The sequence below is a fragment of the Lotus japonicus genome, chromosome 5 (genome assembly GCF_012489685.1).
Source record: "Lotus japonicus ecotype B-129 chromosome 5, LjGifu_v1.2".
Classification (NCBI taxonomy): Eukaryota; Viridiplantae; Streptophyta; class Magnoliopsida; order Fabales; family Fabaceae; genus Lotus; species Lotus japonicus.
In genome coordinates, this window is record NC_080045.1 from 41,780,284 (window position 1) to 41,852,372 (window position 72,089).

Genomic DNA, 72,089 nt, shown 5'->3' on the forward strand with positions numbered 1-72,089 from the left:
ATTAAGAGTGAACTTGTGTCCCTCTTTATATTCAGCTTAGCACATTAGAACATGATGTACGAAAAGTTGCATTTCATGTGACCCCATTCAGAGTCGTTATTTAAAGATTTTCCCCCATCAGACCTTCTACAATTTTCACTGATTTTGTGATTGAAAAGTTACGCTGGGATGCAAGTTTAGGCTCAAGTTGTTTATAGTCTACAACTCACCTGATGAGAGCTTTCAATAGCAATTTTTTTTTTCGTATCCAGTAGCAAGTATTTAACCGAGTAAACTTGCGGTGTTGTCTAAAGTGCAATATCAATTAAGTCATGCACATGAGCATGATGTCTTTACAACCAAAAAACAAAATATTCGGTAAAGATGTTGTACCTATAACCCTGATACACTTGAAATTTTATATTTATAATTTATTGTAATTTTAATTTGTCTTTTACAATAAAGTCCCTTTATTGTCTTTCTCTCTAAACCTTGTCAGACCACCTTTTCAGTCAGCAATTCCCACCTCCGGCCAACACCTCACGCGACCACCAGCACCGCCTCCGGCCATCAGATCTTGTTCTTTTTTACTCCAACCCACACCTCCGAATGATATTGTAAGGAAAACAACCAAAACCATAGCCCATACCCAAAACCACAACCCAGACCCAGATTTAGAGACGCACCAACCTTGGGTCGCGTGGGAAGAGCTGCGACCGCCGTCAAGCGCTATGGCATCAGGACTGGGATTCCATCGCCATGGAGGTCCAGTCGCGCACCAACTAGGAATCTTGTTTTCTTATTTTTTTAATCAACATGTCATCTTACCTATTATTGTGGGTGATTTTTTTGTGTTCTATGGTGCAAGACTTTGGCTGCACTGACACCCTATAAGCCACCTAAACTTGCACATATTTTGGTCCAAAAGTTGCACACTATCTCAAATTATAGTTGTCAAAATGTGAGCTCGATGGCACAGTCCAAATGATTAAGTGAAATTGAGTTGAGACAGCAAAAGATAATTTCCCATCCCACTCAAACTTTCTAAACCCCAAAATACACCCTTCTTTAAAAATTAGATTTCCCCACTTCTTTTACCTTTCCCACTATCCATTTCCCACCCCACCCACACACGATCTCCCACTCTCTTAAACTACTTCTGATTCTTCTTTTCATTACCCTCATCACTTCATCATTTACTTTTCACCTTCTTATTTTCATCTTCTTCTGGCTTATCACTTCATCATCTTCTTTTCATTTTCTCTTGGCTCATCACTTTTGTAAGACCAGTGACAAGTAAGAGAAATAAACTCAGTTAATTTCTTCGTTTAAGGGCTTTAATGCTTGTTTTGATGTGATCTTTAAATTTAAACTTGTTTGATTGATTTGATCCAATGGTAATGATATTATGATTAATGATATCAAAGTTATTTTCCCAAGTGTTTCATTCTTTGTTCATTGGAGAATTTGACAACACTTCGAACAACGGTCGAACCGAGGTGTTTTCACCTAGAGCGTCTTTTGTCATTGAATTATTATTCGAGTGTAAAATAAATATTTACCTTGTCATTATGATGATCTACGCGTAATTTCAAGAATTTTGATTGTGAGATCGACATAGGGTCGAGAATCTCACCTGGTAGTGTTTTCGACTCGAAAACGAGTCGAGTTCGACTCGCAAACGAACCATTTTTGAAGCTGACCCTTTTCCCTCCAATACTTGAGGAGAAAGTACCATTAGCACATGTATTCAGCTTGTTAGCACAAGTTTTAAGGGGAGTTAGTGTTAAGCATGCACATTTGGCACAAGAAGACAAAGCTTTGAGTTACTGTGAGAGTGACCCATGCATGCAAAGGTGATGTAAGCTTATGAAATCTGCTCTCTCTCTCTCCCTATAGATGGCCGACCCGCACCCCTCACAAACACCAGACTTTAGTGTATTGTTTTCTCTATCAACTAGCGGAATCACATGTGCAATGCACGGGTTACTTTACTATATAATATTTACAATTTGTGTAATATTATATTTATGAAATTTTGTTTAATTTTTAATTGCATAGATATATAAATTTTTGGTGTATATATATAATAGAGATTATTTAATGAATTTTATATATTGATTTAAAAAAAAGAAAAGTTAATGTGAAATGAGAAAAATCTTTTGGATAGCAGTTTTACAAATGATTTTTTATTTTAAAACCATAATAAAAAAAAATGTGACACCAAGCCAACATGAGTCGACACAATTGACTTTAGGTTTCGGGTTTAACTCACACCTCCTCACAGGTCGAGGATTCGAATCACGTACTCAGTTGGCGGGCATCCCTCTTAGGGAGACCCCTCGACGCTCCTTTTAGGAGAGGGCCTCTACTGGCCTCCTCAGCATGTCATTGGCGCCCTACCCGATAGTCTAATTTTCTCTTCATTCTACCATTTTTATAACAAAAAAATGTGACATCAATGGTTTAGAATGATAAATTTGTGGGTATTGTTTTCATAATTATCAATTTATAAAATATTTAACATGGATTTAATGAGGCAAACAAATTATATATGAGGCAAACAAATTATATAAAATGATTGTAACAAAAAAAAAATATAAAATGCATTTAATATTTATATTAAGATCATTAAATGTTTAAAATACAATTTTCTTATTAGGAAAAAAGGTATTCATTAATTTTTAAAAATATATATACCCAGCCCATAAAATTATTGAAATGGTGATCTAAAACTTATATAAAAAATATTTGTTTTGTTTAATTGCAATGGTCACTGCATATTTTACTTTTATTAAGTTATTCTCTCACGCATTCCACATACAAAAGAGAAGAGTCAAACTGTGCATCAAAGCATATTACTTAGAAAACATTTGTAAATCTAGCTTGGTTAATTCTTTGAGCAAACAAAGAAGATGATCGTCTGACTTACTGCATCTTCTTTCTTGTAGAAAGCAAAATTATTAAAATTACAAAATGAAGTATCTTTAACCGTGTAAAAGTATGGATCAAAATCAAACCTTTATGTGAAAATTATAAAATATAAAACGAAAATTTATTTTAATTCACACAAATTTGGATCACATTTCATATTCATTTTGTGTATGTCTTTCTACCTTGGAGCTCTCGGACATTACCCCTTGATATGTTTGTCATTGGTCTAACTCATCACTCATTTGTTGAAATAAAACATCCTCATGTCTTCCTTTGAACTTGTCTCACTACATCCTCATCCTTAATAATGAGTACTTTCTCCGGAGAAGTAGAAGACCTAGAGGAAAAAAAAATCTGAACAGGGGAAGATCATATGAAATCATGGAGAAAATATAGCACAATTAATTATATTAGGGAAAAGAGAAGAGAAGAAGAACACAAATGCACTTGCACAAAATTTTGCTTTCTCTAGAGAAGTAGCGCGGACCTGGGAAAAAATAACTTTAGAACATAAAACACATTATCTCATGGGTAAGAGAACGAAGTGTACAATGCAAATTGAAAAAAAAAAACAATAAGGACCGAGTGTACAAAAAACAATAGTATATTTTTTGAAAAATAATTATTACAAAAATATATATTTTCGTAATTTTGTTCAATTATTATTTAAAAAAAAACACATATGTATTTCAATATTTTAAAAAACATTCTCTGTATTTTATTATTTCTTAAGTTCTGTATATAAAATATGAATTTATAATTTTTTATTATTTATGATATATTTTCATTTTTTTTATAATAATTGAAATATTTTCAAATAGAATTCCAATTTAAGGTACATAAAAAAATTGAAATTTAAAATTTTAATTACATAGATGGTATTAATTAACCACAAAGGGTGACACAAATGGTGAATGTGCATTTCCTTCTGGGATTTCACCTAGGCTTTTGACCCGGGTTCGATCCCCCCTGGGGTAAAAATAATACCGTTGTGGTCAGGGACATCACTACTGTATCCCGACCCAGATTAGTCATGTGAGGCCTCTTTCCCCGTGGAGACAGGTGTCCAAAGGACAAAAAGAAGTAGATGGTATTAATTAGAGCGAGCATGCAGTTTGGAGTTTGTGTATATTCCCTTCTTACCTACACGTTTCAAACGACCAAGAATATTATTCGGCACAATTTAATTTTTGGTAACATAATAAATTTCAGCAAGATTTGTAATGTATCTATCTATCTATCTATCTACATATATATGTAAAGCACACTTGAACTTTTGCACTGATTAGTTTACCTTTGCATTAAATAAATTAAATAATTAAATACAAAACTTAAAAAAACAACATCTACTTTATTATTTATTATATTAATAAATAATTTTTAAACTTTTCAATTTCCTATATTTTAAAATAATTTTTAATATTGATTAAATTTTAATTATTAATTATAACTTGATGAAATTTTTTTAATAATAATAATTTAAATTGACTACCTTTACATTAATAAAAATATAGAGTAAAAATAACTTTTATATTTATAACTAATTGAAAAAAAATCAAATTCTTATATGTTAAAATTAAAATAATAATTTTAATTTTAATTACTAATTATAAGTTGATGAATTTTAAAAATTAACCAATAAAACTTATTACTACATTTTACGTATAAATAACAAATTAAATACTAAAGTTAGATATCATGTTAATAAGCTATATATATATATATATATATATATATAACATAATATTTGACTTGAGTTCTACATTACTGACAAGATAAATTAATTTTTATTTCCATTTTTATTTTAATTAATTATCAACCTAAGGTTGAAAAAGAAGAAGATAAAATAGCACAAAGTAATATCTTATAAATAAAATAAACATGTTAGATATTGAAATTAGTTAATGGTTGAATGCTTTTTGTAAATATATATTTCAAAATTTACATTTAAATATGAAATGATTTTGTATGTTGTTTAAATTAACTATAATGTAGTTGCGTGTTATTTTAAAAATAATTTTAAATTTATTTGTGATTTGTCTTAATAATGATAATAATAAATTATTGATGAATATTTTATGTTATTAACTTTATTAACTATTAATTGTCAACTTTTCAGTTTCTTATAAAAAAAGTAATTTATTAAGTAGTTTTAACAATAGTTAGAATATTAACTATCAATCATAAATTGAGGGAAAATTAATAAATATATTTATATGCAGAAAATATTAATAATTTAAATTAAATAATAGTCTAGATCAAAATTTATTAATAAACACTCAAAAAAAATATTTTAAAAATTAAATAGATGTCTCTATTAAATATTTACTATTAAATGTATCGCATGCGTGTATTATTTGAAGAAAATACTTTCAAATGCGTTTTTTTGACCTATTATATAGTAGTAAAAATATTTTCTCAAGTTTTCTTATGTTATTAATAATGTTTTCCTTTTCAAATTTTTTTAGGGTTAATGGTCAAATTAATCCTTGAGTTTGTAAGCGAGTTTGATTTTAGTTACTATGAGGATAAATGAAGTTTAGTGACAGTCAAAAACTGTTAGTGATTGTAAAAATGATTGCCACTAAACGTAATTTTTTTCAGATGACTAAAATTAAACTCGCTTACAAACTCAAGGACTAATTTGATCATTAACCAAAAAATTTATTAAATTACAGTAATATCATTTATTTACATAAAGAGAACTCTAATACAAGCAATTTAATGCATAGAAAAACTCTAATACTCTCTATTTAGATGTCTAAACATAATAATTTTTTCTATTATATTTATATTGAAGAAATATTTTAATATTTATTTTTAGATAATTACTCTATTGTAAATTTCATATAATATTAAAAAAATATTATAAATAAACCCGTGCATTCACGGGTATAATATCTAGTAACTACGTATTTCAACCTCATCAAATTGAATCGATTTAATAGATTAATAGTTATTAATATAATCATAATCAATTAATTTTTTTAGTAATGATCTTTATATTTATTTAAAAAAAAATATAAATACGTTTGAAACATACCGATGAATTTATCATCCTTTTTAGGATTTTCAAATATAGAAGGATATTGTGTGAAGTTAAACCCGCAAAAGGATTTTTTTTACCTTGATTGATTGCTAAAGATGGTCTTATTTTTCTATAAATTAAGAAACGAAAATCACCATTTAAGATACTTGACTCAGTTTGAAAGTCTGACTCATTTTAATTTGAAAAACGGAGAAGTATATTCATGAGTATGCAATCAATTTTAGCATTAATTTCGCATCAATTTTAGAATCTACAAAATAGGTAATTTGTTCTGCAATTTGCATTGATTAAAATTTGAAAATTTAATTATGAGTTTTAAATACTGTCTTGACTTTAGGTAGTGAAAAGAGAAATGTAATAGAGTGGCTAATTTAAAGGAGATTCAAAATTTAAATGTAGTACTAATAGTATTAATTTTTTTTTTAAATCGGAAAAATAAATTGCATCCGCCAGGAATCAATTCCTGGACCACCCATACCCAACCCCTATGTCCCCCAACTTCTACCACTTATGAAAACAAAATTATTTTAAAATACGTATTACAATAAAAAAAAGTATTTTATTGTTAATGACCATTGTTTCATAATTACGTATTTCAATTTTTTTTTAAATCAACATATAAATTTCAATATGGTGATTTCAAAATACGTATTATTTATAATTTTTTTTAAATCAACATATAAACAAAAATCACCATTTAACATATAAATTCATCCATCTTATCTTATTGATTTCAAAATACGTATTATTTATAATTTTTAACTGCATCAAAATACATATTTCATTCTACCTTTTTCTTTAACTATTTTGGCAATATTTTCAATTTCCAAATATGATTCATAGTAATGGTTTCATAAAAAACTGTAAATTAAGTTTTAAATTAAATAAAACCATCATAAATAGGGTGAGTTATGATAGTATGCTGTGACAAAAAAAGTAGAATAACCTTTTTATTGTTGGAGGGAAAATTGATGAATTTTGGGGTGTCAAATGTCATAAACCTTCTAGAATAAAACCTTATTTTCATATATATATATATATATATTGTAAGAAAAATTCTTGTGCAACTTGTGCACCCCACAGGTAAAATATAACATAAATATGACACAAGAGTTAAGGCATTTTTATTATAATAGTGAATTTCGTCGTGTAACGTACGGGCAAAAAACACGAGTTTAGACCAATTTATTTATGCACCATTTGACAAAAAACATTATTTATGCATCAAATTTTAACATTCATGATCATATTTTTAATTTCCCTTATTAATGTTTATGATTAGAACATTTTTAAAATTAAACATTAATAACCTTTAATTTCAATCAAATTATTGCATATCAATCAAATTGACTTGTTTTTGGTACCAAATTTGTTAAATATCATAATTTGATTTTCACGTTATAAAATGAGGGGAGATTGATTTACCCCTTTATTATGGTTTTTTCATATGAGAATGTACCATTCTTTCACATTTGGTATTATTTTCCAACCCTTGACAGAGACAAGAAGTTGTATTTCATTGAGAGAGACATGAAATACAAGAGTTCTAATGAGGAAGAAGCTTCAGGTGTTCCAGATCGTGAAGAGAATTCGGCAAGCATCAAATGGTTTCAAAATGCGATGCTCTGGTTGGTTTCAACGGCTTGGATGCACGGGTCAAGAACCAGAGTGCCACTATCAACTCTGCAAGTCGAATTGCAGAGTCGATCACCAACTGTAACCGTACTCTGGTTCTTGAACCACTGCATCAAAGCCTTCGAAATTAGAGCTCGCATTTCGAAATCATTCGTTGCTTGCAGGATGTGGAAGCATCGCAATGTGTATTACAGGAGATTCCTCGGAAACTCTGTGCCCTCACCGTGAAGAGTCCAGAACTGAAACAGAGGCTGCTTCAGGGGATACCATGGTGCGACTTGGTGGGTGTTCTTGATCGGATTGCTGAATCTGCGACACGAACCTGATAGAGCAACGTGCTTCATTGAAAGGTGAGAGCTTGTAGATGAACATGATGTTGCGTCCGTCGATGAAGGAGAAATCAGCGTTTTCTATTTGTCAGAGTCCTGTAAATGTCTTGTTTGGTGTTACTCCTGCTTGTATCCAACTCTGAATCCTCATACTGTTATATTTAAAGTTAAATATATCATTTAATTTTAGGTTATTATTCTGTCCTTTGACAGTCTTGAGTGAGCATGGTTATTAAAATCAGATTAGACCGACCATTCAACCATTTTTACAGGGAACGAATCAGTCGCCGCCTCACGAGTTTATAATAACCCTAAAATTGAACTGCAAAAAATAGTCTAATATTGGTGAAAATCGGTAGTTTAGTTCACAAAATTATATTTAAAAAAAGAAATATTTTCATCTTTATGTTTACAGAGCCTGGCTGCCTCTTTTCCAAAATTGATCAATTATTATATATGCATGTCATGTTAAGGATAAGAATATTCCTAAATTAAGGTATACAATCAAGCAAAATTAGTCAAACCCTTGGAAGCAAATCTCAATAATTGCATAGCATTGACATGGAATCAAATAATAATAACCACCCTGAAATCTCTTAATATCATTTCCATATATGTAATTATTACCGTTATCATGTAATCATATTTATGTACATTATTTTCTTATTTAATGAATAAGATACACAGCCAAAATTTCTTTGCACAACATGTATTGTTCTTTTTTCTCTTACGGTTCTTTTTTTTTCATTATGGTATTAGAGGTTGACTCCTAAAAAACCATGTCTGTTGAAGAATCTGTCATTGATTCGAAGCCTCAGACTAGTTCTGTTTTGACCTGCTCTTTCTTTCTGTTAGTAGGGAATGTGTGATTGTGCAGTGCAATTTATTGTAGTGGGGGTAGTTTTTGGAACTTATTTTGGCTCTTGTATTTGCCACTGCGCAATGGCCTTCTGGACTGGGCGAGCCCCTAGAGGGGCGACGCCCAGGGTTCGGCCCACCCGAGGGCGAGAGCCTGGCCTTAAGTTGGGCCTCAACTTAAGAGGCCCAATTGGCCCAATAGGTAGTGCCCAAGCTCTATAAATAGGAGGTAGATACCAATTGTAAAGGACTTTTGCCTCATTTTATAAAATAGCACATGAAATTCAGCACTCTCTCTCTCATTCTCTTTCTCTCTCTAGCACATTATTCCACTCTCTAGGTACTATCCCTTCCTTCAATGTTCATTCCCAGAACATTTGAGGCCGTCTGTGGGGATCGATAAACTTTCTATTCCCATTCACGTGGACTGATTGTGCAAGAGACGATCTCTAGTTACGATTCGGCGATTCTAAAGTTTTTCTTGGTTTGATTCTGTGATCGGTGCTTGTTTTCCGATCGAGTTTGTGTCATTCCTGGTTTAGATGGAGACTCGACGCAGGAAGCAGCATCATTCGCCGGTGCGACGGCGAACCTCGCCGCCTCGGCGGCCTCAGCGAGTTGTCTTGGATTCTCCGATGCGAACAGCGGGAGTACAGGCTACACGCACTTCTTTGCCGCCTTCTCCTCCTCCATCACCACCACCTCCTCCATCGCCTTCGCAGATCGGATCTCCGGAGCGCTCACCGGAGAATTCACCTACTCCGGAGCGACAACCGGCAGTGACGCAGGAGGAATGGCGCCATATGATGCGCAGCATTGGCGACATCCAGCAGCGGAATGAGCATTTACAAGCTCAGTTGGATTTCTACCACCGCGAGCAACAAGATGATGGAGGCAGAGAAGCGGATTCCGTAGCTGAGTTCCGTCCGTTCTCGGAGGACGTTGAGAATGTGGCGATTCCAGATAATATGAAAATGTTGGTTCTGGATTCTTACAGCGGGGATTCTGATCCGAAGGATCATCTTCTGTATTTCAACACGAAGATGGTGATAATCGCGGCATCAGATGCGGTGAAATGCAGTATGTTTCCATCGACTTTCAAATCGACGGCGATGGCATGGTTCACAACTTTGCCGCGCGGATCGATTTCGAATTTCAGAGACTTCTCATCCAAGTTTCTAGTGCAATTCTCGGCGAATAAGAATCAGTCGGTGACGATCAATGATCTATACAACATTCGCCAACAAGAAGGAGAGTCACTGAAGGAGTACATGGCAAGGTACAGCGCTGCATCGGTCAAGGTAGAGGATGAGGAGCCTCGAGCCTGTGCTCTAGCATTCAAGAATGGTTTGTTACTGGGAAGGTTGAACAGCAAGTTGACACGCAAGCCTGCACGTTCGATGGAAGAGATGCGTGCTCGCGCTAGCACTTATATTCTTGACGAGGAGGACGATGCTTTCAAAAGAAAGCGCGCGAAACTGGAAAAAGGCGACACGTCACCCAAGCGTGCGAAAAAAGATAAGTATGGCGAAGATAAGGGGGATGGCAAGCGGCAAAGAGAAGATAAAGGAAAGGCGGTATTGAAACCGACCAAGGAACAGTTGTATCCACGACGCGATGATTATGAACAACGCCGGCCTTGGCAATCTAAGTCTCATCGCCAGCGGGAGGAGGCTGACATGGTGATGAACACAAATTTAACGGATATGCTCCGCGAGGCGAGGGACGCACATCTAGTGGATGAGCCAGAGGCCCCAAAGTATCAACCACGGGACGCCAATCCCAAGAAGTGGTGTGAATACCATCGGTCCATCGGGCATGACACGGACGACTGCTGGACTTTGCAGCGGGAGATTGATAAGTTGATTCGGACGGGACACTTCAGGCGCGATGGGCGAGGAGACGAGAGTCAAGGCGATGGACGTCAGGACAATCGTTCCGGTGCTGGACAATATCGAGGAAATCGCCAAAAGGAGTGGCGCTACAATGGCGATCGCAACAAAACGGATAAGCGAGAGGAGGAGCGAACAGACAATAAGGACGAGAAAAAGCAAGAATCAGCGGCTATCGCCACATAAGGGGCTGATGACACGTTCGCCCAACACTCAGGACCGCCCGTAGGGACCATAAACACCATCGCCGGAGGATTTGGCGGTGGAGGCGACACCCACGCGGCGCGGAAACGTCATATTCGTGCAGTTAATTCAGTTCATGAAGTTGCTTTCGGATTCGTGCACCCTGACATAACAATCTCGATGGCAGACTTTGAGGGGATAAAACCTCACTAGGATGACCCAATAGTAGTGCAATTAAGGTTGAATAGTTTCAACGTTAGAAGGGTACTCCTGGATCAGGGAAGTTCAGCTGATATTATCTATGGCGACGCATTTGACAAGTTGGGACTGACTGACAATGATCTGACTCCATATGCGGGAACCTTGGTGGGTTTTGCAGGAGAGCAAGTAATGGTGCGAGGATTCATTGATCTGGACACAATATTTGGGGAAGATGAGTGTGCAAGGGTGTTGAAGGTAAGGTATCTGGTCCTCCAGGTGGTGGCGTCTTATAATGTCATCATTGGGCGAAATACATTGAATCGCCTCTGTGCTGCAATTTCAACAGCCCACTTGGCGGTCAAGTATCACTAAGCAATGACAAGGTTGGTAAGCTGAAGGTTGACCAGAAGATGGCGAGGGAATGTTATAATAATTGCCTCAACCTGTATGGCAAGAAGAGTGCGTTGGTTGGACACAGATGTTATGAAATTGAAACTTCGGATGAAAATCTTGACCCACGTGGCGAGGGGCGAGTGAACAGGTCCACGCCAATTGAGGAAACAAAGGTGCTAAAGTTTGGCGATCGCACTTTGAAGATTGGGACCAGGTTGACGGACGAGCAGGAGACGCGCGTGACAAAGTTGCTAGGCGAGAACTTAGATTTGTTTGCTTGGAGCTGCAAGGATATGCCCGGAATTGATCCAAACTTCATCTGCCATCGATTAGCATTGAATCCAAGTGTCAAGCCAGTTTCACAACTCAGGCGGCGCTTGGGCGGAGACAAGGGAAAAGCGGTTCAACAGGAAGTAGACAAGTTGCTGGCGGCAGAATTCATCAGGGAGGTGAAATATCCGACGTGGTTGGCGAACGTCGTGATGGTCTCGTTGATGGTCTCGTTGATGGTGCCTCGGGCAACGAACTGCTTAGCTTGATGGATGCTTACTCTGGTTATCATCAAATCCGCATGCACCCGGCAGACGAGGACAAAACGACTTTCATGACCGCCAGAGTCAACTATTGCTATCGCACCATGCCGTTTGGATTAAAGAATGCTGGGGCGACCTACCAAAGATTGATGGATAGGGTTTTTGCTGGGCAGGTTGGGAGAAACATGGAAGTTTATGTTGATGATATGATCGTTAAATCAGCGCGTGGCTTGGACCATCATCAAGATCTGGAAGAAGCATTTGGCGAGATAAGGAAGCACAATATGCGCCTCAACCCGGAGAAATGCTCTTTTGGTGTTCAGGGCGGCAAGTTTTTAGGCTTCATGATCACGTCCAGAGGAATAGAGATAAACCCAGACAAATGCAAGGCGATTCAGCAGATGAAAAGCCCCTCTAATGTGAAAGAGGTCCAACGTTTAACAGGGCGAATAGCAGCTTTATCTCGATTTCTTCCTAAGTCTGGTGATAGATCCTTCCCTTTTTTCAAGTGTCTTCGAAAAAATGTTGCAATTGAGTGGACGGCGGAGTGTGAAGAAGCTTTTGTTCGCCTCAAGGAACTCCTGTCATCACCGCCAATCTTGTCAAAACCAATGCAGGGACACCCGCTGCACTTGTATTTTGCTGTGAGTGATAGTGCTCTGAGTTCTGTGATACTGCAGGAAATAGATGGCGAGCAGCGAATTGTTTATTTTGTTAGCCACACACTCCAGGGCGCAGAGATCAGATACCAGAAAATTGAGAAGGCGGCACTGGCGGTCCTTGTCACCGCCCGACGGTTGAGACCTTATTTTCAGAGCTTTCCAGTGAAGGTGCGGACGGATTTGCCCCTGAGACAAGTGTTACAAAAGCCGGATTTTTCAGGTAGATTGGTCGCCTGGTCGGTTGAATTATCTGAATATGGGTTGCAATATGATAAGCGAGGCACAGTTGGCGCACAGTCACTGGCTGATTTTGTGGTGGAGTTGACCCCAGACCTGGTTGAAAGAGTGGACACCCAGTGGACTCTCTTTGTAGATGGATCCTCCAATAGCAGTGGCAGTGGCGCGGGAGTAACGTTGGAAGGACCAGGAGATCTAGTATTGGAGCAATCGCTGAAATTCGAGTTCAAGGCAACAAACAACCAGGGAGAATATGAAGCTCTCATCGCCGGATTGAAGTTGGCGTGTGAAGTAAAGATCGGAAGGTTGTTGATAAGAACGGACTCGCAGTTGGTAGAGAGTCAAGTGAAGGGAACTTTCCAGGTCAAGGACCCCAATCTGATCAAATACCTTGAGCGAGTGCGATATTTGATGACACTTTTTCAAGAAGTTGTGGTAGAGTATGTTCCTCGAGCAAAAAATCAGCGGGCGGACGCGTTGGCCAAATTGGCGAGCACACGGAAGCCCGGCAACAACAAAAGTGTGATTCAGGAAACGCTAGCGTGCCCCAGCATCGAAGGCGAGCTCATGGCATGTGTGAACAGAGGGGCGACGTGGATGGGACCCATATTATCTATCTTGGCGGGGGACCCGGCGGAAGTGGAGCAATGCACGAAGGAGCAACGGCGAGAGGCGAGCCACTATACTCTCATTGACGGACATTTGTATCGCCGTGGTTTTTCGACGCCGCTGTTAAAATGTGTACCGCCAGAGAAATATGAGGCGATAATGTCTGAGGTGCATGAAGGAGTATGTGCAAGCCACATCGGGGGGAGGTCTTTGGCCTGCAATGTGTTAAGGGCGGGCTTCTACTGGCCCACCCTCAGGAAGGATTGTATGGACTTTGTGAAGCGGTGTAAAAAATGTCAAGTGTTTGCGGATTTGTCCAAGGCACCGCCAAAGGAGCTGGTAACGATGAGCGCCCCATGGCCTTTCGCCATGTGGGGTGTGGATTTGGTAGGACCATTTCCGACCGCCAGGTCGCAGATGAAGTTTATATTAGTAGCGGTGGACTACTTTACTAAATGGATTGAAGCTGAGCCCCTGGCCAAAATAACCTCTGCAAAAATAGTCAACTTTTACTGGAGGCGTATTGTTTGCAGGTTCGGGATCCCAAGGGCGATCGTATCCGACAACGGGACCCAGTTTTCAAGCAACCAAACAAGGGAATTTTGCAAGGAAATGGGCATACAGATGAGGTTCGCCTCTGTGGAGCATCCGCAAACGAACGGTCAAGTGGAATCTGCAAACAGGGTGATTCTGCGCGGATTAAGGCGACAACTTGAGGAAGCTAAGGGAGCCTGGCTGGATGAACTCCCTGTGGTACTCTGGTCGTACAACACCACTGAGCAATCTACTACAAGAGAAACTCCCTTTAGAATAACCTATGGGGTAGATGCTATGTTGCCGGTGGAAATTGACAATTTCACATGGCGGACTCAGCCGGATTTTAAAAGGGAGAATCAAGCCAATATGGCGATGGAGCTGGATCTTTTGTCTGAAACGCGTGACGAGGCGCACATTCGAGAGACAGCGATGAAGCAGCGCGTGGCCGCCAAGTACAATAGCAGGGTTCGCCCCCGGGATATGAAAGTTGGCGATCTGGTCCTCAAGTGGCGATCAGGAACCTCAGGAAACAAGCTGACTCCGAACTGGGAAGGTCCCTACCGCATTGTCAAAGTTTTTGGTACAGGGGCCTATCACTTAGAAGAGCTTGATGGAAGGCGACTACCTAGGTCATTCAACGGTTTGAGCCTGCGCTATTATTACAGTTGATCGTGGGCGAGAAAGCTGGAAAGGCGAGGAGCTCCAAGGAGGAACTTCTGATGAACAAAATGAATTCTCCAAAGTTAGATGTCTTCAATTTTTCTAAAAATATCTCCAAACTCTCCAATGTATCGCCATGACAAAAGCGTGCTCTTTTTCTCCGAAAGGAGTTTTTTAACGAGGCGCTCCATCAATAAAACGAAAATTCATGAAATTCATGTCCAAAGATTCCAGGGATTCCCTGACGATCGGAATTGCCGATCGATATAAAGAATTACGGCGATCACTAGGTAGGACAAGCTTGATCCCCAAAGGGGCTTGCTGGAACCCTGAAGGTGGCGGCGATTCCACAAATGGCCTTTGACGCCTGGGAATCTCCCCCCGGAAAGTCTGATGTGATCGCCGGTCCCGTAAACGATGTGCTGGGTAAGTCTCGCCAGAATACGACGAGCACCATTAACTAGGCAAAAGTCTTGGGACCCCCAAATGGCCATTGGGACCCAAGCATTGTAAGCCCCGAGCGGGCAAAGCCCCGGGCGAAGCTCTCAAGAATGGAGGCCATTTATCCCTTTGTGGAAAATGTTTAAAGTCTTGACGGAGAAATGCCAAGCAACAAGCCCTAGTTAAAATTAATGCACGAAATCGTTAGGCGTAATTCAATCACATGACGCGTGAAAAATACCGCAAGATATAAGGTCGGCGAATGAATAAGGTGGAAGGCGAGTGCTTGGTCGCTCAGGATGTTGAGTATTTTATTACTCCGGTGCGTCGGGGCGTTTAACTATGAAATTCATTCTTAAATTTTTTAACAATAAGAATGCGGCGATTTGCGAAGGGGCGACCAAAAGGATTCACGGCGAGAGAAATCATTCAACAATCGCCTAAACCTAACAATCATTCAATGAGATTTACAAAGTATACAAAGGCGATGTGAAAGCAATGGCGAAAAGGTTACTTATATATATGAAAATAACAGGAAAGTGCATTACAAAGGGCGGTAAAGGCTAGGTAAAAATTAAAATTACACTATTCATTATTTCTTTCTTCTTCTCCTGTTTCTTCTTCTTCTTCTTCTTCTTCAGTTGCGGTCCAGAGGTGTTGGTCAATCAAAGGAGGATCATCAGGACCAACCAGTCCTTCAGCAGTGATTTCTTCATTATTCCCATGGCGCTAAAGTCAAAGTCAGGGAACAAGTGTTGAGCCTGGTCCTTGGCGAGGTAAAAGCCACGCTCACGATTGTCATAGGCAATGTCAGCGGCTTGCTCCCTCGTCTCAACGGCTTTGGCTCTCTCCACCGCCAGCTCGCCCTCTAGCTCTTTGATCTTCGCAAGATGGGAAGTAATTTCGGCATCTTTCGCGGCGAGGGCCTCCCCATGAGCCTCGTCTGCCTTCTTGATCTCTTCAGAAGTAGCTCGCATCACCGCCTCCAGATCCGCCTTCGCCGAAGCCAAAGACTCAGGAGACTTTTGCTCCTGCTCCGCCAACGCCTTTTTCGCTGACTCCAGTTCAGCGCACAACACTTCGAGCTCTGACTCCTTAGCAGCCAGCGCCTCGCCTCTGGCGGCCAAGTCCTTCTCAGCTTGGTCTTTTTCCTTTTTGCAAGCTTGGAGACTTGCATCGAGGCCATCCGCTTCTTCCCTCATCAGCTTCAGATGATCCTCCAGTTCGCCGATTTTAATCCCCGCCGTACCAATCAACTTGTCGGCCTGGACTTTTTCTTTGCCCGCTTGGTCCAACAGTTTATCGAAGCGCTTCTTCCAAGCGGCGGCGTCCTCTTGGTGCTTGGCATTCTCAGCCCTCAACCGTTCAGTTTCAGCAGCGGCGGCGTTGAAATTGTCAAACGCGTGGGCGAAGATGCACCCAGCGCGTAGAAAACAAGCAAGGGTCTCCTCCTTGGTCTCATTAATACCCCGGCTCAAAACTTCTTTTTCTATGGCGTCACGGTTGAGGCCGGTAAGTAAGAACTCTGAAGGTTCAATGGCGTTGGGAAGCATATTGTAGTAGCTAGAAGAGCCGCCCTCGTTGCCAGGAGCTTGCTCGATCCGGGCTGCTTCAAAGGTAGTGGCGGCATCAGGAGAGGGTCTTTCCTCTTGATGAGGCGGGGGAGACATGGAACGCCCATCATTCATTGGAGGCGGGCTAGGAGGTGCGACTTGGTGAGGGGGAGACTTGGGGGTTTCTTTTTCTTTTTCTCTTTCTTTCTCCCCGGCGGGAGCATTGGAAGACGCGGCAGCGGTTGTGGCGTTGATAGCGGCAAGCTTCTCAACAGCTGAGGGTTGAGAAGTGTTGGTGGTTGTGCCAGCAGTTGATGACTGGTCAACAGTTGCGGTTGTGGCGCCTGCAGTAGTGGACTTGGCGGCGGCAACGGTGGCTGTATCACCGGTAGCGGAATTGGGAGCTGTGACAGTGGCAGACTCGGTGGTCGTGGCGGTGGAAGCATTGGCGGAGGCTTTGGCAACATTCTTGCCTTTGGGCACAGCGGCAGTGGTGGGTTGAGCGCCGGGGTTGGAGGAGCCGGCGACTGCAGATCCCGGGGCGACAGAGGAGACTTTAACTAATTTCCTCCTCTTGGGGGCTTGGGCGCCCTCGGTTTGGTTCTCAGCACCGCCCCGTTTTTTCCCATCGCCCTCAGTGTTGAACTTTGGAGATAAACGGGTCATTTTCCTCTCGCGGGCTTTCAGGAGCTCGGCGTTGATGAAGTTCATATCTTCTGCAACAATAAATGAAAAAAAAAAAGGTCAGTAGCAACATAAGGGGTAAGAAAGAAAATGATGATGAAAAAACGAAAGGGAAATGGCGATGATAAAAACAAACTATAAGTGACCTAAGTATTTTGGTGTCCTTGAGAGGCGAGCGCCCTCAAGGACTGTTGCGCAGTCGAGAATAGGAAGCGGGGCGAGGAGATTCAAAAAGGCTTTGTCGTTAACAGACAAAGATTCTTCTGAAGGATCGGTAATCCCATTGGGCTTCTCCGTCCAGTAAAAGGGAAAAAGGGCAGTCCCGTCCCTAAGGGTAAAGGCCTCAGGATAGGCGGGGTGGACCGCCACGCGGAAGTATCTCCGGGCGAAGGAGGACTTTGCGTTACTCTTGTGAGGGTTCAAGCACTTACGACCGGCTCGGGCCTTTAAAGAGATCCATCCTTTATTTTTGATGGACTTGGAGTCAACATCGTAAAGGTAGAAGAAGCTGGTGGGAGATGGGGCGGTGCCAACAGCGGCGCACAAGATTTCAAAGCACCGGATGAAGGCCCAGGCGTTGGGGTGGAGTTGACAAGAAGCCACGTTGATATCACGGAGAACGGCTTGAACGAAGGGCGAAAAAGGAAGCCTGACTCCAAGCTCGCCAAACATATACTCATATGCAAAGAAAAAATGGGATCTCTTCACATCGCCGTCGATCCTATGAAGCCAGGGGCGGTCCTCAGCGCTGCAGGGCCAAATCCTGAGTTTGGCGTTTATTTCATCATCGACAGACAAACCGCCAAGGTTACTCACGAATTCCACGATAAGCTCCCTATCCTGGAAAACGGAGGGTTGGTCTATAGCTTCATGGGAGGGTGCTCTCTGGACTGGAAGGGGCAAGGTCGCGAAAGTTCTCAATCGGTAAGGGGGAATCTCCGGGACCTCTAAACGGAGGCCGCCGGCGGCGGTAGAGTCAGGGTCACTCTCAGAAGAAGAGGTGTGACTAGGGGAGTTAGGGTTTGAAGCCATCTTTGATAATTAAATGAGGAAAAGAACAAGACGAGTAGAGATAAGATACAGAGATAAGGGAACGAGGACTCACCGGGTAAGGATGTGAAGAGTGGGTAGCGGAAGGGGTGAAAGGCGACGGCACCAGAGCGGAAGTTGGAAGAGGGAGCTTGGTAAGCGATAAGAGAAGTAAAGAGAGGTCTCGGAAAGGGATGATTGTAGGGAAGAAGGGTTTTTATAGGCAAAGGGGGGAAGTTGGAAGGGTGACGCGTGTCGGACGCGTGTGGAAGGTTGGAAGTCATTATGGCTTTTGGGAAGTGGGACGCGTGTGATGAGGAGTTACTGCGCATGATTGGACAGTTATGAGGAGTGAGGTGACGGTTGCGGAGAAAGGGGGAAACTGACGTAACTGACGTATCACATGGAGCAGTTAGAGATTTGAAAGGTTTTTGAAACAAGGGAAAGCGCGAAAGGCCTCGCCACCATGAAGACTAAATGCCATCGCCTAACAAATGGTGTCGCCAATGAAGTTTAGCCGCCCGCCAAGGGCATCGCCAGCCAACACTTGGATGATCAGTACATAACTAAGACCTGTCACCTAGCTCGCCGACGAAGGACGCTCGCCTACTCCAACTAATCGTCAGTACAAAGCGATCGTTCCCGCCGCCTGTGGACTGGTGGACTTGCCGGTTTGGGTTGCTCGCCAAGACCAGTGGACTGGGCGACTAAAGATGCTTGTTTCCTTTTACTTACGCCATGTCGGCGACATAGTTTTCTTCTTTTTTCCCTCAAGCCATGTTGGCAGCTTAGATTCCAGCACACCATAGGATGCATGTAAAAGCATTTAAAAGACACACTTAGCTCTCATACTTCGAGCTCGGTGTCTTGTGGACTAGTGGACTGGGCGAGCCCCTAGAGGGGCGACGCCCAGGGTTCGGCCCACCCGAGGGCGAGAGCCTGGCCTTAAGTTGGGCCTCAACTTAAGAGGCCCAATTGGCCCAATAGGTAGTGCCCAAGCTCTATAAATAGGAGGTAGATACCAATTGTAAAGGACTTTTGGCTCATTTTATAAAATAGCACATGAAATTCAGCACTCTCTCTCTCTCATTCTCTTTCTCTCTCTAGCACATTCTTCCACTCTCTAGGTACTATCCCTTCCTTCAATGTTCATTCCCAGAACACCTTCAAATTCCTTGGCTTTCTTCACCTATCCGTGAGGTGGATGTCCTCATGCTTTTTATGATTTTCAATAAATTTCTTCTGATTTCAGAAAAGAAGAGAAGAAATAAATTTAAGGTGTTTGCTGTGGTACCTTAAGTCAGACTAAGGTGTGGTACCCAAAATAAGTCGGTTCAACAATAAAAACTCATGTACGAGTTAAAATTTTGATTGTGTTCTATCGTAGTAATGCAGCGTTCCATTCTTAGGGACGTGAGATTTGAAAGCTGTGTTTTCTGAGCTCTGTGCATCCATCAACCATGGTCATTTTACGCGCATCTTTATCAACATCATTCGTTTCCACCACTCGTACATTTTTCATCAAAAAATGAATTTCATGAGATAAAGTTAATTGACAAGTAAAGTAAAATCTAAAAATATAGTATTTACTTTGAATAACATGATAATAATCTATAAATATACTTAATGGGGTACTATACCCAAAAAAAATTGAGAGTACCACATAATTTACCTAAATTTAAAACTTCTCTTCTTAAAATTACTTATCAAACATAAAACTTCTCTTCTTGGATGATGAAACCAATTAAAGTCTGCCTTCTCTGATATGAAGAAAGTTTTTGGTTGCACCAAGTTAAAGAAATGCATGAAACAATAAAATGAGTGTTCTCAAAATTATCAGAACTTGCTCTTGCACATGGAAGCCTAAATCTAAACTACAAAGTTTAGATTCCAATTCCCAAGTTATAAGCTGTGAGCCTTTCATGAAGAGAAATTTAGTGGGTAACAATTGAACGAGCTCATAATTGTTGCTAGTTCAAAGATTAGTACAGATAATCTTCTGTGCCAGGAACATGAGTATATGGTTTTCCACTTTTCCTACAAAAGTTCATAAAGTTAAATGTCCCATTGTTCAGAACACTTGTAATCAATGTACACTGTTATGCTACAAACTTGGTACCAGAAGCCTAGACGTGATATTCAATCAATCATACACAAGCTATATTGACTTCATTGTAGAAATCTGCATCTCTATGATTTTGTTGTAATATAACCTTTTGATTGCAATCTCTCTGCCCTTTGCTAGAACTCCATGCAATAGCAAATTAAGAGTGACTTTGATATGTAAAATGGTGAGATAACGATCTTAAGAGAAATACTTTACAAACTATTCCAAATCCTCTCCTTGCTCTAACTTGATACTCTCATGAAAAGATCCAGTAGCCCTGTCCAATGTAGAGTACTTCAAGTTCAAGTTATAACTTATAAGTAAATATAAGACGTAAGAACCTAAACAACTCTCTTGGATTTCTCATGGGAACACTACATACGTATACAAAAATTAAGAAGTGAAAGAAAATAATATCACTATATTTTCTCAACAAACACTGATATATGGTTAAAACAATTTTTCATACGAAACAGGCGAATTTCGTCTCGTGCCATACATCATTTTTGTTTCTCAACACACATAGAACTTGTCTTTCTCTCCATTTATTTACTCTCCTCGTGTGCTCATGGCTTTTGCTGCATGCTTATATATGTTTAAGAAGGCAACTTAAAGTTCAGAACAAAATCAATGTCCAACAATCCATTATGTGGAACAGAAAATATGAAGTCATATAAAACCAATTCATTGAAAACAATGTCAAACATTAAAGTAATGAATTATTATCAAATAATGTCTAACCAATATTTAATAAATAAATAATTTACTTAAAAATAAATAAATAATAATAAAAATTCCAACAATGCTAGATAGATATATGCTTAAAGTAGAAGTATTGACTACTTCCTTCCAAATCCATGCATGTGGCTGAACATATGAGCTTGAACAACATCTGTACCATAAAATCCATTAGGTTGGAACCCAGGTGGTACATATGATAAAAAAGCTTCTTCTTCCTTCGACTTTATTTGAGCAGGATATTGAGTATGCAAATTACCAATACTACATGGCTGCATCCTCTGCATATTTCCATTGCAATAGCATTGTGAGATGTTTTGATTATTTTCAGCTCGAACTCCATTTATAAGCATACCAGTTGTGGGATCATAATTAGCAAGAGCACCAACTTGATTAGCCCAATCCACCCTTCCATTTTGACCAAAATTAAGCAAGGAAGGTGGTGATTGAGAACTCTGGCCATGGTGAAATGGGAAAACTGCTAACTTGTTTTTATCATAGTTCGTACCAGTTGTGGGATCATAAGAAAGAGCACGCACTTGATCAGCCCAATCCACCCTTCGATTTTGACCAAAATGATGCAATGAAGGTGGTTGAGAACTCTGGCCAAAGTTATGAAATAGGTTTCTATCATTGTTTGCCTTCAACATATTCATAGGGGGAGGAGGTTGGAAAACTTGAGCTTGAGACATGTTTTGCATCATGAGACCATTGAGTTGATTCATAGGATTTGAGGCCAAGTAGGGCGGAGGAGTAACCTGTGTCTCATAGCCGGTTCGGGAAACTGTGACAATCTCTCTTGCTTTTTCTTTTCCCCTATGATCGTGATCTCCTTTCAAGATATTTATCTTTTGATTACAAGCATCAAGCTTAGCATCCAGCTTGCTAATAAAACTCCTCAATTGCTCCTCTCCAAGATTATTGAAACTGTCATCCCAAGTTGGGTACAAGATCTTAAGCTCCTCCTTGTGCACTTTGGAAATCTCAGCTTCAATTTTTTTCACCTTATCTTTATAGTACTCATGCACATCATAGATCTTAGGACGCCTATCATTAGCTGTATTGCAGTATTTTTGAATGATACATTGTACCTCTGTGTCTTTTTTAGGCCATGTTTGTGGTTCATCAAGTCCTTCAGCATACATGATTAAACAAGCATTAACATCACAAAGAATGGAAAGCTCCTTCACTTTCTTCATCAAACCATCTCTTCTCTTCAGGAATGTTGTCCTGCGAGTTTTCTCGTTCTGAATTGGTTCCATAGGTATTCTTCCGCGGCCCATTTTCTAGTAACAAGGATAAGCTATCATTTAGAGAAAGCATCTTTAACAAAAAAAAGAGTAATAATAATAATAATAATAGCATTGACAAATAATATTTTAGTTCAAAATAAAATAACAAATTTAATTAGCTATATGCAAGATTTTTTATAACTAATAATATGTATATGCATAATTAGCAACACGCACAAATTATCAAATATAAAGAATTAATGGGTAATATAATATTATTTACTTTTCTCAGGACCTTGAAAGAAAATCCTACTATTTTTTCTATGAGTTTAATTTTCATACACTATTCGTATAAATTAAGAGCTTACACATACGACCAATTAAATTATGTGACATAGGACTACAAACGGTTACAATCCTTCTTAATTTTAGTTAAAAAATAATAATTTTTTGATTTGATGGAAATTAATTAGATTTACCTACTATTAGTATTTTTTTATGTCTGAAAATTAACAAGGATACAGGTTTTAGATGTTTTTTTTTCAGAGCTATGTATATCGGATCAAAGCCTTAAGCCAAGATAAAGGACACTTATAAATTAAGGCAATCAAACACTAGAAAACATTACAATTTACAACATGGCACCACTTTTTTTTCAGAGCTAAATGCAGAAGCATTTACAATGATAATGATCCAACAAAATAATCCAACATAACACCACATATACTGATTATATAGCATAGCAAACTCTAACAACAACAAAAAAGAAAAAGAAAAACCTCACATAAATCCAAATCATGATTGGCTGCATACAAAAGCAAAAATTTCATATCAGATTTTTTACGGCCCTCATTTGATACAGGCAGGTTTCTATTTCAGAGAAACTTACATAGTGGCATAACAATCTGGAAAAAAAAAAAATTGAAAACATTTAACAAGTGAAACTACACTCTGGGCTAAACGGTGCAAAAGGATTTAGTTGAACTAGTAAATGATTTAGTTGCATGATGTTCAAACAATACATACATACATATACATATACAAGAAGAGAAAGGAAAAATGATTACTTGATCCAAAAGTCGGCTCCTTTCTACTCCTTGTGCTGCTTTTTCTTGAGTGTCGTCTCCTCAATGAGCGTGTTCTATTTATAATCCCATTTTCAAATCTTTAATTACCCTTCATTTGTGATTTTATTTTCTGATTTTATTGCAATTGATTGATCTTTCAAGTTTTTTCCTCTTTTTACAATATTTGAATAGATTCAATGAAAAAAAGCAAAGATCAGCCGGTGCTCTTCTTTCCCGTTTTGTTTTATTTTTTATTTAATTTTTGGATTTTATAATTTCTTGACTTTTTTGTTACCATAATTTCACCTGCCGCATAAACCAATTTTTAGTGTTGGATAATGACATTCAAAACATTTCCTATTCTATATCAATTAGATTTTATAATTTATGCAATTGTTGATAGTTTCCATTTGGTATTTTCCTTCGTTATTTCAATCAAAATTATTACCATTATAAATGGTATTTTTCAATCAGATTAATTTCCTAAATGACATCTTGATTTGAAGAATATTCTGGTAAACCGACTTGAATGGGTTAATTGCCATTGGCAATATTTACAAGTGAATATATATGAAAAGGTATCACAACAAGAAATCTAAACATTAGCTGCCAAAGCCCAAATGTTTCCTACCAAGTTGATAGCAAAAGTCTAGTAAAAGGTGTTTGGCTTTGAAGAGCTGTCGTTTAGCTGCCAAACATTTCGTAGCATGATATGAGAGGCTGATTAGCCTTCAAATATTTTGAAATTACATGTACATTGTAGCAAATTTGAATACTTCCTAGCTATTCCAGGAACTAAAGTAGCAAAATCTTGTTAAAATTTATACTTTCCTAGCTATTCCTAGCTAATGGTTGCAAAATTCTTAGCAATCTTTAGCCAATTCATAGCTAAACTTTGGTTATGTTTAGGATCTACTCAATGCTAAGAATCCCATCTACGTACCATCTACTTATCATTCAAACCAAGACAATAATAATTAACAGACTTCATATATATATGATCGAGATGTTAGCCTAACAACGCAACCAATAGATATTATTTGGAGCAAAAGTTAATAAATTTAACAGTTCATCACATTATTCATAAGCAAAAGGAAATACTTACTGGAGTGAATTAGATGCCATATCAGACATATATTTGCTTGGAGTTCAGCATTGGCCTCTGGAACAGGAATTCCTTTCCAGCTCGGTCACGTGGACGAGATTTCACCATCAGCACTAGCTTTACCAGCTTCTCTTAATCTAGAGTAATGACACAATTTACATACTTAAATTAAAAACTGATATGAGTGCATTTTAATTGTAAGCTGAAAAGAAATATCTTATGCTCCCTCCAGTATCATGAGGAGGAGGAGAAGAAAGTAAAGATGGAGAAGGATAACTAAATAAGCATGTTCAAGCTATCCAAATGCTAAACAACTTGCATCTAGATATCTCCGTGCTAGGAGGATATTTTGGAGGTTTAGAGGGCTCACAAGCATACGGTTTTGCTGTAAAGAACTGCAAAAGCGAAGCAAATACAATCACTAGGACCCTTACATCCAATTACTGAAACCATATAAGGATTGCTAGCACAATTCATCATATCTCAAACTTTCAGCTATATACAATTGTGAACATATAGCTATCTCTTTCATTTCCTGAGAGAATGACAAATCTAGAATGAATTAATGAAAATACCTAGTAGATGAGCAGTACATAACTTTTGCAGTTTGATTTGAATATAAATCTTAGTGTACGCTTAATACATAATGAGTCATGCGCAGTCAACATTTGATGCCAAAATGAACCAAACAGCTAACCAGTCAACTTCTTCACCTATCCAACACTTAGCCAAAACATAAAAGAATGTTTATTAGGTAACAGATATATTTAACAAAGTTTACAGATATCACTATCACTAGCATTAGAAATGTGATAAAGGTTAACAATACAGTGAAAAAACTCTCCTTGAGATTTGCAGATCTCTCACTTATGTAGCACCAGACATGCAAACATTCAATCAGGAAAAAGTGGCAGGGTATGAGGTTTTCCAAATGATCCAGAGCAATGACAAAATCTGAGACAACTCTTACCCCAAGGCTAAAACAATTTTTAAAGGAATATTGTAATCCTTGAAGCTTGAATGAACAAAGCAATGACACTTTCTGCAGCAACAAGTTCCACTGGTCCTAGAGACATGAAGAAAAATGAAAGCTTCAGAATTTAAGAGAAGTGAAATGATTTGCAACTGTTGTAACACTGTGCCAAAGCAGAAATAAGAAATGACACAATAACTAAAAGGAGTTGTAATCATTTACATTAGACACCAGAACTCAAGAAGTCCATAGACAAGAAGGATGAGCTTAACCTGAAGAAGGAGAATCTGCAGAGTTTACAAAAAACTAACCTGCAATCAAAATGATTTAAACCACAAATTATACATTTAAACCGTTTTCTCCTTTTTCTCTGCATATTAAGTGTCTACACAAAGAAAAGAACAATCAAAATCAGAAAAGTGTTCCTTCAAACTACAATTACTGCAAGAACTAGATGCAACCAATAAATTTTGCACAAAAAAGAAAAAATTCTGATTGTGTTGGAAGAGGTACTTTGGGCTATTTGGGGGTGTTAGCGATAATGATATAAAATCATTCATGTAGCCCTTACCTAACAACTTAAGCTTTTGGGATAATTGCTTGTTTCATGTTTGACGTGGTATTAGAGCCTTTATGACCAAGCGGTCTAGAGTTCGATCCTTGCAGCCCCCAATTCTTCTAATAAAAATGTTGAATTAAAGTACATGATAGGTGGGTCTGTGCATTCTCCACACTTCAAGCCCAAATGGGCAAGCTCAAATGGGCTCTTGCATGAGGGGGCGTGTTAGAGATAATAATATAAAATAATTCATGTAGTCCTAAAATTAGAATCAATTGTAGAGGAATTTACAAATATGCATGTATCATGAGTAGGTTTACAGGTTGTTATAATGAGGTTATGCAAATTTAATTGGCAAGTGGCAGGCTATGCTGGTGTGAGTGGCATGAGAACTTTAGGAGCTGTGAGTAACTCTCAATGAGCTAAATTTAGTGCAAGGAGGTTGAAGAACCCACCAAAATACTCCTCAGGACCAATGTCATCAATAACTGAAATTGAACAGAGGTAATAGAGAAAAAAGTCCAGATAATGAAGCTTTTGCTGAAAGAATTAGTAATGATTTCATCACAGGTTTCCCGGTTGGTGCGTGGGATGATTCTGCAATGATGTCTCACAATGTTAGTGGTCTGAAAAGATTTAGAGATCCATGATGATGCCAATCCATTTTCTGGTATAAATGCTGAAAAGACTCAGGTAAAATATATAGTCTTAGCATGTTTTTAAATTTTTTTTCTCAGAATCAATTCTTCAACCCATAAACTACTCACAAAAGCTTCTCCCTATAACTGATTATGGCTTTAGAATGAATTGTAGAACGATTTAATTAGCATGACATCTACATTGTTCTGATCTTGTTATAATTTCTCACTGAAACATCATTGACATGATTTTGTTGTGGTTGATCAGAACGAAACTGGAGTACAGTCTTCTTCTCCTATGATTCATCAGTTGAGTTTGCCAAATAACTCCTCTGAAATGGCAGCTACTGAGAATATATTGTTGACTAGAGGATTCGGTAAGGAAAAAATAGATAATTAAACAAACACTTAGCTACTGAGGCTGTGAATCAAATCACGATGTATGCATCATATACGCAAAGCTGTATCAAATTGGAGAAACAAACAAGATTTCAAGATAGGGAAGAGGGAAATTGGAGATAGATAACTCGTTTAAAAGCGATATTGAATGACTAATTATGAACAACTTAAAAACCGTCACAAAATCTCACTGTGAACATGTTTTCTAAAAAAATCGGGTTTATGAAATTTGGGGGCAAGTAGAAAAGCTTGCTGGATTGAAAGATAAGAGACAAAAAGTCTCTTTAGATTTGATTTGAAGAGGCCTGGTCTTGACCCTGTGAGGAGGAAGTATTCCATGCTTGGATTGGAAAGAAAGGGGACTGCGTTGACAAATTGCATAGTATTATTTCTAGAAAAAGAGTTAGAAAAAGCTCAAGTTTGGTGTGACTCTCCTGAGGGGCTAGATTGGTAGAGGAACACTCTCATTAGTTGCATCTTGTGGAAACAATGTGGAGTAGTCTGGCTGAAAAATGGGGATAAGAACACTACTTTTTTCACTCAAAAGCCAGTCAAAGGCAGAATATAAACAGAACTAAGAGGCTTAGAGGTGAGGATGGTCTATGGTATAATAAGCCTGAATAGGTTGCTGAAATATTGAATGACTATTTTGGTTCTATTTTACTGTCCAGGACTCATTTGTCAATCCATTCAGCACAAATTGAACCAAGATGATAAAGAATGGCTTAGTAGGGATTTTGATAAGAGTGAGGTCTTCAATGCATCCACTCAAAGCCCTTGGACCGAATGGTTTTCCCGCTAAGTTCTTTCATAACTACCGGCATATTGTGGAAAATGTTGTTACAGATCACTAATTCTACCTTTATCACTCTCATTTCAAATGGTTATTGAATGAATTAATGCTTAAAATTTTCCATAAATTAATATTCTTTTAGTACATTGCAATTTAAAAGAAACAAAATCGCAAACGATAAAAAGGAGCACTACCTTAGAAACTCTTTTTTCTCTCAAACTCATCTTAGCTAACTCATCAATAGCTATATTCATCTCTCTGGTAATATGATGGAACACCGCCGCAATCTTGGTGAATCAAACAACGAACTTCTGCCAAATACTGCAGACATGAATGAAGGCTCAACGAACCTGCACGATTCAGACAATTAAAGACATCAAGGCTATATGTCTCACAGATCAATTTACGCACACCAAGCTTCCAAGCTAACGATAACCCCCTAAATACTCGTAGTAATTCAACCAAGAATACTTTTCCCACCCTTTCAAAACTAGAAAAAACATGACAACCAGCTACCATGATGATATTAGAGAAGACCACCACAACTTATGAGGGACAATCACCTTTTGAAACTAGTATGCAGCTTTATCTAATCTGAAATTGGTTCCTCACTGCCAATTCGCCGTCAAAAGTAGAGGAAGAAAGCACAATGTCATCTCTTTCACTTCTAACACAAACTTCAACGACTAAGCCTTTGAACCAAGGGTCATCACATTTCGCCACCTCCAAATATACCAAATAAAGTGAAGGTAATTAACAGTATCATTTTGTTTCAACACAATTTCCAACTAATCCCATAAAGTGAGAGAAAAGAACTAAGGGAAGAGAAAGCATCCTGACCTGAGCCACACCTCCTTAGCACGAAGACAATCTCTAAGACTTTGGAGGACATCATCTATCAGATGAGAACATCTCATGCAAGCTGGACTTAATGCAACGCTATAAGCATGACAATGTGCATTAGACAGAAGAGATCCATGTAAAGCCAACCAAATAGAAAATTTATGCTTTTCAGGGGCCATTAATCTCCGTAATTAATTCCAAATCGAGTGTCCTATAGGAACATGATTATGAGAATTCAACCAATTATAATCAAATAACACTCATATGCTTTTTGGTCCCATCTCCACGTATCCAGAAAATTTGTACTAGTTGGTTCTGTCACATTAGCTACGAGCGCCTGGATTGACTGAGGAAGAATAGTCCCTAACTCCCTATATTCATAAATACTTATGGATTGATTTTAGATTAATTTTATGAAATTTAATTTAAATTTAATATATAATTTAATTTTTATATCAAAAAATTTAAAGTACTCGTGCAATACTTGCCATTTATCAATCAATCAATATCAATATCATCAATATATATTAGAAAAGAAGAACTTCCATCCGACTGATTTAGTGACGTGTTATTCTCACGTTAATTCTTAGTGACGTGTCATTCTCACATTAATTCTCATAAAAAAATTTCAAGTGTCATTCTCAGGTTAATTCTCATAAAAAAAAATACATTTTTAAATTTTAGATTTGATTTTGATTTAGGTTGTTTATTTCTTGATTTTATCTTAATTTATCTTATTATTTATTTTTAGAGAATTAATTAATTTTTATGGTATTTTTATTGAATTTCAGATTTTTAATTAACTCAGGATTTTATGAGTTTTTATTGTGATTTGCTAGATTTTTGTAGTTTTTATCTATCTTTATTTATTACCTTTTTTAAATTTTAGATTCAATTAGGATTTAGGTTGTTTATTTCTTGATTTTATCTTAATTTATCTTATTATTTATTTAATGTTAATTTCAGGAAATATTTTATTTTATTTTAGAGTTAGTTTTAGAGTATAAATTAATTAGGATTTAGGTTGTTTATTTTTAGAGTTTAATTTCTATGCACCGTCGGTGTAAAGTTTTTTTTACACTGTCAACCAATCAGATTTCAAGGATGTGTGAAAATCTCTCTTTTTATTTAATTTCATTAATTGATGTGGCTCATCCTTGAAATCTGATTGGTTGACGCTGTAAAAAAACTTTACACTGTCGGTGCATCATCTTTTTCTCTTATTTTTATCTTAAATTAATTAATACTCTAAAAAAAATCTCAAGTGTCATTCTCATAAATAAATAAAATTCACGTGTCATTCCATTTGATTGATTCTCTTATGTTGTGTTATTTTATCTCGAAACCGAATTTTAAAAGGTTTGCTTTAATTATCTAAGATTTACCTAGATTACTCATTACTAAATTTATTTCCAAAACAAATCTTGAAACCGTTTTTATTATCTCTTTAAATTAGGAAAAGTCTCAAGCCTAATTTACTACATATTTATAGGAATCTCGTGGTTTTTCATTTTATTCTTTCTCATGATCCACAATATAAAAAAAATGTAATGCTGAGATTATAATCCATTAAAATTTAAAAGATTTTTCTTATTTATGTAAGGTACTGAAACAGACATCTCCTCCTCTATATATTAATATATATTAGAAATGAATTAGATAACTTATCTTTTGTTGACACGTGTTTTATAATTCCAAAACAGATCTTGAAACTGAATTTTAAAAGATTTGACATAATTATCTAAAATTTAAACAAACACGCATAATCACATTCATAATTAATCGATATATCAAATACAATAGACATATTCATCGTGCAACGCACGGGAAAAAAACACTAGTTATACATTTATAAGAGTTAATAGGGATACACTAACGGTGTAAAGCCCCTTTACACATAAATCCAATAGCATTCATGCTACCTCATATTACATTTTAAAAGAATTTTCTTTAATTAAAAAAGTGAAAAAAGAGGCCACAATGAAAACAGCCCGGTGAAAAACTTGGTTCCAGTTTCTCCCCACGCCGTCTACGGTTTCCTCCACTGTGAAGCAATCTGGTGCACCACTGCTATGTCCACAAACAAGTTTCTCTCCACCGTTTGCGATCTTGCGAACTTGTTCGAAATCCGTCTCCATCGGAGGAAGCGAGTGAGAAATCAGATCATGCGTTCTGTTATCTGAAATTGTTCAATCCAAAATGTGTTCGTGAATGTAGCAGTGGTGCAAAATAAAATTGTTCAATCCGAAACTTGTTCGTCGGTATCTGCAAGAGTAGTGCACAAACACGATTTGCCACAAACAGAGAACTGTTGTCGGTGGAGTGAAATTAATTTGTTGGTGGACGTAGCAGTGGTGCACCAAATTGCTTGACAATGAAGGAAACCGTAGACACCGTGGGGAGAAAATAGAACCATGTTTTTCACCGTGCTGTTTTCATCATGACTCCTTTTTTCACTTTTTTAATTAAAGAAAATTGTTTTAAAATGTAATCTGACGTGGCAAATAACATGAATGCTATTAAATGTAGGGTTAAGCATCATATTAGTCCATGTCTTTGTCTCGCCGTCTGACCTTAGTCTCTCCCCGGAAAATTTATTGTAAAAGATCCTCATATTTATAAATCGTTTGGAGCAAGTACTCGCCGGAGCCCGGAGCTCCGGCGAGTGATGATTTGGATTGCTGACTAAGACAAATGAGCTGACGTGGATTTAAAAAAAATTAAAAATAAATAACACATCACAAGTTTTTATTTTATTTAACAAAAATAAAAACAATTAACAAAATTAACCCTGATTTAATTAATAAAAATAATTAACAAACCAATCCCAATCCCAATTTCAGATCTGAAATGTAACAAAGCAGTGTAGGACCCAATTTCACGCCAACTAATTCCAAAAAATCCCAATTTCAGATTTGATAGTGTCAACAAGATCATGGAGCATGATTCAAAGACCTGTTTACTGGAATCTTTCAAAAAAAACATCAAAGCTAACTCTGTGTAACAACATCGTCACCTTTGTCGGAACCAGGGTTTGGGGTTAGCAAGTTCCATGGTCTGAACCCTGCAATCGACTCATCTCAGCGGTCAGACCCTCCTCAAGCAGCTTCTGCTTCCTCATCCGCAAACGCCTCGCGGAATCACGGTTCGACACAATCCTCTTCCTCTTCCTGTCGTCAAGAGCCGGATATATCTCTGCCTTCCGATCCCGAACTGGAACCACGTTGAACCGAAGCCATCTTTTCCTGCTTCTGGTTGAACAACCAGTGATTTTTTTTTCCTTTGGAAGATTGTGAAATTAGGGTTTTGTGGATCTAATTGGTTAAAAAATTGAAAGAAATTGGGGCCAAATTAGAGAGATCAAGCGATGATGGAAAGGGAGTTCATGAGAAGACGTAGAACCGTAGAGGAACACAATGTAGAAGGAGTGTTGAAGACAAATTTGACGCATGGGGTTGGCGAGTGTCATAGAAATTCTGTAAACATGAACCATAAATCAAAGCCACAAGAACAATGGAAAGGGAAACCCACGTTCTACCAACCCTACCACCCTCAACAATGTTGTTTTTTTTTTCAGTTCTCTTTGCATTCTGGGTTTTTCTTTTTGTTCCCTTTGCAGTTGCATTCTGGTAAGTGGTAATGGGTTACAAATGATGATAATTAAGAAGAAGATGAAAGGTTGATTCTGGTGGCTGGGTTTGTTGGAGGTGAAGATGAAAGGTTGATTTTTTGGTTGATCTTGTTTGGGTTTGAGGATGAAGATAATTTGGGGTTAATTTAGGGAATTTATTTTTATTAATTAAATTTTAATTGTTTTTATTTTTGTTAAATAAATAAAAATTTGTGATGTGTTATTTATTTTTATTTTTTTTAAATCCACCTCAGCTCATTTATCTTAGTCAGCGGTTCAAATCATCACTCACCGGAGCCCAAAGCTCCGGCGAGGACTTGCTCCAAACGATTTATAAATATGAGGACCTTTTACAATAATTTTTCTGGGAAGGGACTTAGGTCAGACGGCGAGTTAAAGATAGAGACTAATATGATGCTTAATCCTTAAATGTATGTGTAAAAGGTGTATTTCCATTAAACTCCTTTTATAAACTCATATAAAATTTGCTCACTAAAAAATAAAAATCTCCCTGATTTTAAAGGGAGGAAAAACATATTTTTACTTTTTGATAAATTTAATTACTTTGGTCTTTGGCTATGTCGCTATGAAGCCTTTCACTTCTTCAGCTACATCATCACTCTTTGGTTCGGTCAAATTCCATGTTAATCCTCGCAACCTGATTCACTGTCTGTCTCTCAGTGTAACACACTCGTTTCCGCCACCGCTGCCGCCGCCCATTCCGGTAAGTTAGGGTTCTTAATTTCACTTCAAAGTAGTCATTTTCTTCAAATTCTCCAAATTCTTGAATAGTTGGTACTTATACTGTACATCAATTCCAATGTTGAAGCATCTATTTGCATAAATTTCATCATTTTGATGACCCTTTGGTTTTTCTGTCACTGTGTTGATATGGATTTTGCGTTGTTGTTCTTCAGAACCTTTGATTGGTTTGATTTGATTTCAGGTTAACAATGGAGTTTGTTAACAAATTAGTTGACACGGTTAAGAGAGCTTCAAACAACAACACAGTGATCAATGTTTGTCTGGTTGCTTCGTTTGCAACGCTGGGATTGAGATCTATGAATCAGCAGAATCTCATTGAAGCTCTAGAGGCTGAGAAGGAATCTCTTGCCAAATCCAATAAGGCCATTAGAAAGACCATCTGGGATTGGAAACAGCAGCTTTATGCGGAAGCTTCGACGGATTCTGCGGTCGTTCCTTTGGCAAGGCTCAAAGCCATATATGGTGAAGCCCCACCTCCTCAAAATTCTCAGCTTGGTAATTTATTTCTATCTCTTCACCTGCTATAGCCTCAATAAATTGTATTTGGCAAATGAGGAAGTTAATTTGGAGTTTTGGTAATGTAGAAAACGATTGTAGGGATTTAAAAGAAAGAGACTAATCATGTTGTTATTCCGTTTATTTTCATATCGCCTTGTATGATTGATTTCTACAATTACTTTCCTGTTCAATCTAGTTTGGTTCGAGTTATATGTGTTGAGAGGTCCACATTTAGGTAGCTTTTGGAGTAGAGTTAGGTCTAATCCGAAGTCTAAGATGGTATCAAATCCCATTCTAGATCCATTTATTAGGCCACTCATGGATGGACCACCCGCAAATGTCTTAGTCCTGCAAACTTCAAGCTCTAGATGTCCAGCCCTGGACGTGAGTGGTGTGTGTTAAGGTCTCACACTGACTACTATTATGGCTAAATAAGTCCTTACTCCTTATAAATGGTAGAACTATCCTCTCACCCATGAGCTAGCTTTTGGGGTAAAGTTATCTTTAACCTGAATTCTAAGAGTGCATATTATATTTTGGTGCGACATGGTGGGTTTTATGCCTATACTTTGATTTTTTGTGTATGAGGAGTATTGACATGCTTACAATGTGATTGGTTACTTCGAAGGGAGCTTAACTTCATTGTCACGGTTATGCTTATAATAATTCTGGAAATTTTCTTGCCTTGATGACGCAGCTTCGATATGCAAAAAGTGAATAAAACTCTCTTCACATTCTTGTCATAAATTCTATAGCAGATGAAAATATATTACTATAGAAAGACCATGGATTTAGTTTGTTATTGGCTGAGGCAGTTCTATTTTTATGTTTTGGCTTTCATTTTTCTCTTAACATATCTAAGATTTTGCTAAGGAAAAGGGTGAAATATAGATAGTGGGGGATGTGGAGGGAGAGGGAGAGAATGGATAAGTCAAGATTCAAGAATCATGTTGGTAAGCCCTGATGGAAAAATTGTAATTTCTTGGTTTTCTATTTGATACCGAAGCAGCAAAATGTATGTTAATTGCTATGAAGTTCATTTTTATAAGAACTTTATGTGAATTTATACTAATTATCTACTGTAGTACCTTTCTATCAGGAATGTGGGCAAAACATTACTTGAGTGAACTGTTTAAAAGTTAACTTTTAGAAAGAGAAGTTCAGGACACTGGGTGAAAAATCTTTTCAAACTAATAGTACATAACAGAGAAATGAGGAAATACAAAACGGACAAACGTTCAATGCAGCTTCTTCCAACCTAATACACTATCTATAAGAGAAACTCCCCCTCCAAACTCTGAAGCAGTCCATATTACAGTACCATCTAGAAGCAAAATGATACATTTGGTAAATCCACTAATTGCACTATAAGCATAACCAAGGAATTAAAATTCAGATCAGTCTTTTTCTCTTTGAATTCTTATTCTTCTTATCTTATTTTTCACTTTTACCCTATTATATACCATTTTGACTCCAATAGTGAGCTCTGCATAATTTCTAGTGACAGCATTACTGATTACACACATTTAGTTTTACTACCCGTGTGAATTTTTTTACATGCCTGCATTTGTGCCTAAAAATAAATATTATAGCATAGCTATCTTGTAAAGACTTAGTGTTAGGCTGTTAGCTCTCCAAGTTAGAGATTTTTACATGGATTTGATGATTGGAAAACAACATTTCCTAGGCGTAATGGATTTTGACCTATATCATGATTTTGACTTTCAATTATTATTTCTTTGTGGTTTTTACAGGAGATACTGTGAGGAAAGATGCAAAGTCATCTAGTTCCACCAAAATAATGGCCTGAGATCTGCACTGTTGTTAGGACTTCAGAATTTTTTGCCATTGGAAGTTTGTCAATAAAATATTTTCCTAGAGAAGAAACGTATAATCCTGTCAACTTTTTTTCATTAGCTAGTATGTTGTACTTGGAGGAAGTTTAAAAAGTGAAACATTTGTCTTCAGAAAGATAAAAACAATAAAAACATGTTTTTATCTTTGCTGTATATTTTATTAATCTAACAATTTTGGCGAACAGATATAAACTAGTACAAATTTGGTAGAGCTAGAGTATGTTGTCTTTCAAATTTGGCATCGTATTGACTCGAGTGAAATATTGTGTATTTATCTCTTCATATTTAAAGGGTTTCACATGTTTAATACATATGAAGAGAGATAGACACAATTTGAAAATAAAAAGAACATGAGAGAGGATTCTGAACCATGCCATAGAGATGTCATTTGTCACAGCGGTCTAGTTGTATCATTCTCTAGAGCTCTAGCGTTACATCTCTCTCATATAGCACTCTTACAATTTTTCCAGCCTCCACCTCCTTCTCATGGAGACTCATTCCCTTCATGGGGCTTCTTTACTCTCCTTGGGGTCCTTCTCACTCTTAAGTGAGAGGTCTCTCATTCTCTATGTAGGATCTTTTTTCTCTTGTTCCTTTTATTCTCACTCTTCATCATCACCAACTCTAGCTATGTTGAAGGCAAGGTTTCATTCGCATTTCTGTAGAAGGAGGATGAAGAGAGAGAAACACGTGGAGTTATTGAAAGAGAATAAAAAAAGTGATGAGTTGTTTGTTGAGTTCAGCTTTGGTTTTATATATAAAAAATTCTAGAGAGAGAGTGACGATGTGGTTGTCGAAAATTGAATGTGAAAATGTCCGAAGTGAAGTAAAGTTGGAAACGCTAACGGCGAGGTTGGTGTGGCGGCGGCAAGCACAGAGAAACAAGATTCTAGGGAGGACTAGTAATTTTGTAAGTCAATAATAATAGTTATATGGTGTTTTTAGTGCCTGAAAATATTATAAATATTATTTGTAGTCCTTGAAGTTCTACCGAGATTCATGAGCTTCTTGTGGTTTACGTGACACCATTAATGAATGAGTCAACACGATGCCAAATTAGATAAAATATTCTAAGAGCATCTTCATCAATAGCACCTTTTTTTTGAGCAAACATTACTATCATCTTAACGTTGGTTCTTAGTAGTTTGGCCCGACGATGTGTCTGGGCTCTAAACAACTTATAAGTAATTGATGCAGATTTCTCTCCAACCACGAGTTCTAAGTTCTTAGCACTATTCCCCTTATCCCACAACACACGTTATTTATCTTTTTATTTTCATATGGCAATAAAGCAAAACTCAAAGTAATCTTGATGAGAAAAAAAAATTATACTAAGAACTTGTAAAATAAATTTGCTTAGCTAAGTAGAAATGGAAGATTCACAATCTACGAATCTTAAATATGTTTATTAACTGAAAATGCGAATTTTTATTTAACAATAATAAGAATATTCCAAATCCCTCTAAAAGATTCCTCCACGTAAATAACTATGTTTAAATATGTTTTTAATCCTTAAAAATATAACCAATATTAGCTTTAGTCCCTCAAAAAATATTTCTTAAATAAATACATAAAGTGTTTGTTGTTAAGTTCTACTTACACGGCTCATAGAATGTTGACCCTCCATTTCTATTTAGCTAAGCAACTTTATTTTATAAGTTATTAGTATAATTTTTTTTCTCATTACTTTGAGTTTTACTTTATTTCTATCTGAAAATAAAAAAAGATAAATAATGAGTGTCGTGGGATAAGGGGAATAATGCTAACAACTTAAAATTAAGAACTCGTTGAAGAGAAATCTACATCAGTTACTTATAAGTTGTTTAGAGGCAAGACACAACGGGCCCAAGTGCTAAGAACCAAAGTTAAGATGCTCTTAGAATATTTTATGTAATTTGGCATCGTATTGGCTCATTCATTAACGGTGTCACGTAGACCATGCTCATGAATCTCGGCAGAACTTCAAGGACTACAAATAATATTTACTATATTTTCAAGGACTAAAAACACCATATAACTATTGTTATTGACTGACAAAATTACTAGTCCTCCCTAGGATTTTGTTTCTCTATGCCCTACCACCGCCACACTAACCTCGTCGTTAACGTTTCCGACTTTACTCCACTTCAGAGATTTTCCCATTCAATTTTCGACAACCACATCGTCTTTCTCTATCTATAAATTTTAAAGTTGGCTTAAATAAGTTTTTGGTCCCTAACTTTAATCATATGTTTGACTTTGGTCTCTCATCGGAGTAATTGTGGGCTTTAGCCCCTAACCTTTGTCAAAATGTTTAGTTTTAGTTCCTCCGGAGCTCTGGGTCAACACCGAAACTCCGGTGGTCCATGTGGCATGGCCACGTGCGATTAATGAGGCCCAAGTGTTTTTTTATTTAAATTTAAAAAGGAAATTAACCTAACTAATTAAAACCTAATTTACTAACCTAATTAAATTTATATATTTATTCTCTCTCACACGTTCTCTCTGTTACCTCTCTTTCACACCATCACCATTTTCTCCTTCTGCTTCAACCAAGCAACACCTGAACACCACCCCTCCTTCCTCTTCCTCTCGACAGCCACCACCCATCACAATGAGTTCCTCTGTTTCCAGCAACCACCGTCGCCTTCCTCCTCTGTTCAACGAACTCAGAGCCATAGACACCACCATCACGCGACACCACCGCCACCGCCAACAGGTCCAGCAGTCGCGAGCACGACCGACACCACCGTGGGCTTCTCTTCATGACCGTGAAGCTGTCACCACCAACCGTGAAAAAGACAGGGCAAAAAGGAGCCACCATTGTTAACTTCTCTCCTATTTTGCGGCGAGACGGATGAGCTAATGGTGAAACAGACATCACGACAAGAATGCCCTTGAAGTCAGCTTCAAACCCTCCGGCGACCGCCGCCGCTGCCACCGTCTTCTCCGACGACCGTCGCCACCACCGTCTTCTCCAGCGAGTCTTTGCCAGCAAGTTGCAGAACTGGAGGTCCTGCTGTTTGTGCTTCTTTTATTGGGGAGGGTTATGATTGTTGATTTGGGTTGTAACTTTCGTGAGGTTGTTTGGTTTATGATTGTTTGCCCCATTCTTTTGTTGTGTTGTGGTTATTCATTCTTTATTTATGTTTACTGTTTAGCCTTCTAGATTGTTTGTTTAGGGATTTACCTATGGTGCACAACTTTTTAGTTGTGTAAAGTTACACAAGTAAAGGATGAGCATTGAGCAGGTTACAAGTATTTTAATTTTTTTTAAATCATTTTTAGGTTTTGAAAAAAAAAATTTATCCATCACCAACCCTGATCCCACCACCATCATCAATCTCTCTCCAAGCCACCACCAATTCAGAACCCATCACCCCTAACCCACCCACTACCATCATCAACTCCACGCCACCCCCAACCCAAAACCCATCACCCATAACCCACCACCATCACCAACCAACATCTCTCCTCCACTCCATCACCAACCCACCCCACCATCACCACCACCCACAACACAGAACCCACCCACCACCAGCACTCAGAAACCCATAACACAAAACCCATCCAATGACCTCAATTTTCATGAATTCCTGAATGCCATGTCTCAAACTCTAACCTGCAACAGAACACCACACTCAACATCAATGGACTCAACTTCGTTCCTCTCATCTGCTCCTACCCTTTTCACCTCCACCACAAACAACTCCATTTCCATCATACCCATCTCCTCCTTTCCCAAAAAGTATCTTCCTTTCACCAAAATCATGGCTTCATCAACTACTGCATCATCAACAGCAAAACCCATAGCTTTTGGGTTCAAGATTTTGATGGAAACCTTCACTGTTGATGTGCCTAGAGCAGATAACAGGCCCTTGATCGCCCCTTTTAGAAGAATGAAAACATGGCTTCAATTCAGCATGCAGAGAACTGTGTCTTCCGCCATGGAATCAACAATGCACGAAAGGCAGAGATCTGACAGTGGGCGAAAGGCTTCGATTCGCAAATCAAGATGGAATCGGGAGGCTGAAACATCGTGGTGAGTCGAATGATGAAGGTGGTGAGGCTGGGGTGGGTTTCAGATGAGGAAGTGGTGATGGAGATGGTGGTGTCACGGTTTGGCTTTGAAAGAGGAGGTGGATAGCGGTGGCTGTGGGAGGAGGAGAAGGAGAGAAGAGAGAAAGAAGAATGAAGATGAACTGTTGTGAACCCAGAAATTAACTTATTTTTTATTTTTCAGAAAAAATGAAATTATTTTTTAAAAAAATTAAAAACCGAGAAACCCACACTAGGAGGTCAAAAGGGTTGTGCACATTTACACAAGCTTTTCCTTGTGTACCGTAGGGGACCCTTTGTTTAGTTTGAACTAGGATGGTACCCGTGCGATGCACGGGAGGCTTCATCTGTAGTTTTTTTTAGTTTATGTCTAACCAAAATTTATAGCAACTAACTGTGCGTACGTTCATAGATAGGGTCAACATCTTCAATATTTGTAAACTTTATTTCAGATAACTTTGGAACACTTCATACTGGGAGGGTGCTAACCGTGATGAGCAGTTTGACTGTTTTGACACAGCTTTCAGTGCTCCTATTCCAAAAGACATATGCTTTGGTCACTTGCAGGATGCTGTGTGCATGTATACCAGCTATTTGTCAGTTCCACAATTTGCCATTTATAGTTGTCTTCAATGTGTTTAAGTAAAATCAAAATATACTCCACTGTGTGTGCAAGGCAGGATTTTGATATGTGTGATCCATAAAATGTGTTTTCTTAGTGGTCTTCCATGATAAATTTGAGATGGTACTAAATATAACGTATTCATTCCTTTCAAAAAAAAAATATTCATTCATTTTGCTTGTTTACCAAACTTAATCGTGAAGCACTAAAGTGTATACTTGATTTTCGTTGAACTCAATGCCGATCCACGTTCGAGTTAACATGTCAAAATTTTACTTCTCCCTGAGTTGGGATGTCTATTTTCCCTTGTGTCAACATGTCAAAATATTGCTCCTCCTTTAGTTTGGATGTGTTTTCCCTTTGGCATCAACACAAACATGAAACCAAACAAGCATAAATTATGTAAAATTCTTTGCCGGTCCTAGTGGTGCATCATCACTTATTGTACTGCACCAGGGCTGTTAGCTAGTGGACCAAAAAGACCGGGAGGAAGTTAATCCATATTTCCATTTGGTTTAATTCCATGGTAGTTTACTCATAGTCAGTGTACTCTTTCCTTTTCTATCTTATAGAAACTCGGATCTCCTGCTTGCAAAAGAGAAAACTGGACCCTGAATTATGGGGAACTGATACATTATGTGGTTTATTATCATGGTTCTAAATTGGAGGAAAGGCAATATAAAGTATGAAATTCAAGTGTCTCTTGAAAAATAATAATGAATATTGTTATTCAGAACAAATTTGTATAAAATAGGATGCGACATCAATTATTTAAACCCGAAACAGAAACCAAAAGAGAATGTCTGAGCTCAATTCACAACTCTACATTCTAAGAATCATGTATTAAAATTAAAAGAATTCATTTCCACACAAACTTCAATAAATTATGCTTGGTCATCAAAGAGATCATTGAGCTGGGGCTTTGTTGGTCCAGGAATTAAACGGTTCTACTTGATTTGATCTATTTTCTCAAGATCCTCCTTTGTCAGTGCCCAACCAAAGATTTGCAGATTTTGGTTCATTATGTCCTTATCATAGCTCTTTGCCACAAAAGTGGTTCATTATGTCCTGTTCATACAACCATCTTAGACTGACCTGAGCTATAGACTTGCCATGAGCCTCAACAATCTCTTTGAGCATATCATTCTCCATAACTTCATTTGGTCCCCTGCTGGCACCTTTCCTAAGAGGCGATAAAGCAGTCAAAACTATTCCTTTTGCATTGCAGAACTCTCTTAGTTCCTTTTGTTGCCATGCAAGGTTCCTTTTGTGTGGCTGAGCCCCTAAACCATATCAGCGTGTTCCGTCAAGTTTTTGACGGATTTGGATGGAAGGGTAAACGGTGCAGCGTTTTAAAAGAATAGGGTTCCTATTCGTAGAAAAAAAAGATAAGGGTTGACAATCGCAAAAAGTTAAAATATGAGGGTCCAAAAGTGCATTTAAGCCAAAATTAAGGGCAGACGGTGTAAGTTACCTCATCAGAAAAGTGCTGCAAATGCAATCGTTGCAAGCAACACAAATGTAGTGCGAAAATCACTTTCCTCACAGCGGCGAAGAATATGCCTCCTCCTGTCTGAAAGCCATGGCCACCACTTTCCAACTCCGAGCAAACTCTCTTTAAGAATTTGGAAAAAGAAGAAGAAAGCAGGTGGTGAGCCATTGTTTGCCTAATGCGTGCTTCAATCTTCTAACCCTGCAAACAATAAGAAACTTGGGAATAAACAATAACTTCAAAAGTTTGCAAAAATAGCTAGTCATTCAAGTGATAAAAGATAAAAACTCCAGCATCAATGAGAACCAGCTAAATTGCAAATGGCCTAGATGGTTCACCTACTGGACACATATGCCACATCCAATCATACTAACTAACCTTCCATGTATCTCTCCCAGAACACAAGCTCCTAATAGGATTTTCAGGTCCATACAATTCAGTCATTGCTATAACTCAAACAACAAATTCAAAACAATAGAACCACACCAAGTTGAAAGATCTTTTCAAAATTCACAACATACAACCATAAAAAATCGCTATTTATAGAGAACTAATCAAACTTCACAACACATAAAACCAGAAATATCACCCAACTTGACTTAGAAAGACAGGACAATGCAGAATCACTTAACAAAAGCAATAAAAAGGATCTGAATTCCAGTTAAAGTCCCTAGTGTGCCTGTATGAATAACAGTGACATCATCAGAGAATACCAATATCCAAAATCTCAGCACCAAAGAGCTTATTGAGGCGATTAAGCTTGTTTATCACCTGAATAGAATATTTCCAAAACTAAACATGATTTTTATCTCCTTATTTTTTTTTCTATAAAATGAACTTTACAAATACAACACATACCGAACGAAGAAAGTTACAATAGGTTCTGGCAATTCAAGAAGCCAGAAGTTGTAATGGGAAACTGAGAAATCGGACGAAGATAAAAACAATGTTCCTAGTGCATTATAATCAATCATCTGGATGCAAAACTATCAAAAGAAAAACAATAAATTAAAATACATTATATACATGCATTAAGTAACTTGTGTGCAATCTCTAATGGAAATTTGTCTACTTCTCTAGAGCATGGAAAAAAGCGTTGATCATTTACTAATAGAACAATGGAAATCTGTCTACTTCTCTATTTTTTACCCAACCGTTTAGCAATCTCTAATTAGAGCGGGAAGATATACCTTGATTAATTCCTACGTTTTTCCCATCCACTGTACGTGAAGGCCAAACGCCCATTTTCTTTCAACAGGGAACTATGGTCTACTTCCTGGAATAAATAACAAAAACAAAAGAATCGCATATTATGCCTTTCTCCAGAGAAATTGAAAAATACTCAAGTTGTTAAATCATTTAGAATCTTACCAACTTTAACTTGATGATGCTGCTTCACATTTACCTTCGTGTCAAAATCTGTTGAGGTTCTGGAAAAACATGTAAATATCTAAAACATTGTAGCAAGAAATTCATGGAATGAGACAAAAAAAAGTTTACCTTTTTCGTTAACAAAGACCTGGCCATGAAAGAACTCAGCAAACTTGAAAACTTCAAATTGGGAACGCAACGCAGTAATCAATTATGATTGATGAAAAAGGAAGAAGAGAAAGAGGTGTTACAGAACCTGGTGTTGCCGGGGCGGAAAGAGAAGCAATTTGTAGCGAGAAGCGAAGTTGTTGTATTTATAGAACGCTGGCATCTATTTCCCCTGTAACCCTAAACGTACGAACTGAAAGGACCAGGCATAGAGTGACAGGCTTTTGAACGCTACATAGAGTAATAGGGTACAGATCATAGCTGAAAAGGACATGAAACAGCTGGAATTCGCGAGTTGAAGAGGAGGAATAGGGAGAGATTAAGAGGAATAGGCGGAAAAAGGGTTAAAGAGGAGGAATAGTTTCGACAATAGCTGCTTCGGATGTAGGCACAGATGTAGGGAGAAGGTTCTGGAACAGAGGTGCCTATTACGGCTAGAATGATATCAGACTCAGAGGAAGGATGAAAGGGAAACAGGGAGAATATAATAGGGAGTACAACATAATAAGGCCCATCCCATCCATCTCTCCCGTCCAAAAAAAAAAGTTGGTGCATGAACAGTAGAATCCAATCCTTCCTTTGTAAGGCAGTAGATTCTAAATGAAAGCTTTGTCTCCTTTCTTTTTCCTTTTTCTGGGTTTAAATGAAAGTTTTGTCTCTTTCTATGCTTACCCAACCAGTGCCTATGGTGTTAAGAAATGGTTAAGAAAATGCTGGATTTAAATGTGGGGTTTTTCTTTTGGGGTTTGTGCCTCTGTGATGTGCAAAGCTAAATGTGTTTCTGGGAGATTTTGTTTTCAGGGTTTGAGGATGATATGATGTTGAACATTATAAGATGAAGATTTAATTTGAGATTTATGTTTGATGGTTTTGGGGAAGGATTTAATTTAAATGATGGGATTTAAGGGTTTTAATTATGAGTTATTTAAAAAAAAACCTGGCCTCATTAATCTCACGTGGCCATGCCACATGGGTCACCGGAGCTCCGGTGTTGACCGAGAGCTTTAGAGGGACCAAAACCAAACCTTATGACAAATGTTAGGGATTAAAGCGCACATTTACTTCGGCGAGGGACGAATGCCAAACATATGGTAAAGGTTAGGGACCAAAAACTTATTTAAGCCTTTTTTTTATACATAAACCAAAGCCGAACTTAGCAAACTACGCATTACTTTTTTTATTCTCTCTCAATATCTCCGCGTGTTTCTCTCTTTATCCTCATGGGGCTTCTTTTCTCCCTTGTCTTCTTAGCTATGTTTTTCCGATGCTTTTTTCATCGAACAATTGTATTTGTATCACACTCTAAGACGTCTCCTAAACACCCTATTTTTCTCTTTATTTCTTTTTTCATATCATATATCTCATTCACATTCATGACTTCTTTCTAATAATCTCATTATACAGAACTTAATTCTTTCTAATATTCTCATTATGAATCTCTGCAGGAGGTGGTGTATGCACTATGCGAGTATCCATGAATGTTTTTTTTTCCTTTTAAAATTATCATTTTCTTCCTAAAATATATTGAACTTTATTGTAAAATTGGATTCATGATGAATCATATTCACATCATAACTTTTTTTAGAAAAAGCTTTGTAACGAGAACTTCTTCCATCACACTACCTCAAGATGCTGCAGATCATGTCATTAGAAATTTCAGAGGGCAGAGTAACTAACAAATCTGATGCACATACACTGTTCAAGGTAGAGCCAAGCAAGGTTGACAGAATTTACGATATGCTTGTGAATAAGCGAGGTTTTCAAGCACAATGAAATTCTCTGTAATTATTAAGAGGCCATTTTTGTACATTTCTCTTCATCATGTTATTTTGCCCCACAGAAATAGGTAGACGTCGCATTATTTCTCAAAAAAAAAACTTTTTTTATTTCAATGATAAGAGTTTAGAAAAGTCTCCCAGTAAAGGGAGGCAGGTAATTATGATTTATGACCTTACTGTTGAAAGACGCCTGGTCTGTTACCATAGGCTGCTGAGAGAAGGCGACAGGAACCATCCCCCTAATCACACCCATTTCCGTTTCCATTTTGGTCTTCACATACTCTGTTCTCAAACCCCAAAAAACAAGACCACTATTTATGATCTAATAGCATTACCTGCATACTCTGCTTCAACCATGGCTTTCACCTGTTCACCTTTCATCACTTGCAAGGTTACTCTCTCCATCAACCACATACAATTGAACAGATTTAATTTGTTTACTGATTATATTTTTTTTTAAACTAACACTAAAATTAGTAATTCTGATTGATTATTTTGTTTCAGAAAGATTTGTGTTTCTTTAGTTTTCATGATCATTCAGCATCCTTTATTATCACTGATGAGAAATGCAAGAAAACAACATCAAAGAAGATCGTTTCTGTTGTGTCACCCCATAAGAACAAACGCAACCCTTCTTCTGCAGCTGGCTCAGTTAGATTTATTCAACTTTCAAATCTTCTTCTTTTCTTCTTCACTTTCTTTTAGGTTGAATTTTGATGCTAATAGTATAAAAAGTGAGTATCTTTGGTTGATGCATGCAGAGAAAGACTCCAATGACTGTGACAGAGAAGATACTGGCTGGAGCTTCAGAGAAAAGTGAGGTGAAGGCAGGGGAAAACGCGTGGGTAAATGTTGATGTTTTGATGATCAATGATATCACTTGCCCTGGTGTGTCTGCTACCTTCAAGAAAGAGTTCGGCAACACTGCTAAGGTGTGGAAAATAATTTCTCACCACCTTCACCTTCACTTTCACCTAATAGAGAAATGAGTGATGATACACAAATATACAATTTCTTGTGGACATCCATCACACAAACCACTTTGTAGTGACTTTTAACCCTAGTAACATTTTGTGAAGGTTAAATAGCCTCGACAGAGTGGTAAGTCTAAAAGGTTCACATAATATATGTTTTTTAATCATTTTCGTAGAAAAATATAGGAGTAGATTAGAGATATGCAGTAGGGGGAAAGGAATATAAGAAGAGGAAATGAAAAACTTAAACAGAAGCCTGTTCCTAGGAGGGAATGTAAAATACCTTGTAAATTGATAGATGAAAAGGAATTTAAAAAGGGTCAAATGCATTAGGCAATGATGTTTTAAGAAAGGTTTTGTTTATCTGGATCAAGAAAAAATGGCTCAATAAACTAAAAGTTTCTCCGTAAATTAGTTTTAACATATAAGAACTATATTACAAATAATATTTACTAGAATGTTAGTTATAAAAACATGATTTATTTATTGGTGGATTAATTTTTAATATGGTCTACCTTAAAACTGTCATTTAATTGAATAGTGAAAAGAGATTTCAAACACCAACAATTGTAAGAACGAGTCGCGCTCGTTCTAGTGGCAGATTTGATTCGGCTTAAGATATTGAGTTTAAATTTGTGTATGAAAAGAAAAACCCTCATAGAACTAGGACCATAAAGATATGCATTCCTAATCTCTTTAGATTTCAATTAGTATATTCTGACACCGTAAATAACTTGGTCCAATCTCATCCTTTCAAATTTTTTAGTAATTTTTCTTTGTAAATTTTAAGTTTATAATCTGATTCATTGAAAGTAAGTCCATATTAACTACAGTAGAGATCAAAAGTGTAAATAAGTCTGTATTGTATAAAATTTGACAAAAAATGCCAAATAGTTTTTAATAAAATTTGAGTCAACCTTAAATTATACAAAAAAAATTATTTACCAAAAAAATGAAAAAAAAATTCTTCTCTACTATTAGAGTAAAAAGACTAGTCTGTAATTCAAATAAGTTTTATAAATAAGGTGATTTTTTTTCAGAACCCTTTTTATACATTTTTTTTCCCATCATATCTCTTTTTCACCAACAATTGTTAATCAAATTGTACATACCTAATTCTCTTTACACAAAACCACCAGGTCGAGTTTTGTGTATAAAAAATCTGACGATAAAACTAAAACTAAGAAATATTGTCATTCTAACCACAAATGAAGCCAAAGAAAGAAAAAGTTTACAAAAAGGTCGAGACAAAAGAGCCGCAACAATTTCTTGTTGTCAGCTCACTTGGGCAAGCTTGAGGGCCCAAACCCAAATCTTATTAGCCTAATTGAATAATTAGGGGCTCTTGACGAAAAATAATAATTAGGGATTGAGATTATTTGTATATTTTTAATTAATAACAATCACTTGTCTTTGTTTATTTTATTTTTTATTCTATTTCTTTTAGTTTTCCTCTTGTAAATAAAAACCAATAAATTGTTGATTTAGTAGTAAACAAGCAATCCCATAAAAATGAAAGCACAAGTTCAAATACTAGAAATACATTTTTTGGGAGGAAGGTGTAACTATTTTGGCAAATTCAGTGGAAGAAATTTTTTTTGTTAATTTGTCCTAGCACTAAAACTTTGAGATAGGACAGTCTTGTTTTTACCCAATGCATACATGTTAATAAGGGTGATCTTTTAATTTTGTCTATACAAAACTTCTTAACTTTGTGAATGTTTTGAGGGTTTGAAGGTTTGGGACCGTGAAAAGATTGTTGTTATCCCTGATCATTACATATTCACAAATGACGAACGTGCACACCGCAATGTGGATACTGCAAGAGACTTTTGCACAGAGCAAGATATTAAGTACTTCTATGATATTCAAGATCGCACTAATTTCAGGGTATGACTTCTATTTAAATGATATTAGTCTTGGCTTTTTTAACATGTATATGAATGGGTTTTTTTACTAATTAACTAGAGTTAGCTTTTCATCATGTACTATATGATACGAGTCTTATTCACCTTGTAATGTGATTAGTATATGATAAATCAATTGCAGTCAACAAACTTTGCTGTTCTTAGAAGTGCATTCATAGGTTCAACCTAGAATTTCAAAATCCATTTCAGAATCAAATGAATTCCTTTAATCAGAAAGGTACAGAACAAGCCTATTTGGCATCTGCTATTGGCATTGTCAACTCCAATCCCATAATTACCATTTTGGGTATTTTGGCACAACCACTCCAAAGTTCTGATTCCGGTTGGCACCAAGACTCTGGATAATCTCATCATCTTACACATGGTCAACATAATATGCTCATTTGCATTCCATATGAAAGTGAGCATATACGTGTGCGTTTAGATACCAGTTGAGTTAACGTGAAAGCACATTCATCCCAATCGATAAGAAGAGCTTTGTTCACTTCTTGCCTCAAAAGTGGGTGCTAACGCCCCGTCAGCACCAGCATCAATGAATATTCAAACCTCGTATAGAAGTCCAAAAACTCTCACTTTTACTCTTTCTAATCTCTTGCATGTTCTTGGCTTATCTAAGAACCTTCTTAGTGGGCCTTAATTTACAAAGGAGCACAATGTTCTGTTTTTAATTTCATTCTAATGTATGGTTTGTTAAATCTCGTAATCCCAATGCTTAAAGACAAGTTTAAGAATGGCTTGTGTATCTTTGAAGGCCTTTCATTCCCTCCAAAGGTTCAAGATATCATTCTCTATCGGCTCATCTGCATGATGGTCAATAATCTTTGAATTGTATGAAGAGTCCGTTTGGATATGGACTAAGAGTTTATTAGAGCTTATCTACTAAAAAAGCACTAGATAAGCTTCAATAAGTGCTTTTTGGTTTGCATCCAAACGGGTTGTAGGACTTTCTGTAATTGTTCATGTTGGTAACTTAATTCCACCTTACTCCTGTGGCATGCTAGTTTAGGCTATGCCTCTTTACTAATAGTCAAGAAAGTCTTATCTTATTGCAACATTGCATTTTTCAAACAGTAAAATTGACATACTCTAGTTTCCAAAAAGTGCTCTAGAATAGGGGTGCTAGTCTGGTTGCATGGCAAAAATGCTCTAGTTTCCATTTTCTCCTTCTGACTACTACATTTGATACCCTCCTATGTGAATTGTGAACAACACAAGTACTTCCATCTAAAGGAAGGTTTTCAATATTAAGAGGCCTTTAGTCAAATGATTAAGCCAGAAACAATGAGAAATGTCTTGCCCCTAGGCTCATCTAAGTAATGGTCAATTAATCAAATTCATGTGAGTAATGCATTTCCAAATGAGGAGCTTCATGAAGATGTTTATGAAATAAAGTTTTATTGCTTAAAATAAAATAATGTTTTGTATAAATATTGACTACAAAGTAATTTATATCGTGCAGGCTAACCCTGATTATAAAGGTGTTTGTCACATTGCTCTAGCACAGGAAGGTCATTGCAGACCTGGAGAGGTGACTTTTGTTAACATAGCTCCTCCTGGCATTAAAATTTAAAATCTTCAGTTTTCAAAACTTCTCTGAATTCTGATCACTTGGCATGTGATAGCAGGTCTTGCTTGGAACTGATTCTCACACAACATCAGCCGGAGCATTTGGTCAATTTGCTACTGGAGTTGGGAACACTGATGCTGCTTTTATATTAGGGACAGGGAAGATCTTACTCAAGGCATGTACACACATGTTGTCATTTAGTTATTTGTGAACATATTTGAAGACTTTGTGTTGTAAACTTTCATGAAGTTTGTTTCGTTCCAGAAAATTCTTGTAGCGCGTGTTTGGATCAACGTTCTCACAATTAATTTTGGTGAAATTGAAATTGGTAAAATTAATTATAGTAAAAGTGAGTTATGTTTAAATACATTTATGAATAAGTGATTTTTGTCGGGTAGTGTTGAGAAAGTCAGTTGTAAAATCTTACAATTGATTATGTTCAATGCAGAAGCTACTCTCTCTAGCTTGTACCATAATATTGATTTTAGATCTGAAATCAATTCTCCAACATGATTTTATCCTGAATTGATTTTACTCTACTAGAATTGATTCTGGAGTTTCGATGAATTGCTTGATCACACTTGAAAATGCAGGTGCCTCCGACATTGAGATTTGTACTGGATGGTGAAATGCCTAACTATTTGCTTGCGAAGGATCTAATTTTGGATGTAGGTGATGGGTTCCTCTGACTAATTTTTTCCATTTGAATTAAATTTGGTTAGTCCAAGTTATGCGACACAAGTAAATTATAACACTATTTCTATTGTTATGTGAAAACACTAACCATCATCCAGATCATTGGTGAAATTTCAATGTCTGGTGCAACATATAAAACTATGGAGTTTGTTGGGACCACTATTGAAAGCTTAAGTGTATGTATACTTTAACTTTTTGGCCGTTTTCTTTCTCTATCTTAATTCCATTTGCACAAGTGTAAGATCTCTGAATTGTTGTGTTGAAGATGGAAGAGAGGATGACACTGTGCAACATGGTTGTAGAAGCTGGAGGGAAAAATGGTATTGTTGCTGCTGATCAGAAAACATACCAATACCTTGAGGTTGTTTGGGGTTAATCAGTGCCTACTATACTTTAATCAGTTTCATTATTTCTGTGTTTTCTTCTCTCAAATTTCCATGGAATTTATATTGCATAGTTTCGTTGCACAGGATAAGACATCTGCACCATTTGAACCAGTTTATAGTGATGAGAAAGCAAGGCAAGTAATCTGTTTCAGAATAGATAATACATTTCCACCTTTTGCTTTCTCTTATGTGACTCTCTTACAACTGATTGTGGTTTTCCTGTTGATGTGCTAGATTTCTAGCCCAGTATAGATTTGATGTATCAAAGATGGAACCATTGGTGGCAAAGGTTGTTTAACTTAGACTTAAATCATACTTTTTTATTTCACTTTGCCATGAAAATGTAATGATTCTTGTATTTTAAAAAACTTTGTCTAATTCCTGATGTAATGTAATATGTTTGAACCACTCTACGCAGCCACATTCCCCTGATAATCGCGCTTTGGCAAGAGAGTGCAGCAATGTGAAAATTGACAGAGTATATATTGGATCATGCACTGGTGGAAAGACTGAAGATTTTATGGCTGCAGCTAAAGTTTTCTTAGCTAGTGTATGTCTATTATAATTTTCTTTCCCTTTCTTGTTAGCATGGAAATGCATACATTTTTTAGATAGAAAACCATCAAGGCTGGACTCTAGGTGACCTAAACTAGTTACCTCTTACCCATGTCACATAGTTAAATAAGCCCATAGAGACACTTTGATGTTCTCACAAAAATTGGAATTGAGGACTAACTATTTTAATCCCACCTGTTATGAAAGATTCCAGTAAAAATCCATGAAGTATAAAAACAAGCTTTGAATATTATATATGTTACAGTATTGTAAGCCATCTCAAAATGAAGTTAGTACACATAAACATAACATATGAGAGACATTTTGAGCATATGATCTAAGTAGGATTTATTTGAGCTTCTTGTTTAGGGTGCATGTTTCTGGAGAAAAACATGTTAATGTAGTGTGTATCTTTTTTTCAGCATTGTAAACATTAGTAACTTTCTTTCTTCTTTTTTTCCTCTCCTTTTAACATCATGAAATTGTTCCACTATAGGGAAAAACTGTCAAAGTGCCTACTTTTCTTGTTCCTGCAACACAGAAGGTTTGTGAATGAGACTGTTTTTCCAGTTTCATAAGTACTTATCACCAAAATCGTTGTTTTAGAACTCAATTAATGAATCTTTCAGGTTTGGATGGACTTATACACGCTTGAGGTACCTGGCTCAGGTGGCAAAACTTGTTCACAGATATTTGAGGAAGCTGGGTGCGATACACCTGCAAGTCCTAGTTGTGCAGCATGTATGGGTGGCCCAAAAGACACATATGGACGCTTGAATGAACCCAAGGTAAAACTCAAATACTATTCCATTGGAAAAACTATTTCCCACTTTCTGGAATGACTATAGATAAATGTAGCACCAGAATTTTTACAGAACAACTGTGTTTTGTTTTGATTTTGATATAACTAATGAAAGGACTCTTAATGCAGGTTTGCGTCTCAACAACAAATAGAAATTTCCCGGGTCGAATGGGGCACAAGGAAGGTCAGGTATATCTTGCTTCCCCATATACTGCAGCAGCATCTGCATTAACTGGTTTCGTGACAGACCCCAGGAAATTCTTCTAGTAAAGCTACTATTATGTGTAAATTCCAGTTTCAACCTAACAGTGGTAATGTGAAGTTGTGAACGTCTATTGAAAAAGTTAACCAGTAATTTTGCTATAACTCTTGGAAACATTGTACGATAGATTGCCGCTTGTTTGAGGTTTACAGAACAAGATATGCAAAGGTTTTGGTTGAAAATGAAATTCATGTGCCACAACAACAACAGAACAATGTATGTTTCTCATCATGAGTTCTTCTCAGTTTCCTGTACAACAGATTGAGATTCTACAACTATATAAGAAACACAATGGAAATACAGATATATAGAATAGTATATATGATATGATGTATATCAGTATATGTGTATAGCCTTATGTGGAGCGAGTCCAAGCCAGCAATCTCAGGTAATTGGAAAGTGAAATTGACAATGCACTTAGAATGATACAATTTGAAAGACTAGTAATAGCAAAAACAGATTAATAATTAAAGAAAAATGAATAAAATTACAGTTTAGTCTTTTTTCCATGATCTTCTTCTTCTTCATGTTGGATCCACAATCATGCAATGCAACCCCATGACATGGTGTTTCAGAGGCTGGAACTGACAGCAGTAGAGGGACTGCTGCGGCGGCGGCTGTTCTTCTTTTTGCCCTTAGGATCACCACCACAAACGATGGAGCACTCAACTCCACAGATAGTGCTAAAGCAAGAAAACAAGCCATTCCCACCAGTACCAGTACCAGTACCAGCACCACCATCTGTGTGCCTCCGCGTGTGGCGGCTGGTCTTGGTGCTCGTCGTTGGATAGCTCGAGAATTCACCGCGGTCTATCACCGGCGGCAGCTCTGTCCGCCACCTCTCCAGCTTCGACTGCAGCCCTTCCACGCTTTCATCCAGGCTCCACCCTCCCACCGTGGAGATTTCTCCCTCCTCAATCCGCGGCCTCCTCGCCATCACCGCCGCCACCTCTGACGGCGACGGGCCCAGCTCTGATTCCGTCATCACCACCGGCCTTATGTTCCCCAGGTTCGACCTCATCGGCGTTGCGTACTCAAACCCGCGGTTCACCTTCCCGAACGTGTGCAGCGGCGTCCCCCTGTGTGAACCCCCGAACCCCACCGCCGGGTTGAACTTCGACACCGTCGGAGAGTTCCGAAACTGCGTTGCCACCGCCGGCGAGTTTCTGAACTGCTGTTTCGGAGAATTCGCAAACTGCGGCTTCGGAGAGTTCACAAACTGCGGCAACGGCGAGTTTCTAAACTGCGGCTTCGGCGTATTCCTAAACTGCTCCGGCGCCGGAGAGTTTCTGAAATGCTCTGGTGCTGGAGAGTTCCTGAAATGCGTCGGAGCAGGCGAGTTCCTGAAATTCTCCGGTGCCGGAGAGCTCTTCAAATACGCCGGTGCAGGTGAGCTTTTATAATACGCCGGAGCCGGAGAATTCTTAAAATTCGCCGGCGCCGGAGATCTCTGAAACTGCGCCGGAGAGTTTCTGAATTGATGTTTCGGCGATGCCTTAACTTCTTCATAAGCCATGGCGGTGACAGGAAGGTGGTGCTGCTGTTCATGGCTGATATCGTCATTGTGTGTTTCGTATGTGCCAGTTTCAGAGACGGTGTTGACGGTTGAACCTTCACCATCGCCGTGGTTATCAACCTCGCCGTCGTCGTTTCTTGGTTCTTCAAACGGTGGCGGCGGTGGCGGTTCCACGTGCACATCAGAAGGGTCAGCGCTGGTTGGTTTCCCATTCTTAATCTTCCACGGCAAAACAGGGTCGCTGAGAACAGAGCTTGTTTTCTCGCTTTTCCCGGAGACACCGCTGAGAACGGAGCTTGGCTTAGACGACGACGTTTTCTTCTTCTTCTTCCTTTGCCCCTTCTTCTTCTTGCTATTATCGCTTTTCACGCTGATTTCTGAACAGGAAATGTCAGAATTCGGCTTCCCCATATTGATCATATTCCTCTGGCGTCGCGTGGCAGCTTCCGAAACCATGACGGAGCTGGTATCACTCTTGGTTCGCCGGAGCTCCGGTTTGGAATTGTTGTTGAAAACATGCGGGCTGAGGTGGTTATGGCTGTCGTAGGCATCCTTCTCCCCCATGAGATGACGGTACCCAACGGCGGAGGCGTTGAGCGTGTAGAGCGGCATGCTCCTCATAGAGCTGTCAAGGACAGCCACGCCGATGTTGAGAATCCCCTGGGGCCTCCCAGAGAGACGTCGCACTTGTAGTGCAACGAACCTCATCCCAAGCGGGGCGCGGTCGTTGTGAAACGGCCGCTCTGGCGGAGGGATGAGGTTCCCCACGAGGACACGGACCGTCCCGACGTGAATGTCCTTGAACCAATGCAGCGCGTAGATCTCAATCATGATGGCTGACGTGTCGGAATAGAGAAACTCCTCATCGACGCGGAAAACAAACTTGTCGTTCCATGTGGGGTGCGTGTGGCCTTGCGTGTCGACGCGGGTGGAGAGTTTCCGGTCCGGGTGAACCCACGACACCGCGTAGGTTCGCATGTTGCGGCCAACCGGAGCCAGGTCCTGTGCAGAAATCACATTGAGTTCCAATAGCTGGAACGGTGCATGGATTTGAGACATTGTTGTTGAATTGAACGAAGGTTATTAATTAATCTAAATGATGATTGAATTGGATTGTTTTGTTGCACCCAAATACCTATACGATTGAAGGTGTGTTATATTGTATAGGTATTGGGTTTGGGTGGTGCATATGATATGATGATGAAGGTGGTTGGTTATTTGAGTTTGTAGGATCTGAGGTATTTTTTGTAGAGTTTGTTGGTGTCGGAAGATTTGGTACGTTTGTGGGTTTTGAACCAAGCAAAGGAGAAGATGGTGGAGATGGTGGGATGGCGGTGGTTGCGGGGAGGGGTGCTGCCACTCGAGGTCGTCCAGGAGGAGGACGACGAGGGAGGGCGTGACATGAATGGGAAGGAAAGAAAATGAAAAGAGAGAGAAAGAAAGAAAGAGGGAAGAAAGAAAACAAACGGGAGGGAAATAAGGTGTTTGGTGTCTTTTCTCTTTTGACCCTATGTGGCATAACCGGAAGTTCAAAGCTAAAATTGAGGTGTGCATGTTTTTAGCATAGTAGTGAGTTTTTAAGGATAGATGATGAGCATTGTCATGTATGAATATAATACAATTAAGAAATAATTTTGTGGATTCATAATTTTAGCAAATATGACCTGCCTTTATCTTATAACTGCTGAGTTAGTTGAGTAGGGAATTAATGATTCATGTGCATTTTTTTTTAAGCTAAAAGAATGTATTGAATGAGAAGTAAAACAGATTTTTCAATCCAATAAAAAAAAAAAAAGGTGAATTCTACCCTACCCTCATTGTATGGTACATGACTGACGTGATTTGACGTGTACGAATAGAAAACAGACATTTGACGGTGTATTTGACTTTTTTATTCATTTTAAAACATATATGGTAAAAAGAAGAAACATTCACTTAAATGTTATTGGTTCACGTCACGTCTTGTATTATATCCCAACTAAGGGTTGAGGTATCCTAGCAAGCACCTTAAAAAAAATTAGTTCCAAAAGACAATTACAAACCAATGTACCAAAAATCCAAGAGAAGCAAACAATACCCAGTGAGGCCAAATTATTTCAGAACCAGAATCCAACACATCTAATGGGATTATCCCACCACCAGCAAAAATAAAGCAAAACATCCTTGATATACCACCACAACACCACCACACATTAGCAAATCTTCATCCTCCCTGTTGCTCATGCGACCGTAACCAAATTGAAGTTTTCAAGCATCATCAGAGCAAAGCTTCTGCATTCCAATACATAACCTGCTCATACAAAAGTGTTCGACCAAGATTTCCTCAACCAGCACTTAAGGCTACCCACGCAAGAGTACCCCTTTTCTACACAACCATTGAATACAAAGTTTGCAGGCACACTGTATATTGTATGGTGCAAAGTTCTGCTTCATTTAGCTCACAAAGGCATGATACATGAGAGGTGGTGGCATGAGCAATGGTCTATTGTTGAGATGTGAGAATTTGTGGTTTTCTGTTGTTGCTGAGACGATGATCTATTGAAAATAAGCAAAGTGTAATAATTAATAACCTATATCAAAAAAAAAAAACTATATCATCTTTTCTACTTCTTTGGGTCTAAACTGGTCTATCGTAATTAATTCTTGTGTTGATTTATTTTATTGTTATTAGCCTAATATTACTATGAGGTGATTTTCTATTGAAAGTTTTTACTTCCTTTTTCTATGAATGGAGTGTTGCGTACTTAACATAGAGCCCAAGCAGCAAGACAAAAAAGATGACTTCCAGTAAGTTGGCCAATTAATAAATATATTAGGAATCTTTAATTTAATTACTAATACTTAATTTTCTTGAAGAAAACTCCTGTAACCATGTAAAGAAACATGAATTCAAGTCTTACACAACAATTGCTTAATTGTTAATACAATAACAAGCCTCTTTATTTATTGCTCTCTAGTAGAAAGTTTAACCTTTTTAAAACTTGCACTAATTTTTCTTTACTACTGTACTCTTCATCTATTGAAATTTCCTTTAGTGTATAAATACTAAATAGTGTCCAATTGTATTTGTAAAATAGATTTTTCTATAGTATAATTTTAATTACAATGAAAAAAATCTCAATGCCTTAAATTTAATGGAGTAATAGATTTGTATTTAATATATGTAAGGCTAAAAAGCATTTTTGGCCCCTGATGTTTTAAGTTTGTGTAAATTATGCCCCTACTCTATTTTTGTCGACGTTTCTACCCCTCATGTTTTCAAACTGTGCACCGTCTACCCCTCAGTCAGTCAGACTTTCTCGTGAGAGGTTCTTGAGTGGTTTGGAGAGATGAAGAGGAGTATATGAAGTTGATGATGATCAAGGAAATGATATAAATTAAATTTGCTTGATGGATATATCAATTATGTATGTAACTGAACTGGTTAAATGCATGTTTTGCTATTTACAGGTCTTGAGTTTGAATCTCTCATGCCCCTTTTTTTAATTTCACTTGTAATTTCCACGTGGCAGGTCCAAAAAATATAAATAAATAAAAAAAGCAAAATCAGTTCATTCCGTTAGTTTTTTAACGTCTAACTGACGGAGGGGTAGACGGTGCACTGTTTGAAAACATGAGGGGTAGAAACATCGAAAAAAATAAAGTAGAGGCAGAATTTACACAAACTTGAAACATCAGGGGCCAAAAGTGTTTTTTAGCCTATATGTAAATAATGAAGAGAGGGCTAATAACACATACGTACTTTAATACTCTATTTTCAATACTCTTTCATCCGCTGAAATTCATGTGAGTTTTATTAAATTGAAGAGTAAACATTTTTTGTGGGTCTCACATGAATTTTATCAATTAATAAGAGAATGTTGGAAATAAGGTGTTAAAGAAAGTGTTAATTTCCGTATAAGTTTATATAGTGATAAAGAGAACAATTAAAATGAAGGCGATATCTATATTGCTTAATTTAATTTAATAAATAGTAGTAGCCTTTTGAAAATTGATTATCTTATTTAAACTAATTGTAATCAATATACCCAAAAAACTAATTGTAGTCTTTGGTGATTCTCGGGCGCCACCACTACTATTGTGCACAACCAATAATAGAGTTTTGACATACTTTCATTAGCTTGTGCAGAGGGAGGTTTGGTTTGGCTGGTTATGGTTTTTTAGGTCTCTGTTTGATGGGTATTGTAGGCTTTTTTGCGGGCTTTTGGGCTGTTTTTTGGGTTCTTATGGGCTGATTGATTTTTTTGGTAAAATTGGTCCCTATTGAGGTCTTTTTAGGTTGTTTCTGGTTATTGCCCCCTTTGAGGAGGGTGGTTTTTTTGACCAAAAAAAATAAAGGAGGGTGGTTTTCATGCTTATTTCCTCATCAATATATCTTTATTCTTTTTGCTTTAAAAAAAAAATTCAATTGAAAAATTGATTTTAACCTTATTAGTACTGAAATCTATAATCTATCTATCTATCTATAATCTATATAAAAGCAAAGTTTTTGCAACCTTGGGGGTAAAACTGTAATTTAATACTTTAATACACATGGGTTGAAATTTTTCCATGGTCATATACGTAAATTTATGAGTAATTCAATATGAAATGAATCCTGGTCATTCATTGCTTCTAATCCTAACCGTTGATCATTTTCTTATGAAACTCTTTGTACAATCTTTTCATATTCTTGGCCGTTTTATTTGTTGCTTTTGTAACTCCTAATTATGGATTATGGTTACAAAATCACCAAGAGTTTCATCCTTCATCTCCCATATATAAAACATTTTTTCATTCCCCTTTCAACTTATTTTTTAACCTTCAGCATCTCCATTCATGTGCAGGTCATATCTCTTCGATTTAGATTCTCCAACAGCATCATTCCAGCACAAGAAGATCTTCCATCAGGTTAGAAAATTTTCTTTTGCGTCTTTTCTTCTCCATCAGTCACTTCTTCTTCATCAATTTTCATTCTCAGGCATTGAAGTTTTTCTCCATCATCATCATCCATCCGGTAAGAGCTCTTCTTTTTCGCCATATTTATTCTTTTTGATTTATCTGTTATGATTTTGCCATTTCTTTTTCTTCAGATTTTCTTCTCATGCTATGTTCTTCCCAAACGGTCTTATTTTTTCTCATTCGTTCTTCTCATTCTTCATCTTCCACTCCTGTAAGATTTAGTCTTTATTCGCAATATGCACGTTATTATCGCTTATTAAATAGATGAAAGTTACAAATTTTATTTTACTTTTGTAATTTATGCATGTTTTGTTCTTTGCTGTTGATTATCAATATTATTATGATCTATTTGTAACTTCTATTTAATTTCAGAAATATTTTATCTTCATAAACTATGAAAGTCATCTCCTTGATTATTTCTCTAATTGTGTTTCATTATTTTTCTTGCACAATTTTATGATGTTTACTTCCATTTCTTTGACAGTTTAATCTTCAACCAATGTAAGTTTTTTGCTTTCTTTTAATTTTGATTAATTTATTATCAACTTAGTTCACCAAATGATAATAGTTTCTTCTAATCCGGTACAATGGAGCCTCTTTTTATCTTTTACATTTCATTGATTTAGTTTCAATTTGTTTCTTTTTTCAGATTTTCTCATTGTTGTTTTCCATTCTTCCAATGTTACATCTTGAAAACATGTAAGTTTCTTGCATTTTCCGTAATTTTTATTGTTTCATTATGAACTTAGTCGACTAAATGAGAGTCACCTTTATTTTATTTCATAACTTGGTGTTGTCATCTTCATCGTCTACCTTAAGCTTTATTCAATTTTTGTCATTTTTAGGTGATATTTATACTATGTGGTCACTAATTTTACATTATTTTTTCAGTTTTCAGTTTTGTTTTTCCTTCTTATTTATTTTTTCTATCAACTCTATTTGGTGAGTTTTGTTTCATTTTTGTTTATTTTTCTATTGAAAGTAAATTCTTGATTTAAAAAAAGATTTCATATATTTGTTTTTACCTATGAGATTTTAAGTAATTAATCATACATACTATTTCATATGTGGTTTTTCAGAACCCGTTCGATATTCAACAGACTTTAAATTTCAGTCATTTGATATTTCCCTTGAACTTCCTCCATCAATGTTAGTATATAACTTTCAACTATTAAGGTCAAAATTATTTTAAATGAAATTATTATTATTTAATTTATATGAGTTATGGAATGTCATAGGTCAACATTAATATTAAATATGATATTAGTTATGAATTTCATAAGACGCATATCATTAGTTTAGGTTTGTTGAAGTATTAATCAATTAATATTTAATATTAATAATAAATATTAAAAGTTAAAGGTCACTAAATAAAAAAAAACTCCTACCTCTTCCTCTTGAACTTTCTTCATCAATGTCATTCTATAGACTTCTACTATTAATTGAAATAAGTAAATTTATTATTATTTATTTCATATGATTTATGAAATTTAAAAACAAATTTATATTTATTTATATATTGAGAAGTTTAGTAACCTCGAGGGTAAAATAGTCTATCAATAAACAATGTTTCATATATTTATTTTTATCTATGAGCTTTTAAGTAATTATACGTATTATTTCATATGTGATTTTTTAGAACCGTTCGATATACAACAGACTTTTAATTTAAGCCGTTCGATATTCCCCTTCAATTTCCTCCATCAATGTTAGTTTATAACTTTCTACTATTAAGCTAAAAAATATTTTAAATAAATTTATTATTATTTAATTTATGAGTTATGGAATGTCATAGGTCAAAATTAATATTAAATATTATATTAGTTATGAATTCTATAAGACACATATTATTAGTTTAGGTTTGTTGAAGTATTAATCAACTAATAATTAATATTAATAATAAACCTTAAAAGTTAAAGGTCACTTAATAAAAAAACTCCACTATCCCTTCCTCTTGAACTTCCTTCATCAATGTCATTCTAGACATCTACTATTAATTGAAAATTACTTTAAAAAAATTTATTATTATTTATTTCATATGAGTTATGAAATTCAAAAAAGTATGTTTAATACTAAATAAGATCTTACCAAAAAGAAAAAAAAGACTATCACCAACCCTTTTCCCTACAACTATATAAATTAATAAGTGTTAATACGCATTCAACATGTGCACTTTACATAAGTTTTGTTGAAGCATTTGCTTTTGTTTTTTCAAAGGCTCAAGCTTCAAGACATTTTTCCAGGTACATATACCCAACAGTTAACTATTGATGTACTAGCCTAGAATGTTAACACGTATTCTAACATTCTTTTTATTTCATTATGATCTTCAACTTGATTTCATCATCTAAAATAGAAACACCTAAAGAATTTTTGCTCATTAATTTGCTCAACTTTTGTTATGTAGGATGACTCAAACAGTTTGTATGTTTCATGTGTGTGAAACAAGAGATTTCAAAACACCTCAAATTGTTAATAGTATTGAAGTGCTCTTAATCGTTGAAAATGTATACAATTTCTTTGTTATCCTCACTTTCATGGTACCTAATTCAAACTATTTATTGTTACCATAGCAAAGTGAATTTTTAAAATTGTAGTTTTTCAAATGCCACAGTTTATTGATACACAATGTTCATGACAAGTTTATGCGATTCAGAATTTTATGGTTCCAGTACCTGCTAGAAAATATAGAGTCACAAAGCGCAAATACATGATTACTTGAATGAGCATCTCAAGAACTGAAGAGGCTACAAGTGACAATACTTCTGAAGCAAAATATAATTTTGTACAATTTAATATAGTTGACATCATTTTCATGTAATCGGTCATCTCTGAAGAAGCCAAGGTTTATAGGGCTAATTTGTTTTATAAAAGAAAGGACATATAATACCACATGGAAAATAATTGCATCTTCTAAACTACAATAATCCATATGGCTTAATCTCTAACATTGCTTCCTTAAATGAATGACCCTAATACTATGTTGTTTCTTACCTTTCTTTTTTCATTCTTCATTACTTTACTCTGCATTGCATCGTTCTCCACAATAGCCACTAATTAATACTCAATTTCTTCAAAATGCATATTGCACATATACAAAACTTCTTAGGATATAACTTTCAAATGTCCATGTTCACAAATAAGTATTCGTTGCTTACTACTTCTCTTATTTTTTTCTTGAAAAAATGAGAAGGTCCAAATTTACTTAGATTGTGGAAATTTTATCTAGACGGATTTAACTTGATTTCATCCTACTTTATATTTGGTTTAATATGAATAAACTATGAATTATTTGTAACCGGATAAAAGACAATGAATTATTTATTTTTTACATATTTATTACTTTCAAGTTTATATATCAATGTTAATATAATTATAATTTTTACCGATACTTAATTTTAAAATAACGAATAGCAAAACCTAATATTAAAAAATTACAATTTTTTATTTAAGCACATATATTGTTGAATTCGTATGAGTAATGAAATTTCATAGGAAAAAATTTACATTAAAACTTAGGGAATTTCATAAGATACACATTAATAGTTTAAATTTGTTGAGTCATTAATCAAGTAATAATTAATATTAACAATAAACTTTAAAAGTTAAAGATCATTCAATAAAAAAACCATATTCATTTCATTTTGGACTTCATTCATTAATGTTAATTAGTCTATAATTTTCTAATATTAATCTCAAAATTATTTTAAATTAATTTATTGTTATTTAATTCATATGAGTTATGGAATGTCATAAGGGTGAACTTAATATTAAATATGATATCACTAAAAAAATATACATAATAAATAACAAACATGTGATGCCAAAAAAATCCTCCCCTTGAACTTCCTCCATTAATGTTATCCTATACTAGCTTTCTACTACTAACCTCAAAATTATTTTATTATTATTTATTTTGTATGATTTATGGAATGTCATAGAGTACACTTAATATTAAATATGATATAACCCAAAAATATTATACATAAATACCAAAATAATATCACAATATCACAAACATGTGATGCAAAAGAAAAAATCGACTAATGTCAATAAAAACCACATTCTATCTCTTTCCCCTTGAATGTCCTCCCTCAATGTCAGTTTTTAACTTTCAACTAATTTATTATTATTTAGTGTATATGATTTATGGAATACCATAGCGTAAACTTAATATTAAATATGATATTACTAAAAAAATATACAAAACTACCAAAATAAATATCACAAACATGTGATGCAAAAAGAAAAGGAAAATCATCTCTATCTCTTTACTTCCTTCATCGATGTTAGTCTTATAACTTTATACTATTAACCTCAAAATTTTTTTAAATGGTTTTATTATTATTTAATTCATTTGAGTTATGGAAGGTCATAGGACAAAATTAATATTAAATATGATATCACTAAAAAATATATATATAGGGAATTTCATAAGACAAGTTTAGATTTGTTGAAATATTAATCAACTAATAATTAATATAAATAAAAAATATTAAAAGTTAAGGTCATTCAATAAAAAACTCCCCTAACCCTTCCTCTTGATCTTCCTTTATCAATGTCATTCTATGAACTTATACTATTAACTTTAAATTGCTCACAAAAAAAAAACTATTAACTTCAAATTATTATAAATAAATTTATTATTATTTATTTCAAGGGTTATAAACCTCGAAAAGACAAACTTAATATTAAATAAGATCTTAAAAAAAATACTACTTCTATCTGTAAAGTACAATAAAATTGTTATATCAAAAGAATAAATCCAAAACATCAATTAGATAAACAAGGACAAACAACAAAAATAAAAAAGACAAGTACACTCATAAAAAAACCTTCGACAAAAAAACACAATTTTAAAAATAGATATTAACACTTCGAAAAACAACCTAACTATCACAAAAAATATTGTTTTTTCTCTTTTTCATATGAATAAATAATTTTAAAAAAACATAAAAAAACGCAATACAAAATAAAAAAGAATGTCCCCGTGCAACGCACGGGTAAAAAGTACTAGTATATGATACGGTTAAAGTTGCTGGTATAGTAAATTTCAACATATGTTTATTATATGATGTGCATCTTTTACCTAACTAAGCTAACAAATTTAAAAATTAAACATCTGTCCATCGCACGGGTATAATCATAGTAATAACAATTTACAAAATATATTGCTTTCGTATATTTAATTTAATGTTTTATTTTTCTTGTAAAAAATTGAAAATTTAGAGAAATAACATGATTTTAATTTTGGTGTATTGTCGGTGAAATTTTGGCAACTATAGGACAGTTGATCTACCCAATGTCTAAGACATCGTGTACAACATATTACAAATAAAAATGTGCAGTTCAGGAAATTAATCAGCAAAACACTAAAGTTTAACACAAGAGATTGGTAACCCAGTTCGGTGCAATATCACCTACGTCTGGAGGGTTTTCACCCGAGAAAGAAAATCAACTATTAGTGTATTGGTACAATGGTTTTACAGAAGCAAACCTTGCTTAATACCTATGTCACCTAATACTACCTAGTGTTTTGCACTTGGTTCTCCCCTAAGTATGAGAGTCTCTTTCACAATCACTGCTCCAGTGATTGATCCCTTACAATAATAACAAAGACAGATCTCACGATCAAACACAAACAACCAAACAACTCTTAGCCAAAGGATAACAAATGGAACGACTAAGAGAGTTACAAAACACAGTGAACTCAAGAGAATAAAACTCTAATCTCTCAACAAAAGCACACCCAGCAACTAGGTTTAGGTCTTGTAATATAGCAGTTCTTCAGGCCTTGTCTTCGATGAGCTTCAACGAACAAAGAGTCCAAAACATAAACATGAAGTGAATCTTCTAAAATCAGCAGCAAATCTTAACGAGTAAGATTTTCATAAAAGATAAAACTTCCACACAGTAAAACCAAATCAATTCCTTTGCAGCCGATTTGGTCACACTTGATATATTCTCTGATGAGCACACTGAAGCTTCTACAACAACCCTAGTTTGTTGACCACGCAAACAATCCACAACTTCTAGAATAAATCAACTAACACACAACAGGCCCACAGGGACAAATGTTGCATCCAAGATGCTAGAACATCTGGTCCCACATCATGTCACCGAGAAACACACCTTAGCTAAAATATAGACAATCATGATCAAAGGAACAACAGTCAGATCATTAAAGATCAATAATTTAATAATGCATATTAAAATATAGTTACATTTATTTTTATTTTGATTAAATTAAAAACTTATTTTTCATGTCGTGACCAATCATTGAATATCTATGAAAATTGAAAAGAAACTTTATATTAACAAATAGAATACATACAAGTTAAATCCAAATTTGAGAATGATCCAAGTTAATTATGTTCATTTAACTTTTGAAGTTAAACTAAAACGAGCCACAAGTTAGCATATGTTTGAAATAGCTTATTTGAGTTTATCTTATAGTATAAACATTTATACAAGCAGTGAGTAACGAACACACTGTCGCGGGTGCAGTACAAGGTGTTGAACACCAGGATCGTTCTCACAAGGACTTGATGAAGTATTAACTGATATTAGAGTAAAACAAGAGAAAATTAAAAAGGGGGGTTTTGATTGATTCGGTAGAAGGTAATAAAGCAATAACTAAATAGATTAGACAAAAGAGAGAAAGCGTTAGTTATCGGATTATAACATTCAAAAGTGCAACAAACCTTCATTGGTTACAAAAGATTAATTCTTCCTTATTGTTTTCCTAATTCGTGAGAGTTGATTAACTATGCGAAAATCAATTCGCAGTTTCCTAAACTAAGCGACTAAGAAACAGTTACGAACTAACATGAATTAAGCGAACATGCATCAACTCTTATTCCTAAAACTACGAAATTAAGCAAACCCTAGATCAGAAATAGAGATGAAGAGGATTAATAAGAACAAATTCGCATTTAAGAATAGAACCTCAAGTTTGCAAACACAAGAATATTAAAAATCCTAAGACTAACTATGGAGTTTAGCAACTCATAATAGAAAAGGGAGAGAGAAAGGAGGAGGAGGAGGAGGTTCCTAACAAAAGCCTAAACCTCACTTATTTATACTAATAGATAAACTTGTTCATCAAGTAACAATCCTTGTTATCTAAATCTTTTCTAAATCTTCACAAAATCGGGCCCACATAAAGGAGTAAGCTGCTGAACACTCAGGCATTCGCGGGTCCCACAATAAGTCTGAATCTTCAATTGAGATAAACATGAGATTTGTATCTCTTTAAGTCAGCTTCGTGGGCCTTCAATCGGATCCTAATTCGAAGTTCTGTAGCCCAAGATATGATCATTTTAGTGAAGACTGTTCTAGACTCGCAAGATTAGCGACAGCAACTTTGCAAGATAATTATGACAATGTTAGAGGCTGATTCTCGAATTGTGGTGAACATGAAAGTTGTAGGGCTTTGAGTTATCTTTCCAAAGACATATTATTCGCCCTATTCGAATATTTGTAGCTTCAGAATCAACCTGTTCTAGTGAAAAGGGTCACAAAAGCTAAAAAGAAAGAATTAAACATTTTTCTATGAATAACCCAATTATGCACTAATGGTCAGAACATGACTAAGTCATAACAATTAAGCACAAAAATGTATATATTGTTTTCATAAGCTGCACATTTATGAAAAAAGTTTTATGGTTATTTATAACTTATTTTCAATTTATTTTAATAAATCTCTTTAAATAGCTTATGAATAACACTAAAGCGATGAATAAGAGCTCAATTAAATTCTATTCTCAAACACACTCTCGGCTTATTAATAAGAGATTATGCTTACTCATAACCAATTTTCATCTTATTTCAATAAGTTTCTCAAACTACATTATAAATAAGCATGTATGTGATATGATATCGGAAAAAGTAACACAAGAAAAGGGGGTTTGAATTGTGTTAACTAAAAACTTTGATTTTCAAACGATTATAAGTTGTAGAAAGAGTTTCTGCAATCGTTCGATGCAGTGGAAATAGAAACAATAAACTAATAGACGATAAGTACACAACGATATATCCTGGTTCACCCACAAATGATGGGGCTACGTTCAGTCCTTGGCTTAACCAAGATTTCCACTAAAAAGTATCAAGGACTTCTCATACAACAAGTATTCGACAAGACTTCTCCCTCAACAGGTATTAGATAGGACTTCTCCCACAAGTATTCTCTAAGACTTCTCGTAACAAGTACTAGACAGGACTTCTCCCAACAACAAGTATTATGCAGAACTTCTCCTAAATTTTTTTGCAAGATTGTTTGGTTCTACAGGGTTCTCTTCTCACAAGAGGGATTGTAGACTTTTTCAGCACGATGAACTACAAAGTTTCTGAATAGATTTGACTTTGAGGTGTACTTTGTGTTCTAACTCTAGAGAGAGTTTTGAATAGAAGATTTGACTCTTAGGTGTCTCTCTCTGCAATAGACGAAAGGATTTGACTCTTAAGCTTGTGTTGAGTTTCTAGCTTCTTGCTGGCTTGGATCGATGAAAATATTTCAATTGAGTTTCGATCGATGGCTTCTGAAGTCTTCGAGTTCTCCTTTTATACTCCTTGATCTTCTGTGTGAGTAAATATAACCGTTGATGCTTGTTGTTCATGAAGATTGTAGCCGTTGAATCAAACAATGCTTTAGTGTACCTTCGTCAGGTGCATTAAATGCATGGCATTGTTTGATAATGACCTTTTCCCCAAAAGAGTAGTGTGTCAGTTGGTAGGTAGCTTTGGGTCTTGGCTTCTATCCATTGATGAGCAGAATTGACAGCTTGATGGTGACAACGTTGTACTTGAGCTTTGGCCATTGAGCTTTGTTAGATCACATGTTCTTCTTCTCTTGAGACTTCTTCTTCAAGTTTGTATGAGACCTTTTTGAGTTCCACAGCTGGCGTGCAATCTTTAGACGATCTTGATCTGTCACTATGTGTAGATCGCTCGTGCTTGGTTAGCGCATCATGGGTACAAATGATAGATATCATCATTCTTGAAATGAATAATTTTAGTATACCGTTTATGTCCTTAAAATTGTTATCGTACAATACATTGCAAACGACACGATCAAACGTTTAAACTTAACATGATAAATATTTATTTACATAAACACTTAATTGAGTTATTTATCCAAATACATCCTTAACATGGTAAGAACAATTAAATGATATTTGTGTGAGAAAGAATTATCATATCATTTATCTTGAATTTTAATTTTACCCTGAAACAAAATATATTTTATTTTTTATTTTTAAAAAAATTATTTAAAGAAAACATAAAAGAAATATAAGTATATGAGAAATAATAGCTCATGTAGGATAACTCAAGTGGTAGGAGCTGGGGACATATGGGTTGGGTAGGGGAGGTCCAAAGATCTATTCCTGGTGGGTGCAATTTAACTTTCAGATGTACCAAAAAAATATGAGAAATAATATATTAATATTATTATTATTATTATTATTATTATTATGATATTAGCATTCCAAAAACTTTGGGCTTAAGCCCTCTGATTCTATTATAATATATTAATTATAAAGCACAAAATGTAGCGTTGTCATCATTTACTTCAGTTACATCGCATATTTAGATTAATTGTCACCTCAAAGAGGCTAGAGATCTTTCATCTTCCACTACTCAAAATGTAACTTCCATTATAATTAAATACAATTATATTTAAAAAAATACGATTAAAAAGTAAACATAAATCTAATTTATTGTGAAATTTGAAAATAATTATGAAGCATTATTATTATTATTATTGATATGCTTAATATTATATATCCTAATCTCTCAACCATCTTACAAAATAATTATATTCTCAAGCATTGCACGTGTCTTATTTTAAAAATATATTAAATTTGAAGTTTTTTGAAACTTCAAATTTGAAGTTGAGATGTGGAATTGTCACATCAAAAAAACAGCTATCATTTCATGTCACATAAGAAATATTAAACAGTTAGAGCACTCTCCTCCATTTATTTTTCAACTTCCAAGTGATAAATTTTAGTAACAATTTTAACTCCATATCAACATCCAATACCTGAGTCTCAAATAAGAAAAAAAGTTTGAAATATAACCGAATATTTCATCTAAATTCTCTTTAAAATACATTGACACACTTTTGGAGTCACTTAATCTATTATAATATATAAATTTAAGTTGTAAGTTACAGATATGACATTCATTATGAGAAAACTGGGAATTACTCAGGAGAAAATCATCGATAAGCCCTAAAAGTCGTTTGTAACACCCCGATTTCGGTGGCGTCACTTTAGTAACCAAAAATAAACTTGATGCGGAAAAACGTGAATATTTTTTTTTTCGATAATAACTAAGACAAGACTGAATTAAACAAAACTCAAATGCGAAGAACAATAAAACTAATATACAATATATATACCAGCCCCCGCTGTACGTAGCAACCTCGTCACGGGTAAACCTCCAGTGACGGGTAATAAGAAGAGTAGCGCCCGTAGGCAATATGTACAAACCGAATATAAAGGTGAAGTGTCCGCAACACCATCCCTCAAAACTGAGAATAAGCTGGCCCAATGGCCTGAAAGAAGACCTCCTAAGTCCAACCAACTCTCTGTGATCCCCGTAAGGAAACCACACAAAAAGCTATAGGCGGGAAACTACCCTGTCCCCAAAGAAACAAATGAAGCAATGACTGTCAGAGCTAAGACTCTACTCCTACACTAATCCTATCTCGAGGAGCTCATACCAGCACTCAAAACTATGTGCTAGCATGATCGTCGTCTGAATCAGAATCCAGAACGACTAAGTCTATATGCACTACTCGTCCTCCTCTCGCAACAGCGATGCGCTCCGGTGCTAGACTAACGGGCTTAGGGCCCGAACCCTGATCATCAATGATCGCAACGGTGGGTGAACTGGAGTCTGAAGAAGTCACTCCCACGGGCTCCTCCTCTGAGGGGTCCTCGTCCTCTGAAGATGACGGTGGTGGTGGTGCTCCTCCCAATCCTGGTCCGCAGTGCACACCAGGTGGCAAGTTGAAGCTGACGGTGCATCTCCGCAGCACTCCTGACCTCAAGAGTCCTCCACTATCTACATGGTCCTCCATGATCCTCCCGGAGTATGTCGCGCGATGGCTAGCGGGGTCTACCACCCACGAACCGGGGTCATCCTGGTCAATCATCTCATATCTGATCCCCCCCGAAGGGTGGACCATTGTGAACCAGTCCGCAATGGACATCTGACAAAAGGCGTTGTCCGCCAAAACACACACAGAAGACGCGAGGGTCAATTCCAAAGAATTACGTAATTAATAGCACCGATAGATACATATAATATAATAGCCACTTAGGCTTATAGCTAGGGCTAACATCCTAGGGTTGCATATTCCATAATGAACATAACAGCAATAATAACAATTAACATGTTCCGAATAGGATTAAGAAATAACAATCACATTCGACAACTAAATTAGTATGCATGTTGCATGATATGCAATGCAGGTTAACCCAGTCAACCAATATGCATTCCGGAACGGATGGACATCAACGGATCAGCCCTAGCACCAGCCACGGTGGGACCATTTCGGCCCGCGTGCCTCTTACTCCAACAACAACGGTAGTCAGATCAGCCGTAACCCGTAGGTCTGCCATTTCGGTCTGCTACAAGAGTCGTCTACAAATGCTCTTACACGGCATTCCGGGTCTTATGACCATTTTGGAAACCGACGAGGTCCAGAGTACGTCCTGTGTTAATACCTCATTAATGTTGCATGAATGCAGGATGATTAGTCAAACAACGTCTCCGATCTCACTCGACACGTCGCCACGTGTTCTAGCTAAATTAATGTCTCTAAAAGTTTACCCTAAGGTAACAATCGATTCTGCGACAAAAGACACACATCACAACAACACATAACTCATGATGATCTCCAAATCATCCGACTCATCTCAAACCGATGGTCAAAACTGCTCAACGAGCAAAGAGTATCACATACTCGGAAACTATCAATTTCCCGGACTTATCCCCAGGATAGCCCAACAACACAGCTGCTCCAACTGCACAAGAGCATCAACATACTCAACACAGCTGCTCCAACAGCACAAGAACATCAACATACTCAACACTTCTCAACTTCCTCAACGCTTGGATCCGACGACACTTCTCGTTTTCCAATACTAAGATTTGCATCCTAAGCTTCCTTTCGAGTTTATTATCATTAATTGAAGATTTAGAGGTTGTTTAATGTCTTATGAGTTTTCTTTACAAAATAATATCCTTTTAGTCTTATCGCAAATCCTATAAGTTCTCGGGATCTCCAAATCCCCAACTGACTCCAGAGAATGTCTCGATCCATAAAAACACCATAACAAGGCCCGAATCTCATTCGTCCTATCAAACTTTCTCAAAACTCTCAAAATAAAATCGGCATGACCTGCCCGCTATTCTCACTACTCAGAATCTCAGATTTCATTGCAAAAGCATAATTAACTCAGCACAATCAATCAACATGTCATATATCAATATATTAAGCAATAACCACATAGCACTTAGCATATAAGCATGCACCACACATCCTAAATTACCCAATTAGCACTTAGCATGTAATTCACTCTCAAAATCATTCAGTAGATGAATCATCTACATTGTCAGCCGAAGCCTCAGAAAACATTTTTCCAATCAAACACAAACAAGTGCATAAACAGTAAACAATGTCGAAAGCATCGACCCTAAGCATTAACTAGAGATTCAGTGAGTAGCCCTCACCTGCAGATTCTCCAGGTTGGTCCTCTAGCTCTTCCTCACAAGCAAAGCCTTGCTCTTCAGGAAATTCCTCAAAATCACCTTTTGAGCAAAACCACAGAAATCAATCAAAATCTATCGGAAACTAAGCTATCAATACTCACTAAGGTTACACGAAGTAGTACATACTCCGAGGTACGATAATCTAGCGCGAAAGGACAAGTTTTCGAAAAAGGAATTTTCCTCCTCCTCCCCTATAGCTCTCGGCCACTATTGGTAAATAGGTGGCTCGATTTTTCTTCGATCAAACTTGGTTGCTATGCTATCATTAGCCGTAACTAAGGGTATTCTAAACTCGGAAAAATTATCGGATCGAAATTTGTCGCAGGGGTATTTTGGTCAATATTTTTAGCTCAGAAATTCGATCAAAACTGAAATTTCAAAAAGCAAATTGGATGGGGACGTCACCAACGACGTTTATGACAACTAATCCTACTAGCACTAAGCTAAGGCGATAGTTTTCAGCCCAAAGGACGAAGCTTTACCCCAAAATGGGTATTTGATGCAAAAATTGATTCCGGCGGAATTTCGGCGACATTACGGAAAAACTAATCCGGCAGAAGTGCTCTTGGGCACGTAGGGAAGATGTTTAGACAGAGAAATCAAGC

At 36.5% G+C, this 72,089-nt stretch overlaps 4 protein-coding genes across 5 annotated transcripts; 2 read left to right on the forward strand and 2 right to left on the reverse strand.

Annotated features, from left to right (window-relative positions):
* Positions 1-21,257: 21,257 nt before the first annotated feature.
* Positions 21,258-25,332, reverse strand: LOC130720158 (floral homeotic protein AGAMOUS-like). 2 transcript variants are annotated; one of them, XM_057570773.1, is made up of 3 exons: positions 25,223-25,332; positions 24,648-24,784; positions 21,258-22,529 (listed from the first exon to the last, which is right to left on the reverse strand). In XM_057570773.1, exon 3 carries the CDS (start codon positions 22,524-22,526, stop codon positions 21,345-21,347), a length of 1,182 nt encoding a protein of 393 aa, XP_057426756.1. In that variant the 5' UTR covers positions 22,527-22,529; positions 24,648-24,784; positions 25,223-25,332; the 3' UTR covers positions 21,258-21,344. The 2 variants fall into 2 exon arrangements, with proteins under 2 accessions (XP_057426756.1, XP_057426755.1); XM_057570772.1 differs by lacking the exons at positions 24,648-24,784; positions 25,223-25,332 and adding an exon at positions 23,543-23,750 and having other exon boundaries at positions 21,287-22,529.
* A 7,717-nt stretch (positions 25,333-33,049) lies between these two features.
* Positions 33,050-35,813, forward strand: LOC130717686 (uncharacterized). The gene is made up of 3 exons (XM_057568025.1): positions 33,050-33,207; positions 33,430-33,743; positions 35,501-35,813. The coding sequence occupies exons 2-3, from the start codon at positions 33,437-33,439 to the stop codon at positions 35,554-35,556; spliced, it is 363 nt and encodes a 120-aa protein (XP_057424008.1). The 5' UTR covers positions 33,050-33,207; positions 33,430-33,436; the 3' UTR covers positions 35,557-35,813.
* A 9,456-nt stretch (positions 35,814-45,269) lies between these two features.
* Positions 45,270-52,498, forward strand: LOC130717685 (3-isopropylmalate dehydratase large subunit, chloroplastic-like). The gene is made up of 15 exons (XM_057568024.1): positions 45,270-45,462; positions 45,576-45,722; positions 45,833-46,003; positions 47,783-47,935; positions 49,433-49,501; positions 49,599-49,715; positions 50,134-50,208; positions 50,335-50,412; positions 50,502-50,597; positions 50,707-50,756; positions 50,857-50,911; positions 51,041-51,172; positions 51,674-51,721; positions 51,807-51,965; positions 52,109-52,498. Exons 1-15 carry the CDS (start codon positions 45,427-45,429, stop codon positions 52,244-52,246), a joined length of 1,524 nt encoding a protein of 507 aa, XP_057424007.1. The 5' UTR covers positions 45,270-45,426; the 3' UTR covers positions 52,247-52,498.
* LOC130717684 (uncharacterized) lies at positions 52,487-55,204 on the reverse strand. Its single transcript, XM_057568023.1, has one exon. It carries the CDS (start codon positions 54,814-54,816, stop codon positions 52,813-52,815), a length of 2,004 nt encoding a protein of 667 aa, XP_057424006.1. The 5' UTR covers positions 54,817-55,204; the 3' UTR covers positions 52,487-52,812.
* Between the last annotated feature and the right edge of the window lie 16,885 nt (positions 55,205-72,089).

What these genes read in the sequence shown, in the direction of transcription:
- LOC130720158 (XM_057570773.1), bottom strand. Translation starts at nt 22,526, where the DNA reads ATGGGCCGCGGAAGAATACCTATGGAACCAATTCAGAACGAGAAAACT.
- LOC130717686 (XM_057568025.1), top strand. Translation starts at nt 33,437, where the DNA reads ATGGAGTTTGTTAACAAATTAGTTGACACGGTTAAGAGAGCTTCAAAC. An exon ending in TCCTCAAAATTCTCAGCTTG is followed by an intron (nt 33,744 to 35,500) that starts GTAATTTATTTC and finishes TGGTTTTTACAG; the next exon opens with GAGATACTGTGAGGAAAGAT.
- LOC130717685 (XM_057568024.1), top strand. Translation starts at nt 45,427, where the DNA reads ATGGCTTTCACCTGTTCACCTTTCATCACTTGCAAG. An exon ending in GTCATTGCAGACCTGGAGAG is followed by an intron (nt 49,502 to 49,598) that starts GTGACTTTTGTT and finishes ATGTGATAGCAG; the next exon opens with GTCTTGCTTGGAACTGATTC. An exon ending in AAACATACCAATACCTTGAG is followed by an intron (nt 50,598 to 50,706) that starts GTTGTTTGGGGT and finishes TTCGTTGCACAG; the next exon opens with GATAAGACATCTGCACCATT.
- LOC130717684 (XM_057568023.1), bottom strand. Translation starts at nt 54,816, where the DNA reads ATGTCTCAAATCCATGCACCGTTCCAGCTATTGGAACTCAATGTGATT.